The 72,089-nt window shown below is 42.5% G+C and overlaps 3 protein-coding genes across 4 annotated transcripts in view; 1 reads left to right on the forward strand and 2 right to left on the reverse strand.

Annotated features, from left to right (window-relative positions):
* Positions 1-1,254: 1,254 nt before the first annotated feature.
* Positions 1,255-36,856, reverse strand: plcb2 (phospholipase C, beta 2; the record flags this gene model as incomplete). The annotated part of the gene is made up of 33 exons (XM_080784226.1): positions 1,255-1,601; positions 2,070-2,153; positions 4,162-4,219; positions 4,535-4,591; positions 5,515-5,579; positions 8,192-8,333; positions 9,926-10,109; positions 12,143-12,273; positions 13,089-13,440; positions 13,588-13,687; positions 14,294-14,355; positions 14,718-14,822; positions 16,514-16,613; positions 17,564-17,728; positions 18,945-19,096; positions 20,372-20,496; positions 21,609-21,693; positions 21,905-22,001; positions 22,157-22,239; positions 22,863-23,112; positions 23,283-23,367; positions 23,511-23,593; positions 27,559-27,716; positions 28,307-28,453; positions 28,733-28,893; positions 29,499-29,599; positions 30,337-30,412; positions 31,033-31,086; positions 31,179-31,258; positions 32,253-32,393; positions 34,460-34,528; positions 36,369-36,446; positions 36,773-36,856. 33 exons carry the CDS (start codon positions 36,854-36,856, stop codon positions 1,428-1,430), a joined length of 3,888 nt encoding a protein of 1,295 aa, XP_080640352.1. The 3' UTR covers positions 1,255-1,427.
* Positions 36,857-42,430: 5,574 nt separating this feature from the next.
* Positions 42,431-44,505, forward strand: LOC308328933 (uncharacterized protein). Its single transcript, XM_080783062.1, has one exon. The coding sequence runs from the start codon at positions 42,876-42,878 to the stop codon at positions 43,590-43,592; it is 717 nt and encodes a 238-aa protein (XP_080639188.1). The 5' UTR covers positions 42,431-42,875; the 3' UTR covers positions 43,593-44,505.
* Positions 44,506-53,524: 9,019 nt separating this feature from the next.
* ccdc9b (coiled-coil domain containing 9B) overlaps positions 53,525-72,089 on the reverse strand; it is a 34,913-nt gene continuing 16,348 nt past the window's right edge. For both annotated transcript variants that reach the window (XM_080784529.1, XM_080784530.1), the window contains exons 6-13: positions 65,096-65,268; positions 63,147-63,196; positions 61,433-61,483; positions 60,678-60,777; positions 58,827-58,860; positions 58,101-58,719; positions 57,412-57,494; positions 53,525-56,130 (exon numbers count right to left, since the gene is read on the reverse strand). In XM_080784529.1, the coding sequence (XP_080640655.1) occupies positions 56,104-56,130; positions 57,412-57,494; positions 58,101-58,719; positions 58,827-58,860; positions 60,678-60,777; positions 61,433-61,483; positions 63,147-63,196; positions 65,096-65,268 (1,137 nt within the window). In that variant the 3' untranslated portion in view covers positions 53,525-56,103. The remainder of the gene's footprint in view (positions 56,131-57,411; positions 57,495-58,100; positions 58,720-58,826; positions 58,861-60,677; positions 60,778-61,432; positions 61,484-63,146; positions 63,197-65,095; positions 65,269-72,089) is intronic.

A 72,089-nucleotide genomic window follows, 5' to 3' on the forward strand; every position in this document is an offset into this window, starting at 1 on the left:
TAGAGTGAATAATATGCTTCTTACATATTACTTTCTTTGTAATTAGAATCCATTTAAACCTCAAAGTGAATAATATATTCACGCTTTGTGGGAGTTTCATTCAAGAAAAAATGTGGTATTGAAGTGTGACATGATTCATTGCAGATGAGTCAGCCTGTGGACCCTTGAACATTTTTGTAGAAACCTGAGTTTCTCTCGCGGCGGTGGCTCTGATATTTCATGCTGACCTCCAACTAATTAAGGCTGAAAGGGAACTGAGACCGAGTACAGAATAAATAACTGTGAGTGCGTTATGACACCCACCCACGTCTGAAAGGTGTTTCAGGCTGCACGACCTACAGTGGTTCAAAGCCGCTTGAGGGAGACGAGAGAGAGACGCAATCAAAAGCAGCTCAGAGTGAGGTGCAGTGGTAAAGTCCCTGCCCACCACCACGGAGGTTGTGGGTTCGAATCCACTACATGTGGTGCATCCGGCTTTGTCCGCGGGACGGAAGCCGGGCGGTACTCCCACTACAGGCTGGGGTGGCACCCGTCAACAGGGAGTATCGGGTGGGAGGAGTAGGGATGAAAGCTCTACGTCTTCCTGGTGGGGGCTTCTCCGCCAGTAGGATACAACAGCAGTGTGTGTGTGTGTGTGTGTGTGTGTGTGTGTGTGTGTGTGTGTGTAGGATTCAATTGGCATAAGGACTTAATTGGGGAAAAAAAGGGGTAAAAAATTATTGGCTACTAAAAATGAAATAAAAGCAGACAATGAAATTCATCCAAATCAGTGAAATTTGCTGTACGAAAGAGTTATGTATAAATGTGCATGGCCATAAGATATTAATTTAATAACTAGACCAGAACCCTAACTGTGGAGGGTGCCAAGAATAATAAATTATACTGTAGGGGTCTCCAACATTTTTCTGGCCAAGAGGGAGTGTAGTGCCCAGGATTACATTAGTTTGACAATGACAAACAAAAAACTGGGTGAAAAAAATTGATTACAAAGATCGTGGGTGCCCTAGGGGTTGCAGACCCCCTGTTGAAGACCCATAGAGACCCAAAGAGTGACATGAATATACATGTAGCCTACAGCAATGTAGCATGCTGATATAAATAATGTAAATTTATACACTTGTACTTTAGGGATTAAACATATCAGATATATAAAGCTCCAGATCTGCTGAAAAATCGTGAACTAACATTTGAGCAAATACATTTTTTAAAGCAAACATTTTGAACTCAAATCTTTGCTTCTCTGGGGTCCCTGGAAAATCCTATTTTGAGATGGGGGTCGGTGGCCAAATACATATCATTTTGGGGGTCCTTGACATGAAAATGTTTTGAGGACCATGCATGCACTGACTGTAGCAACATGAGCTTTTTCAGAAAACCGTTTGTCTTTCTGGACTTAGAAGACATTTTTTTTAGAATGGTCCTCTCAGTTAACCCAGGAACACGTCTCCATAGACTCCCACTCCTTGCACCTCCTTCTTGTCCCCGCTCTGGTCCACCTGGTCAGGGAAGTGGGCTCCCACACACACATTGACGGCCTCCTTCACCTCCCCTGGCAGAGATCTCATCTTCTGCTCATGCTCCTTCAGCGCCTCCTGGTTTAGCTATATAGTTACAATTAAGGGCCAAAGTTCACGTCAAACGGATATGTGATATTTGAGAATATCGTTTTTGTTATTCACCTACAGTACGTTGCAGTATTGATACTTTTACTTAAGTAAAACATTTGAGTGCGGTACTTTTTTTCCACCACTGGTTGGCAGAGGTAAACTGATAATATATAATACAAGCGCGACTACTGCATAGCATATTTTAACCACATGAACGCTAAGCATCCTGTAGAGCAGGGGTCTTCAACAGGGTTTTATTTTTACTTTTTTTTTTTTTAGTTATCAATTGTTTTATTCAAAACAAAAAGTACAATTATGTATAGTGAGAAAACATGTATACACATGTATATACTGTACAAAATAAATAAGAGTGTGTGTGTGTGTGTGTGTGTGTGTGTGCGCTCGTGTGTGTGTGTGTGCGTGTTTGTGCACGTGTGCGTGTGTGTGTGTGTGTGTGTGTACCTGATTAGCAAGGGCTTTGATCACCTCTATTGTAACAGCCTGTTTCTTCATCAGAGCTTCTTGCTGAGGGCTGTAATCTGGGATCTGTAAGAATACAACCATGCCCCAGTTCCCAAACAATCACGCACTTGTGTAGCAATTTTCAGAGAGTTCATTTCAATTTAAATGAACACAAAGGATTCCACTTTGTGGTTAGCGGTTTGGTCTGTTTACCGCACTACAGTAGCCATGTCTGTTTCCCCTATCGAGTGAGAACAAAGATTGTGTTTCCGTATGCTACAGCATAAACCGTACATCTGATCATGTTTCAGTGTGTGCGTGTGCTCGCATGTGCGTGTGCGCGCGCGCGTGTGTGTGTGTGTGTGAGTGTGTGTGTGTGTGTGTGTTTGTGTGTGTGTGAGTGGTGTGCCCCCCGCGGGAGGTAACCTGAGAAAGACAATCAATACAGTTTGGGTCACAGCAGGTTGGACTTGTCCGATTCAATCAGACACTGCCTAACCCAGAAAGACCTGAGGCTGATTGTACAAATGTCTACAAACAGTTTTCTGAAAAACGTACGTTCTATATTAGTGGTGCTCAAACATTTTCATGTCAAGGACCCCCCAAATTATATGTATGGCTGTGGACCACCCATCTCAAAATACGTTGTTCCAGGGACCATCAAAAGCAAAGATTTGAATTATTATATATATACATATAGATAACATATAAAGATTTGCACAAATTTCCAAGTTTTTGAGGGGCGCTAGCCCCTCCTATTATTCAGCTATTAGTGTAGATTTCTGCCCTACACAAACATTAAATTCCCACTGACAATGAAAGGAGAATTCATAGTGGCTGAGCAAATAGGCATAGTGTCTATTTTACGTCATGATGATGTACGATGATAAGAGCGCCCCTCACTTCACACGGGTGTGATTTAAAAAAATATATATATCTATAATATTTTTGAATAGCCAAAGTATAAAATAACAGTTTAAGTGGTAAAAATCTAAAATGACATGTGGGAATGCTGTCCCGGTTTTAATGGATTAATGCACCCAGCCATTCAATACAGAGGCCATGCTGATTAAACAACCCATTGTGTTATAAATAGTCGCTGTAATTAATGGGTATAATCGCTGATTAAAGGAGGATGGAAACAGAGATGCAATGCGGCGCTGGCAGCGCTGCATGTTGGAGGCCGTCCGACTAGCCCGACAGAACAGAACGGCCGGCGGAATGCGTGACCGATGCCAGATGTTTGGGTCCGATGCCCACCCCCATTTTATAGAGTCCTAGACCAGTCGTCAACCTGTGGGTCGGGACCTCCTCCCAACACCATTTTCTTTTTATTACTTTTTTTTGGGGGGGGGGGGGGGGGGGGTCCCCAGATGACAGTGAAGTGACAATTTAAGGACTCTTAAGACCTTTTTATATACAAAAGAAATAAAAGAATAAAATAAAAAGGCCATTACTGCATGCATCAAAAGGAAGTTGTCAAATAAAAAGAAGCAACACTTTTGAAAATAGCACCTCACAACGCTTGTTGTGAGGCACTATATTCATATTTTTTTGTAGACTCACAATATTTGTCCGTGGAACTGATCAAACAAAATGGAACGCCCCTCAACTCCTAATTCCAAGGGTGGGGTTCAATTATGATTATTTTGGGGGACCCCCATTTGATATAGAATTTCTATCTCTGCGATTGGGACTCTAATCTACACTATATTTTATTTAACGTAAAAGTTACAGACCTGTAAGGGTCCATTTTGGTTCCTAACTATTATTAGTTTAGCATGAGGACCCCTCCTCAACGTCATCCAGGGGTCCCCGGATCCCGCTTTGGGAACCACCGTCTAGACCACCAATTTTATTTAGTAAAATAAAGTAGCTATGTACATGCTCTAAAGGCACCAGAAACGCGTTCAATTCAACAATTTCCCTATTGGGACCAATAAAGATCCAGACATGAAAGGGCTTTCCAATCAATGTTATAGCAGTGGATTACTATGTGCACTGGAGGAGAGTAGAAAGTAGTCAACTAAATGAACAAAGTAGTACTTTACTTTACTTACACCTCTGGATGCCCTAATGCTCCTGTACTCACCACAGTGTCAGGCTGATCGGGTTCGTCTAGCGCGTCGATGCTCATTGACCTCTTGATCCTGACCAAACCGATGGATAATAACGAGTTAGAACGACTCCAGCATGGATAACGATGATGATAATCAGTGGTGGAAAAGGTACTCAAATAGTTTACCTAAGTAAAAGTATCAATAGGCCTACTGCAATGTAAAACTAATTACTTGAGTAAAAAGTACAAAAGTATTGGTACTTAAAGTACCAAAAGTAGCAAGTAGTCATTAAGTTTTCAAATTAATTAATAAAACATAAAATAGCAGATAGATCGGCTATTTTTTGTCAGTCGGACGAGAAAGCCATTTTGAGCTCCAGAAATTGTTTGAAATCAAGTCACGCACTTGGCCTTCTCTGATGAGCGCTTTGAGAAGCTTTTCTTCTTGGCTTCTTTGGTTTCACTGTGGAAGGGACAAATGGACAGAATATAAAGGAACAGTTCACCAAACAAATTACTTATTTTCGATCAAGTAGACACCACAACCACACTCCATGAAGGCTTGAATTCATGGAGACTTTTTTTTGGGTCACATTTTTGTCACCCCGAGGGACTCTGCTCAACCATAATGGGGTCAAGTACGGTACTTGAGTAAATGTACTTTTCCAAAGTTACTTTCCTGAGAACAAGACAGGACAGAAGTCGTCCTGAAATAAACTCTCTCTCTGTGCAACAACAACAAGAAGCCTTTTCCCGTTCAACGTGAGGTTTTGGGGAGGATGTGACCTTTGGTTCCAGTGGCAAAATGCTGTGTCAAAGTGGCTGCGTGGACAGGTAGGTGACAGGGACAGTACAGCATGTCCCCGGGCTGTTTAAACACCTGTTGGCTAATGGCTGTCCTTAGATGACCATCTGCCAGCAGGAGACACTGGATAACAAACACACGCACGCCCAAACACACACTTGCATGTGGGTACACACACACTTTAAGACAGACGCACACGCGCACACACACACACGCCAGCCAAGAACAGTGAGTGAGTCCAGCTTGCAGAGGTGACTCATATTGTGCTTTGCAAAATATGAAATGTTTAACTTCAGACACAAACACTTACACACGCACAAAGACGCTCACATCAAAGAACGTTTGATTTAGTCAGCATCCTGTGTGTGTGTGTGTGTGTGTATGAATGGACTGTGCATGTGTTCTTCTGAATGTACTGCAAAATATAAAAGTGGTGTGTGTCTCTCCCCAAACATGAAAAGATTTACCACTAGCAATCAGTTCTACACTGCACACTATGTACACACACACACACACACACACACACACACACACACACACACACACACACACACACACACACACAGTGCGTGTTGTCCCACCTCTCCAGGGTCCTCAGCTCACTGGAGTGTCTCTCACTGGCCATCTCCAACAGCTTGGTCAGACGCTGTCAAATGGGAAACAGGACAGTGGAAGTGTTTTTCATGTCAACACAAACAAGATCTGGCCGATGTCATTTCCTCGAATAACGCATTAAAATAACACTTTTTTGTGCTAGATAGGCTACAGATCACAGTGATGTGCAATTATGCACAGACAACAAACACAATACAACGCCATCAAATTAGGCTATCGATCAAAGCATTAGCAGACAAGTCGATACGTAAATGCCTATTAGTAGACTTACCTAAAACATAAACACATAATTATAAAGAAGCTCTCATCCATGCAGAAAATACACTAACACACACACACACACACACACACACACACACACACACACACACACACACACACACACACAGTGATCTTAGCGCATTAATGTAACGTAAAATCTCCCAAAAGCATGCAGGAGTGAGTGAGTGAGTGAGTGATTCCAGGACCATGGACAGTTGCTCAGCAATCAGCCAAATTAATACAAATACAACACACCTACAGTACATGTATACATGTTCATGTGAACCTCCATCTTTCCCAGAATGGCACAACACAAATATGCACAGTATTGTAGGCCTATATATTAGTCTGCATTAACATTTATGTTAATGCAGGGGGGGGGGGGGGGACGACGACACAAAGTCCAATCTGGACGAGCATTGACCCTAAGTGCCAGCTGAACGCAACGCATCTACAGGCTTGTAGATCGTCTCTTTTCTCTATTCACCATACAACAAAGGATATAGGGGCTTAAGTGGTTTTCAATATGCAAGCTGTGTGTGCAAGCTTCCTATTATTTAATCCGAGCAGTCTACCCAGCTCAGACCATTGTTCATTTGCATGCACTCCGACTTTTAAGTATGCTAAAGCTCTCGTTGGCCCTATACGAGATGCTCTCCGTCACCTCGTTCCAGTCATACTGGTGCGACGTGGACTGCACTCTGCCTCGGAGAGGTTGCGACCCTTCCAAAATTACCCGATTGACCTCTCAATCTCATGCAGGGCCCACAGTTTATGCTAAGAGCACCCCAGAGCCCCCGAGGCTGATGGGTAATCGATAGAGGCTGTAAAACTCTGGCTGCTCGCCTGCGGTCCGCCGCGCCACGTGGCACCAGAGAGGAGAGACGAGGAGGGTGCACCGACCAGGGAGCACAGAACGCATCCTCAGCTGTAAGAAGGATTCTGAGGCAGGTCGATAGATGCACTGCAGAGCTGAAGAGGGTTCAAGGAGCCTGTCGGATGGTGTCCGGGGAGACCAGGGACCATGTACACTGTAAAGTCCTTAGTGTTAACTCAGAGAGTGTTCAAATGGAACCAAATGGATCCATTGGGTCCATTCTTTTCCTTTTGACACTTTAGGCCACCCAGCAGTATTGCAGCTGTCCGTACTACTCAAACAGACAGAGTAGAGACATACATACAGGGACATACTGTACATAGGGACTTAAAAAGGGAGGAGACCAAGGCACACTTTTGGAAAAGTTCAAAAGCCTTTAATAGTTTGGCTAATGCATTGCACTGCAGTTAAAGTTAAATTACTACCGGTTTATTTTTTTCTAAGGATTTTACTGTGTACATTATGGTCTTGAAACATCTTACCTTAAGTGCTTTGACATAATATCCTTTGAGAATTATATTGATATTAATAATAAAGATTTAATGGGTGTAACATTTGCCAAGCCACGGTAACAACATCAAGACATGGCTGAGATTATACGCAATATATATTTTTAAAGATACAAGCCAGTTCTAAATGTAATGAATAAAATGCAATTAAAATAGGTTGCCTCCCTACTCTTTGTCTCTTCCATTGAGAAATTTAGACTGGTCACTCAATACTACACTAGATGCCAACATCTTTATTGTAGTTCGGGGATTGTTGCAATTGGGAGGGAGAGGGACCATTGTTAGTCTTGTGGGGTCAGTAGCCTTGGTCCCAGCCTTACTCATCTGCGAAGAGAAAAGCCTGGTCCCAACCTAAGGCGGAGACTTTATCGGCGGAAGTGTCGGGCCGGAACATCCATCAGATATATTTCCGCTATAAGTAACCACTAAGCTATAGCCGCCACAATTACCTCTCCCTGTCTGGAGGCCAGAAAGAAAAGTTACGGATTCAAAAGGTTTAAAACGTTTGTCAGAATTCCTGTAATTTTATTTCCTTTTATTGAGGTACGTGGAAGTGTGACAGCTGTGAACTGTTCTCAATTATGGGCTGATGGAACCTGCGTGGTCATGGCCAGCGCCCTTTAGATGAGAGTTGTGACAACTCTGTTCACTTCACGGGGCCAGTCCAATGTCGGCTCTTCTACATAGACTTCTATTGGCGAGCATGGCGAAGAGTGACAACATCCTGGACCGGAAGTTGACAGAATGCACTGGCCTCAGGCAACAGCCCAGCTTTAATGATCTTAAATCCCTCGTGATCTTAAAAATCGTTTAGTAATAGTACAACATAGACTTTAGTTAACTTGTTACTGTACAATACTTTAAAACAGTTGGCATGTTGCACACATGCCAAAAAAATGCTGACATTTGCACCGCCCTCGTTGAAAACAATTCATTTAAAACTCCTTTCTGCCTAGTTCTCCTAGTCTACAGTGCACCACTCTGGTCGCGGCTCACCTCAGTAGCATGCTGCTCTTTCCTCCTCTTGGCGTGGTCGTGATGCTCCTCCCACAGAGCTTGTAGCTCCGCCTGCAGCTTCTCCTTCTGCTCCTGGATGCGCTCGCTCTTAACGCCAGAGTCAGTGCTGTCACTAGAACCTCTGGGGTGGGGGTGACGCATATTGAAGAGTGTCAAATTGAAATTACATACAGTACCGTATAGGGTGACATAAGATGGGACAACTCAGAGAGTGTACTGATGGGACCAAATTGATCCATTCCTTACGGGTCCATTAGGTTCCATTGGTACGCTCTCTGAGCTACACACCATGTAACCACTTGGTTCCTTATCCTAACAGTCAATAATTTATGGGGACCCGTGGAACCCCGGACCACACTATGAGAAACTCTGATATCAGTTTTTCCATCAAGATATAGTTAGTACTCAAAATCTTAAAATTAAAAACTAAAACTAAAACAATAGTCTACCAAATGTGTTCAAATCATTGTAGTTGATTAAAAAGTAGTTGATGGAGTGGAGTGGAAGTATATTAAAGTACTGAAAAGAAAAGTAAAGTAAAAGTTCCCAAGAATTGTCCTTTGTAATTGAGTAAATATTCTTAATTACCTGAAAAGGTCCTCTGGTTAATACAGAACAGGGCCACTGTGACCTAAATTAACCGTGTTTACTCTCAATCATGTAGCACTGTGCCGTAATAACCCACTTGTGCAAACCCCTTAAAAGTGACTCATATTTGTAGTTGGTATTTTCATCCACTGGCATTCCGCTTTCCTGGAAAAACACATTTGGCTCCTACGCTTTTTTAGATATGCTCTAATTATATGAAGTGGCCAGAACAACCCGCAACTTCATTTGTGGCTGACTATTACAACAATATGCTGTAAAAGAGGCAATTTAAAAGGACAACACATAATGGCACCAACACAAAAACAGAGAACGGAACACAGTGTATTGGATGACCCTATGTATATGTTTTGTCATGCGTCGAATAGCAAACATAGGCCATCTACAGTCTCACAATGCATCACATTGTTATTATTGTTCTTTTTTGCTTTTTATATTGTGGAAAACTGAAAGCTGATATTGACCCAAAATACCCAAAATACAGTAGGTATGCCACAGTGAATTAAACTTGTTCAATGAGAGAGAGAGAGAGAGAGAGAGAGAGAGAGAGAGAGAGAGGGAGAGAGAGAGAGAGAGAGAGAGGCCTATTGTTGTAGACAGAGTGTTGGGAAACTGATGTGATCATACATTTGTATGTAATTGCTTTGTATTCATTCGGTATCTAAATGTGTGTACTCCATGTTTGCACAATGCTCTATGCATTTTACTATAATATGTTAAATGCCTATAGCCTCCTAATATTACTGTAAGCCTCTACTCACTCATCTGCAGGGAATTCAAACTGTTCTATCCGCTTGTGGTGTCACCACTTTACCCGCCCATTCCTTCCCAATTGTTTTTCTCCATTTCCTAAAAAAGTGTAATGTTTTTTTTACATACAAGGTTTCCACTCGACAGCAGATTATCTCTCCACTGCACAAATTAAGGCATGCAGAGAGAAGAAATGGTCTCTGTCGGGTGGAAACCTCGGCTTCGCGCCGCGCTTCGAGCTTGTGGATCTGCTACTTTTGATGCTTTCGTGTGACGCTGTTTAGCATTTATCAATTAGGACGTACATTCACGAAAAAACACAAAAGGTTAGAATTTGGACATAAGAGGTACACATACTCTTTTTTCTTCAGTGAGGCCTTCTTCTTGACGGATTTGAAGGCTTCGGCGTGTTTCTGAATGAGGTCCTCGCTCTTCTTCTGGAACTTCCTGTCCAGCTCCTTGGTGTCCTTCTCCTGATGCTTGACCGTCTTCAGGTACCTCTTGTGCTGCGTCAGTTCCTCACAGGTCACTGTGGATGGCTCTGATCATGTTGGGGGGGGGGGGGGGGGTAGACAGACATGTCGACGCTTGATGTATATTTTACCAATGAAAAGTATTAGCCTGTGACTAAACAATTTAGGCATTTAGCAGACGCTCTGGAAGCAAGAACACCACAAGGTAAGGTAATACATCAAATGCATAGAATAGTCATCTAGGATCATGAGTAAACCAAGAACATATCATCCGTCTAACAGTAGAATATCCGTCCATTGAAACTATGAACAGTATAGGATGCCAGATCAATACTAATAATAACCTGGCATCTTAGCATACGCCTGCAGGTCGTCGAGGCTAGGGCAAGTCTGCAGTTAATTGCAATGGGGAGTTCATTCCATAGTTTGGGAGCCAGAAGGGAGAGTCTGGGACTTGTGGATATATTATATATATAAACACTGGAACATAGGTAATTTTTTTTCCATTTCCTGAAAAGCAATTGTTTTTTTCCCCATCCAACAGCGGATGCCGCACGCGCGCACACACACACACACACACACACACACACACACTCTCTCTGATAACATTGACAGCGTTATTTTTAGACATACATTCTCTTCAAGGAAGGCGCTGCTCTGCAATTTTCATTTCAAGACCGAAGATTGGAGTGATTGGAGCGGTTGGCGGCACGTGACGCGAGGCATGTGAATCTGTCTGCAAGCAGGGGTTCCCAGACTTTTTGGACTTGAGATTTACTTTAAAAATTACCAGCTTAACATCATCTATACCCATTGAAAAAAATGAAAATACTGTAGTTTAAAAATGTACAGTATATACGGTACCTTGGAATTTGTAATGCTACAGATATTTGTGCGCAGCAACACTCTTGAAAACAAAGTATTGCATTATGGGTTTGAGCTGACAGCTAGGCCCTTTTTGATGTCAATCAATCAAGTCAACTTAGTTCAAGTGGCAGATGCCAAAAATAGCTTTTCATAAGAAAAGCTATTTATATTTATTATAACGAATATTTAGTTTAAATATAAATTTAAACTAAATATTCGTTGGGGCATGTCATGTGATCTATACGCACAGTCTTTGTGATCTACCTTTTGGGCACCCCAGGTCTACAGGTTAGAATCTCTCTACAGGGTTAGATTATCTCTACAGTATAGAGTTAGAATCATACAGACAATTAGAATATCTCTACACGGTTAGAATCTCTCTACAGACAATTAGAATCTCTCTACAGACAATTAGAATCTCTCTACAGGGTTAGAATATCTCTATGGGTCTACATGTCGAAGTGTCCTTGGGCAAGACACTGAACCCCAAATTTCTCCCGATGTGCTGGTTGGTACCTTGCATGGCTTCCGCCGCAATCGGTGTGTGTGTGAATGGGTGAATGTAATGCACATTGCACAATCTATGTAAAGCGCCTTGGATAAAGGCGCTATATAAATGCACCATTTACCATTTCTACACGATTAGAATATCTCTACACGATTAGTTAGCTCACCATCTGATTCCGATCCTTTGATTTCGAGTATCTGCCGATTTTTTTAATGCTATATCACAATATCCAAAATCACAGACAAACTGCTACTAGGGATGTCCTGATCACGTTTTTTGGCTCCCGATCCGATCATTTGAAAATGACGTGATCGGATTGGGACAACCCTACCCTAATTATAATCTCTCTACACAGTTAGAATCTCTCTACACGGTTAGAATCTCTCTACACAGTTAGAATCTCTCTACACACAGTTAGAATCTCTCTACACAGTTAGAATCTCTCTACACGGTTAGAATCTCTCTACACGGTTAGAATCTCTCTACACAGTTAGAATCTCTCTACACAGTTAGAATCTCTCTACACAGTTAGAATCTCTCTACACAGTTAGAATCTCTCTACACAGTTAGAATCTCTCTACACAGTTAGAATCTCTCTACACACGGTTAGAATCTCTCTACACAGTTAGAATCTCTCTACACAGTTAGAATCTCTCTACACAGTTAGAATCTCTCTACACACGGTTAGCATCTCTCTACACATGGTTAGGCTAGCTAGGCGCTCACCTCCGTTTGACAGCGGCTGAGATGAGTCATCTGGACACGCAGGCACAGGCAGCTCACATAGCCCGGTGGCGACACCGACCTCGATAGAACCCGCGGCAGGATTGACCTCCTCTTCCGCCTCCACAGCAGGGCTGTCACAATTACACAATTAAGTGGATGATTAATTGTTAACTAAATAATTGCGATTAACAATTGAATTGTGTTTTTGGCATTGAACATTTGAACATATTTGTGTTTATTGTGGTTTCACAAATTGCACAAGGCAGATATGACAAATAACTCAAATACAAAGTAATCACTGACCCATCTATCTAAATGCACCACATATTTGTACGTCTGTCGTCTGTACGTCTCTAATGCACGTAACTAGAGAACCGTTTGCCCCACCGACTTTCGACACGCGTTCCACACCCCCACAGGCAGTGCAGTGCCCGGTGTTGAGTCAGTCGGACCCACGGTTGTCCAGAACAGACACAAAAGGACCCTGCCCAGGCTCCATATATGGAGCTGGCCTGTTCTGACATCACAAATATGTTCTGACATCGGCATAGACTCCATTTGGACATGCCTGACAAAGAACTCCATATATGGGCATAAAAGGGACACATGCATAATAACTGGGTAGAGCATGCATTTCCAACTTGCATCGTTCCAAGTAGGCCACTGCTCTTGTTTATAATAATTTTATACTTAAAAATAGCATGTAATCATCATGGCAGCCTCGAAAACAAAAACAAAAAATAGCTTGTAGATCTGCTATTTCTGATATTTTTGGAAGTGTTTGAAATTTTTTTTCTTTTACCGCGGCACACTGCCAGACTGGATTACCAGCCAAGGTGCCTGGACCGCTGAGCCACGGCCCAGGCCAATTTTTTAAATTTTTAACATGGAAACTATTAGGAAATAATTGCGTTATGAGATTATGTAATAATTGTGACAGGCCTACACCACAGCAGCGGAATCCATCTCTGGATGATTGGCCACATCCGTGTCTGGGGTTTCATCCGAGCCGGGCTCGGGTTCTGGACTAGGCTCTCCCTCAGGTTCTTCAGGAGCTGCCTGGGGTTCTGATAGTAGCTCTTTCTCTGCAGCGGTGTTTTCAGTATCAGGGGTGGGTTCAGGTTCGGATTCAAGTGTGGGTTCAGGTGTGGAATCTGCTTCCACAGTGGTGGGGTCTCCAGCTGTATCAGAACTTTGGGGAGGGTCGTCAACGGGTTGGGTAGTATCTGGAGTGCTGTCCCCTTCTCCCCCGTGGTCAATAACAGGCTCCCCGGAGGTCTCGGATTGGGCTGGAGAATCTTCAGGGGAGGTGCAGAGGTGCAGGTGTGTTACTATACTGGGAGTCTCAATAAAGCCGCCCAAAAAACATAACAAAAATAAAAAAATAACAGAAATATTGCTATGACATCCTAAAAAACATGTCAGCTTAAAGTGCTTGTCATTACCTGCAGCAGAGGCTGTGCTGTTCAGAGCCTCAGCTTTCTGAGTGGGGGTTTGGACCACAATGGGCATCTCATAAGGGGAGACGTAGTCTGAGGATGATGGCTTTGGTGCAAACAAGGATAAGGACATCAAATTCTACAAAATAACCGTCAGTGTTCCACAAGACATGTGTGCCGTCTTCTGCGAACGTGTGCGACCAGTGTTCAAAAGTAACTAAGTAACTAAACTAAAATTTGAGTATTTGCAATGTTCAATACTTTAGTTCTACTCCACCACATCCCAGATGCAAATATTGAACTTGAACTTGAACTTGAACTACAATTATTTGAAAACTTTAGTTACTAGTTACTTTTAATTATTAGAAAACATACCAGCTCTACATTTTTTCTATACATTTCGGACATTTTAATAGCCAACCTACAAGCTCACAATGTGTCGCATTGCGACACATTGTGAGCTTGTAGATCTGCTATTTTCTTATATTTTTTTATATTTGTATATATTTTATACATTTCTGCATGGATAAGACTTGTGAAAAGGTGTCCAAGTACAGTTGCAACTCCGGTAATTCTTACTACGAATAGGTTCCTTCATGGGTTCATGAAGGATGGATCACTTTAATAAAGGCCGGTATACTTTTAGTGACTTGAACTCTGCTTTGGTATATTGTTTTGTTTATTGTTTCTTCTATTATTATTGTTTCGTTACCTTTGGGTTCTTTGTTGTCTTCTCCTCACCCTTTGTGGGGTTGAATAAGGCATCTGTGAAATCTGAGGTGGGATCAAAGGACAGCATGAGTGTAACGTCCACAATAATGCATTGTTCAGTTGTGTGTGGGAAACGTGTTAATGAACGTCTGAATGTGTGAAAAGTAAAACCTGAATAACATATTTTATCTTTTTATACACTTTGCGCATTCGTGGGTGTACACATAATACGAACACAACTATGAGAGAGTATGGGTCCAATTTGTTCAGTTTCTACAATAACACCCAAGAGTTTAGTGTATGTAAAGGGCAGTGTTTGAAATTAGCATGCACGCACGCGCAGTGAACTCAAGTCACCGATAAGAATTCAAGTAGTGTGGAGTGGGCGATTGTTGGGGCAGAACAGAAAGAGAACGGCGGTGCACCTGCGAAGGCAGCGGGGATGTAGTCCTTGACCTCGATGAACACAAAGAGAGCTGGCAGTGTGAGCGCCATGTTGCTCTCACTGCGTAAGCAGATGTGCTGGAAGCCTGCAGAGGAACACACCCCTCAGTGAGAAGAATTTGGAAGATTTGACAAATTCCGAAACAGCAAAAGTAGCGAGGCTTCGCATTTGAGCTTGCGACTCTGCTACTTGCACTTTTGTGTGATTCTGAAATATGATCAGGTAAGGCATTAATTTATGAACACAAAAATGTAAGAGATAAGAGGTTTCTGCCCGACAACAACAATATAAACAGACTTAAAGACCTAAACAACTCGTCTAAACCAGTAAGACGCCTGAGGGCGAGAAGCGACCTCGTCCTAAAGGGAGAGGTTGCGTGCACGCATCCGCCTAGGTGACAGCAGACTGCTGGGCGAGCGCTGGCGCTTTGGGATGGGGGGTCAGATCAACATATCTGCCTGGGTGACAGCAGACTGCTGGGCGAGCGCTGGCGCTTTGGGATGGGGGGTCAGATCAACATATCTGCCTGGGTGACAGCAGACTGCTGGGCAAGCGCTGGCGCTTTGAATTCTGTACTGGCCATATATGGAGCGTGTCTTGAGTGTACAGGGTTTGATGAGGTCAGATCAACAGCTCCATCTAAGGGTGGCGCGGGGCCAGTGAGTAACCTCGCCTCACCAGGCTTTCCACCACCTCGGAGGAAAGCCTGGTCTCTGTTTCAAAAGACCGTATGATCCTGTCGGGGGCGGATGATATCGTTACGTCATGTTGTAGTATTGTTTTGTAGTCGACAGGCAGGAACAACAGGCGGCGGCAACTTCCTTTTACCTTTCAATAAAATGTAGCTTTTATTGCAAAAAATCGGTTTGAGGGAAAAGGAAGTTGCCGCCTGTTGTTCCTGCCTGTCGACTACAAAACAATACTACAACATGACGTAACGATATCATCCATCATATACCGAAATGAAATGGTGCCCAGGCTAGGTCTTGAGTGTACACTGGGTTTTCGGGCCTGTTGAGAACTTTAGTTTTCGCTGGCTGCCGGGCTCGGCTGCACTTTGGGGCGGGCCCATCTAGAGTTTAAATGGACAGGTATCAGTCAAAAGGGAGACATCGAAGTGGAAGGCTGGATGGGGATGGATCAACAAATGGAATGTCAGAACAGGTCAGCTCCATATAGAGATCTAAGGGGTTGAGGTTTGAGGTCAGATGTAGAGTTGCTGGCCAATATTGATGACATCAGGGATCTCCATATATGAGCTTAATGAGCTTGATGTCTAAAAACCATGGACTCTTTATTATGAATGAACGAACTGTGAAGGACTGAAACCACCTTAATATGGGACCCACATTCTTTCTGGACTGAATGGCCTGTAACATAATGGGTTTAGACAACTGAAATGTAACAACTGAATTGTGATACCCAACATGACCTGCTTGTTCTAAAAATATCTAAAAATTAAAGTATATAAAAAATAATAGGGTATGAACCATGTGCCGATATAAATATAGGCATGATGTTCGCAATCCATCACCCGTACAATGCACATATAGCAGGTACAATGTATGTGTTCATTGTTCATTTACCAATGAGTGTACAACTGGACCCGTACGAGTCCAAATTGGTGTACACTCTGAGTTAAGTGACCACTCAGGAGTTCCCAGTGTACTGTGTCAGAGAACTGGAAGGACCTTGTGCTGTTTAAGCCGAGTATTTATAGCACCTGATCTTTTAGTTGAGACTTGAGCTTTTACCCTCAGTTCTTCTCCCACTGACCTGATTGGACGGCATCGAGAGGGAGGATCCTGTGTCCCAGGAATTTACCGTTCTCCTCGTGGACCACCAGTCTCAGCGAGGCCATTTCGGGGAGCAGGATCTATAGCGGTGTTCACCGTGACAGCATCGTAAATTCGTAAGAATCACCATACCACATGAACCTGAGCGTCTCTATTCTGGGGTGAACATTCAGCGACAATAGCACATCTACAAGCTTGCAGATCGGCTATTTTCGGGAAAGTTATTTAGTTTAGAGCAAAAAACAGACCTAATACTATAGAGCCTCGTAGGACACAATAGTCAACTAGAGGGTTTAAGTTAACATACATTAAATATTACATAAATTTAAAAACAAAGAATTACCCGAGCAGATCTATTTGTGACTGAATGCTTTTGATGAAGGGTGGATGCACACACACTTGATTTGATTATATATTAAAGAAAATATATATAGTATGCAGTATTTGTGTACGTGCATGGCACGTACACTGATGAAGACTTTAAACACTCGAAACGTTAACTGTGCAGACATAAAGCTGAATTTTGGGCACTCAATTCAATTTGTGAGTCCTATCTTCCTTTCTTTTAAAATATTTTTATCCCACGGGTTTTGTAACCCATTTCCTTCACCCAGTGTCCGTTGTCTAATCCTGGGCGCTACACTCCCTCTGCCAACCTGGGGAGAGCAACGGACAGTCAAAGCTTCTTCTTTTCACCTGAGGGGGGAGTTATCCCGGTTGAACGTAGCGCGTGGAAGGAACCACGTTATTCCAAACAGTTCCTTTCCCCTCCATCAGACGCCCCGGCTGGCCAGGGGGAGGCAGTATAGAAACCAGGATTACAGCATGTTTTCTGTGAGGGTATCTACCCTAGCGGGACACGGGGAGAACATGCGCCACCGTGCCCCCAACTGGCCCAAGTCCTATCGTCCTTATCTTATCTTGTGTGTGGGCACCCGCCACGTACGCACACGCACAGACTCATGCACGCACAGACTCATGTACGCACGCACACACGTACGCATGCACGCAGACATACAGAAATGCGCACCTTCTCAAAAACAAAGGGTTCCTCATTCCACACAGGGTTGATGGCGTTGGGCGTGGTGGACCACTTGGTCCTGTACTTCTTCTTGGGGTCTCCAGGCAGGCCGATCACCTCCACCTCGACCCCCGTCTTCACGTTCTTGTCACTGAGGAACTGGCCTGAAAAGATCTGTCAGGAGGACAGGAGTCTATGAGCTGGGACAATGTACAGTAATCGATTCTACATTTTTCTTTATTAAATAATGGACCTGGGTGTGGGGGTTAGGGCTTGATTAGGGCTTAATAAGTAGTTAATCAGACTAATCAATGTAGTTGATTGGATTTTTGCCGTGGTTCATTATAATGTAAAAAAGAGAAGGGGGAAAAAACTGGCTAAAAGGAATAATCGTCAAGAAAATAACTGCTATTGCAGCCGTAAATCCACATATGCATAAATGTGTGCGGCGGTGTGCGTGCGCACACATTCACATACTGCAGTGTACATAATGAACCACACACATACAGTATAATCATGCAATCATGTAATCATGCATTACAGTATAACCACGCACGCACGCACACACACACACACACACACACACACACAGGTGATTGTACTTTCAAAACAAGTAGGGAATTAGCCGCCAGCGATACACCTGCTCCTCCAATAAACAATCCAGCCTCCAGTGATTGGTTTGTGTAGTGATGATTTCACAGGGACAGGATGGGTGGGAGTGGTGGAGAGAGACATGCAATGAATTTAAATGATGCATTTTAGCCACTTGAACCCCAGCATGGCCATTCTGGGGGGCAACATTCGCCCAAACTAGCAGATCCACTTGCTATCAGCTATTTTTTGGCATAAAGCTTTGTAGATGATACAGAAGCCAAATACAGAGCCAAAGGTCAAGGTCAAGTATTGAGGGTTTAAATTTTAAATTCAGCGTAACAATAGTGCAGGTATAGGCACGGAAGGGAAGCTCACTCCCCGGACCCCCGTCCGTCCGTCCGTCCCATTCACTATTCCCTCTAGCCGTCACAGATCTGGATGATTCTGTTATTGTACTGTGATTCTATGGATTGTGTTCTGATATGTGGTATCTTAACTCATGCAATTGAAGGTCCAGTGTTATGTTCATGTAATAACTGCATTTTGTGCTCTGCTCCTGGGGGGGTTGTGATCTCAGATGATGTGTCATGCTTGCGCAGGTAATCTGATGTTATATGTATCTGACAGGAGCAGAGCCACACCGCCAAACTGAATGCAATATCATTGCAATAAATTGTTAATCCTGAGCTGAAGTGTCTAACTGAAATACATAATTAATGTACAAGTAGGGGTCCGTCCTTGACATGAAAAGGTTTGCGAAGCACTGGGCTAAATGATATGATGAGGCTCAACCTGCCTTTATGGTCAGCGTGTTGGCCACGATGGTGTCAATCCTGTCACAGAATGGGTCAAACTTCTTGTCACTGCGACGCATGACGTCGTGCTTCAGGAGATAGCCGCTCCGCCCGTTGTACTCGAACAGAGCCATGTTCAGCTGCATAGGGAAGTCTAACGCACGCACACACACACACACACACACACACACACACACACACACACACACACACACACACACACACAAAATAAATGCCATGAATTAGAAAATATATATAATTAAGTGAACACAACGCGTGTAGATCTGCATTTTTCACAAATTTGTGTATGTAACTTTGCCCTGTGTTTTGGTTCCCCAAAAATGTCCAGTCCTGCACCAAAACAACTGAAAACACCATATAACTTCTGGTAGAGGGAGATGATGGGTAAAAAAAAACATTGTTGTTTTGATATGCAAACACTTGGAAAAGTTACATACTATATTAAGCAATTGAATGACAACAGAAACATTACTGGGAATGGGAGTAGGGAATCTTGCATGCAAAGAACCATAGAAGATAGAGCCACAAGTCACAAAGGTGCAACACTGACACACTGTGGTGAAAAACAGAATGACAAGCTTCAATGTAAACAGATGTTAGCTGCATTAGGCAATGGTATTCAAATGCGAGCCTTCAATGGTGACATACCCTAATAACACATTAATACAAACTAAATGGTTACTGTACATATGCCCAGTCTGATATAGATATAACTTATTTGTATAAAACCAAATGATGAATGAATGTCAATGTGTGCATGTGTCCAAAAAACCAAAGTGCAATCTATAATGGTCAAACAAATGCCACAGACAGATACATCTGCTCAGCTACTACTATAACATATCCACACAAAGGCCTGCCTGGCCATCAGTGTCCAGTAAAGTGTCTCTTCCTACCAGTGTTGTGAGGGTTGTTTCGTCGACTAAAACTAAGACGAAAAATGTTCGTTGACTACCTTTTTCCACTTTAGAAAACTAAATGAAAACTGTGCTATGATGACTAAAACTAAGACTAAATATACTGACAATTTCGTCAAAAAATAAAAACTAGACTAAAATGTTAGGAAGGGACTAGTGGACAAGAGATCCAGTATAAGTCATTTTACACTTGGTTGCATGCTGAAAATAGCCGATCTACAAGCGCACAACGCTTCACGCTGCGGCGCGTTGTGAGCTTGTAGATCGGCTATTTGTGTGTAAAAACAGTCCTTACGACGGCATCAATGCCCACCAAAATACATTTTAGTCGACTAAATCAACTGTAGATTTAGTCGACTAAAATCTGATGACATTTAGTCGACTAAAACTAACACACTAACACATTCCAGGTGACTAAAATGTGACTATTCAAAAGACTATGACTAAAACTAAAATCAAAATTTGCTGCCAAAAACAACACTGCTTCCTACCCATAGTCTGGTAGTTGAGTGCCACCATCTGGCAGCCTGCGTTCCAGAAAGGCTGGGGACTGTAATTGGAGGAGTCGATTCTGGTCCCTTTAGGGTAGATCCTGCTCATCTGTCTCTTGTTGTACCTGGAGGATCTGGTTAAGGATCATGGATGGATCTATAACCAACCGTGTGACGGATTACAGCTGAGACGTGACCGCTGAAATCCTTACATTTTCCCCACATTCAAAATGGCTGTAATGATTCCCGGCCCATTTATGCCAGTGGTTTGACCACTTTAACCCCATTTTTATGCGGAAGCTATTCAAACATTTCTGAAGCTCACAACGTGTCACGATGCAACGTATTGTGAGAATGGCTATTTTTTCAACCGTTTGGAACATTTTCAACAACGTCATAAATCTTCTATTATGGCAAGATATTTTCAGATGAGGGCCCATGGATAAGTTAAAATATCAATTTGGGGATTTGTGATATGAAAATGCTTGAGAAGCAATGATTTAGAACATGCTACAACATAACAGCCACCCACCAACAATCAGATACACAAAATCCAATAACTGTTGTTAAACGGCTTTGTTGAATGCTCAATTGCGATTGGTCAACCATGATGGCATCCTGCAGTCTATTAGGGCCTGACCGCTACTCTCTCTTTTCTGCAGTGCTATCGAAGCGAAAACTTTTAAGCTATTAAAGTTTCAAAATCAATATTTCATGTCAAATGTATTGATTTTGCTCTTAAGTAGCCGTGTAATAAGCAGGATATTGTGTAGTGAGGCGGATATAATTGGAAAATGAAGCCCATAATGGAGTTGCATTGGTCCTGCTTCACCCTGTCAAGAGTTTATTTTCCAATAATGTCCGCCTCACTGTGCATTATCGCTTACTTGTTCACTTTACTACCATTACAGTCAACACCACTGTCTCCGCTTGCCCTAATTACCATATATATGTAGTCTCACGCACACGCACAAACACCGTCTGCAATGTTCCTGCAGAAGGTATTATGGGGTGCACGTGGTGTGCATGTGACTGTAAAGAACTTGAACTTCAGTGTGTCAGGAGCAGTGGTGTAGTGGTATTTTTTTTATATTTGGTGGTACGGCATTTTAATGACGTCGCACGCATGTCGCTTACACCCACACTAAAGCATTTAGCAGGTCACACAGTGGACCATTGACATGTATCCAGGCTCGATATGTTGTCACACTGGTGAGTTCAGGCTTTTGAAAGATACTCCACAAATTCCACCGCTGTCTTGGAGATCATAGCTTCCCCTCTCGTCTCCACAAAAGATGAGATGGCATAGCTTTTGTTCTTCTCTGCGAAAGACAGAGGCAAATGTGAGGTGTGATGTTTTCTAATGAATCCATCTCACAGTGTGTCACAAAGCATTATGAGCTTGTAGAGATTTGGTGTAGAGGGAAAAAGTAACCGAACAAATATAGAGCTTTGGCCCGGTCAACTACAGTAAGTACATTGGGTTTAAGTGGTTAACAGTCGCTGCCAAACACAAATAAGTTATAGACATACTTCTGGCATTATCGAAGGAGACGAATTTGCCTGGCTGGATGTAGTTGACTATGGAAGACATGGCTTCATACGCTGTCACTTCCTGTCCAGCTGTGCCCTATGGGGGATTGACAGGATGTTAGCCCGACACCCGAAATATTTAGACGGGACACAAAAGGATGTAGAAGAGCGATGATGGAATATGATGATGAAATATTTAGACAGGACACAAGAGGATGTAGAACTAAGAGCGATGATGCCGTCACCCTCCACCTCGTCTGAGCTCTTCATCTTCTCCTCGTCCTGTTCGTCTGTCTCTTCCAGTTCCTCGTTGTCCTCTGCAGTCACGTCCGCCTCTGTGGAACCACATAAACAACGTCTAGTAAGTAAATACAAACACATTATGCACGCCATAAAACATCACCACTGAAAGAACATGAGGAAAACGCACCAGCCAAACATAATGCTTGTAAATGAAGTATGCCGATTTGGTTTGGTCTTAAAGCTGGAGTATGTGGTGCTGGTGCTATGCAGTCCGACGGCACATTGTTCTGTGTTTGTAACAGTACAGTCGTACGATTATACAATGATGCTAAAACGATAACACAGATTTTGCAACCCATTTTTTCACCCCTGTGTCAATTATCTAATGTGATCCTGGGCTCTACACACCCTCCACCAACGGACTTGAACTCCTGGTCCCGAGTATTACATTCATCAGCTGTATTGGAGCCAATAGACCAGGCGTGCTGGCCAGATGCTTGCCTATGAAATCATCTCATCATCTCTGGTATGTACTTATTTCTATGGACTATGACGATAGTCCATCAACAATTAACTGACACTCACATAAAACGTGCCTGTCTATTTTCCCCCTGGTGTTTTGGTAATGTCACAAAATCATGATACGTGGTGCGTCTTGAGCTTTCAGATCAGCAATTTTCGTATACAGGGTTTAAGTGGTCACGTTCCATCATACCTTGGTTCTCCTGGGTGGAGGGTGCTTCTGGGGTTTCAGGGTCAGGGCTGGGGGTGTTAGGGTCCTGGGTGGAGACAGGCGGAGCCGTGTCACTGGTCGGTGGTGGTGCTGTGTTTTGGTCACTGGTAGGAGACAACGGCGCAGAGGCTTTCTTTGGCTGGTTTTGGTTTCCGTGGCTGCCTTTCTTGTTCTTGATTAAGATCTTCCCCATGAGTTCAGACGGGCTGGGTATCTGCTGGCCAGGCTTCAGCTAGAGCATGGAGTGAATTATAAACAGAAATTTGGATGATTGAGTAGACACATACTGTAGTGTGTACAGATGTCTACAGTAAGTGCATGAGCTCATCTCTCGGCTCATTGTTTCACCCACAAAAAATTGTTACTTTTGGAAATTGGTTATCCTTTCAATCTACTACTCACAGGGTATTTCTCCAGCGGTTCTGTTAGTAGAGCATCACCAAAAATGGTTTTACAGTAGTTGGCCATTTTCTCTTGTTGTTTCACCCTGAGTCAAAAGTACAATAACCCTTACTTTAATTGTGTAAGTGCCGCTTGATTCACAGCGCCGGAGGTTCATTCATATCCAGCAGTATTAAAAGTATTATCACATTTGATCAATTATGAGGGGGGCGGGGGGGTCATTCTTACGAGTCCACGTGGTTCTCGAAGGACAGGATTAGAGGATACTGTGACGTCTTGAAGGCACTCTCAGCGATGGCCTCAATCACATCCTGTCACACAAAAACACACACGAACATGCAGACATGGACATTATATTATTTCACTTAAAGGAATACTTCATTCCCAGAAGGACTTTTCTCCTCTCAATTACTCACCCCATGGTTGCATTAAATTCATGGTGAATTCATGTCGCATTCTGCATGGTGAACGAAAAATATCTGTCTATCTAGCCCATACACTAGGTTACAGAGAGGGCCTTTCTGCGTGGAGTTTGCATTTTCTCACTGTGTCCCCTAGGATAGGCATTAGGCAGCACCCTCACAAAAAACATGCAGTAATCCTGGTCTCTATAGTATAGAGACCAGGGGGAGGCAGTATAGAGTCTATATACTGCCTCCCCCTGGTCAGCCGGGGCACCTGATGGAGGGGAAAGGAACTGGTTGGAATAAAGTGTTCCTTCCACGCGCTACGTCCTACTGGGGAAACTCCCCCGTCAGGTGATAAGAAGCGGCCTGCTCACTCCTCATGCATTGAAAGAAGCATGACCTCAGTTCGGGGCTCTCCCCAGGTTGGCAGAGGGAGAGTAGCACCCAGGATTACAGCTTCTTAGGCAATTGGCACCGGGTGAAAAAATGTGGGATAAACATTTAAGAAAGGAAAAATCTGTGTATCCGTCTATCAAATCTCACACAACTCTCACAGTATAATCCAAGTGTCTTTTCTGTGTCTATTCAGTAGTATATCAATGTATGCTCAGTACTTCCAAAACACTGACCATTTTCGCAGGCACCTGGCACAGGCATGCACTCGCCAACTAAGGCACGACCATTCGTGCATGATTACACAGTGTTTTAAAAAGTTACGTTTGAGTGAAAACAATGTTTTGGTAAGTACCAAGTATAAGCATGAATACAAGACACTTATATACTGTGAGAGTTGTGTGAGATTGTTGTCATCCATTTCTGCATTCTTCATTCACCATGAAGGCATGGCGACAAATGTTCAAAATAAGATTTGCACAAATGATCAAGTTTTTTTCCCAAAATAGCAGTCCTACAAGCTCATATCGTGGCACGAAGTGACTCGCTATACAGTAAGCTTGTATATCTGCTATTTTTTAATAGCCGAAGTATGGATGCCTGAAGAAGTTCTATTGACCGAAATAGATAATTTGTCCCTATAGAGGGTATGCGCATGCATAAAGGGAATGGCAGATCGAGTGGCTAAGTGAGTGACTAAGTGAATTTAACGTTGTTAATGCAATCAAATATGACTTTTCTGTTTGGATGTATGGGCTAGTAAAGGCCATAAACTAGTTTTTTGCCACTCAGTAGGCATTCACACGCATACCCTCTATTGTGCAAGTGTAGACGGTGTACAGGTCATTTTATGCACACACACACACGCACGCACGCACAGGCACGCACAGTACACACAAAAAACATACTTGCAGACACACTAACAAAACAAATAACATGCAGCAATTCACACAAGTAAGAAATATACACAGACAGAAGTTTTCATGAAGAGAGTCCCCAACCACGAGCAGGGACAGGATGACAAACGGCACAACTGAACTGTTGGAGCTGGAGAGCAGTGGAGACTCATCCAGAGGTTGACACTAAACCGGACTGATGGATTCTGATGCTGTGCCAGACCCTGGAGAGAGGCCCTTAAATGGAAGTGCCCGAATGAGAGGGGATGATGAAGGTGTGTCTGCGTGCGTGCATGCGTGTTCTCTCAAAGTGGGGTCTGGGGGGTTCCAGGGGGTCCCCAGCTAAATGTGTTAATACAGCATTGCAAATATTAAACAACTTTTATCCATTTAAATGTTGGATATTCATCTACAAGCTTGTACATCTGCTATTTATTTCTTTTTTGGAAAAATATAGAAAATGTTTTGAATATATACACTATTTCTTTATGTATTTATTTTTTTACATACACCCAAATACATTTGGTGGGGTCGTCGAAATGAAAAGTTTGAGAACCTGCTGCTTGTATGTATCGTGAGCATGTGGGATTGTGGGTGTGGATGTCTTTGTTTATATGCCATAAGTCATTGAAGTGTTACTCACTCTGTGACCTTTGTAGTTAACTTAACGTGAACATAAATAACTCCAGGAGTGAACACACAGCCTCCCATGATAGTACTAGCCTACACACCGTGACATTCTCTGCAGTCGCCAGCGAGTACGGACACCGTTTGGAAAGTCTACACACAGGAAGTCCCGAGGCAAAAAACACTCTGTACTCCATTCACAGGATGCTAAAGTTTTGTTCATGGTTTAGAAGAGTCCAGAATCATCACAAGAGGTACGGATGTGTTTAATGCACTGGCTGTGGATGATGTACTGTACATTACTTAAATAATGAGGCTTAATTGTAAGGCTGTTTACAATGGGATATTAACCGAATCCACAAGCTCACCACACAATTTAGGCTTTTATCAGAGTGATTTTGTAATTAAAAAATACATAGAAATAGTCATCAATAATCATAAGCAAGCACAATGAAGCTATGAGTATACACTACAGAGAGCTATGTCTACATAAAATGCTATCTAAATTGCATAAGTTTAGCCTTTGCATTCGCCTGTAAGGTCGTCGAGGCTAGTGCAAGTGCACGTTGTGGCATGACACATTGTGAACTTGTAGATTCTACAAGTCTATTTTCGCTATTATGGATTTTTTTATGTATATATATTATTTTTTGCATATTTTGCAAAATCTCACCTTTAATGACTTAGGTTGAAAGTCTTTAAGAAGGTTGATGTTAACACATTTAGTACCGGAACTGCATCAAAATAAAGGCGCTGCTTGCGCCAGAGTAATCGCCAGAGTAGTGATCGCTTCTATTTTGAAAGCCATGAACCGTAAATACTTTCTTAAAAAAGTTGACTGACAAAGTGCCATCACAATCTCCGATCATCTTAATATATTTATATATGCTCCAAAAAGAGTTCATATTTTGCGGGAGAGACGGATGAGGAGCAGAAACACAGCGCCAGCATATCGATCCATTCATCACCACGGAGAGCGCCCTGGATGAGGAGATACGAGTCATTCTTTCCGCCGCGCTAACATGGGAGTCAATGACAAGCTAATAGTTTCACAGAGCGTTAGCATACGGCAAGCGAAAAGCGAAATGCCAAAAAAAAAAAAAGGTAATTATTCTGAATATTATTATCTCGCCCCGCGTCGTTTGGACGTCGCTAGGACGTCCACAGACGTCTAAGGCACCTCTCGGTTCCAATCCTTATGACGTTTCAGGACGTATTATGTACAAAATGTGTTAATGTGAAATATTACATAGATTTAGTTAGCATTTCATAGTCAAGGGTCAAGAGACTGAATCCTGCTGAGTGAGCATGGTGCATGAGTATCCACTTTGTGTTGCCCTTTTGCTATTTTATTGCCATTTCTTTCAGTATCTCTCAAGAAAGACAGACCGTATACTGTATAGGCTACTTCATCGTATGAAGAATAGTGCAAATAGCTGATCTACAAGCTTGTGAGGTCGTAGATGTGCTATTTCAACTACTTTGAAAATTGTGAAAGAAAGAAAGAAAGAAATCTTACCCGAAGTGGGGTTGGCGAAAGGGCCTTTCAAGCCAATACAAAATGACTTATTTTCTATCAAGTCCATGAAGTCTTGAATTCATGGGGTTAGCTTTTGTCACATTCCTAAGCCAATAATCTCATGACAGGCGAATAGGTCATCAAAATAAGTAATTCTTTGGGTGAACTACTCCGCGAACACTTTCATGATTTTCAAGTGGACCCTGGCGGTCCAGAAAAGGTTGAAAACCAACCGTTTTACGGTACAGTAAAGGCCTATACATACTCCAGTTTTAGGTGATAAGGTGCCCACCGTAAACTACAGCATGAGGTCACGCCGCGGTGATAAGCGACTCACCACTCACCCCAACACGTCTCTCTGTTTTTACTAACCACGGTGGTCACCTCATCAGCTAAAACTGGAGTATGAATGGGCCTTGAGGTATTGTGTGCACCTTGAAGAGGATCTGCGTGGTCATGGTGAAGCCGTGGGTGATGATGGGCTCCTCCTCCGGGGGTTTGCCCTTCCAGCAGTCCAGCTCCAGACACCTGCACCCCGCCAGCAGACACTGACGGTACATCTCTGGAGAAGACACGCCCGACAGCTGGCCAGCTGCACAGTCAGCAACACACACAAGCACAATCACACGTTACATACTGCTAGCTGTACGGCAACACACACGAGCACACGTCACATAGCCTACAGTCAGTCAGTGATTCCCAAACGTTTTAGCTCGAGACCCGAAAGAGAAATTAGACGTTTGCCTGGGACCCAAACTAGTGAAAATAGCCAATATGCAAGCTTTGCGCCGCGTTGTGAGCTTGTAGATCAGTTATTTTCTACTACTCTTCATGAAATTAGTGGGGGGAAAAATCTATTAGTTTTTAATCCATCAAAAATGTTTTGAAATAATAATAATTAAAAACAAAATATATGTCGTTTCTGTCAGGCAGAAACCTCAAATCTCCATATTCTAACTTTTAGATTTTTTAGATTAGATAGTGAAGGAGGACATGAAGTTAGTTGGTGTGAGAGAAGAGGAGGCAGAGGACAGGGTGAGAGGAAGGCAGATGTTTCGCTGTGGCGACCCCTGAAGGGAAAAGCCGAAAGGAAAAGGCGATGATCCTGCAGCGTCACAAATCACACCATTTGGCTCCGACTTCCTCAAACAATTTGAAATGAATTGTGATGATGTGAGTGACCTGTCAGGTAGGTGTTGTGGGAGGACTTGATGAAGTAGTGCGGTATGGGTTTGGTCATGTCGTGGCACAGAGCCAGGTGGTCCAGTATGATCACCGATGTCTCTGGACCCATCAGGTAGAACAGGAGGCCTTCTGGTGACACATGACCTGCACAAAACAACATGGATGAATTCACAATTGGACAGTGGTGGACAAATTAAGGACCCCAGCACTTGAGTCAAAGTTTAGGTAGTCTGAAAAGAACGCGCTGGAAACGGACGACGGCTCACTATTGGTTCGCCAACCTATGTTTCGAAAAGCTACACTCAAGTAAAGTACAGAATCCCAAAAGATGTAATTGAATACAGTACTCAGGTAGGTGGACTTCGTTACTGTCCACCACGTGAGGTGATTAACTCATCCGCTGTGTCCCTCAGTGCAGCTCACCTTTGTTGGAGTTGGAGGTGTTGGGTTCATATTTGTCAATCAGAGCCTTGATCTGGTCCGGTCGGAGGCGAGGAAACAACTCTTCATTGAGCCGAGAGTCCCTCTGTTTCTCATTGAGGAATTTGGTGAAGTTCTCTTTGGTCATGTAGGGTTTGGAAGAGCTTAGGAAACACATCGTTAGTCAGGCACCAGTGGTGGACAAAGTACTCAAGTCCAGTACTTGAGTCAAAGTATAGATACTCCCGGTCAGATATCACTCAACTAAAAGTCAAGGTTGCTCAGCCAAACTTACAAACGTAAGTACTGGAGTACTGGCCATGGACCTTACTTTTCCTCGTAGCTCTACTATGTGGAGTAAAGTTTACTTTATGTGAAAGTTAACGCTGAATGTAGTCTTCTACATTTTCATGTGAACCTGACAATGTGTCTTTTGTCTAAACTCATGTATAATGCCTTGGTTCTCTGTTGCACCCTAATGTCTAATCTCATACTGTATGGTTACCTGGCCTGCTGCTACAGTAAGTGGACCTATTAAAGTGTTGCCACTTTGCACCTTATGTCTAACATCATGTACAGTACGGTACCTTCTAGTAAAAGTTCATGCTATATACAGTATGTAGATATCTTAGATTTTTGCCTCTCCCTGACATGTTTCTTTACCGTTTTCTCCTTGCTCTCCCTGTCCCCTTGAACAAAGATTTCCCCCACTTCTTTATACACCCTGTGAACCTGCGATGTGACAAAGTAGATTCTCACGAGGACTCACTAGGATGTGAAGATCTCATAAATCTCAGGCCGGGGACAGAGATTCGTCAGGAAGGTCTTGAAGGCCGTCTCGCTGAACACGTCAGGCTTCATGGTGTCGTACTGGTAGGAAAAGGAGAGAGAGAAAAAAAAAGAAAATAATTGACATCCGATATTTCTTTTGCAGGTGTACGTCAGAGAGGAAAAAGAATAATTTATTCTATCTGACATTGTGCCTGCGAGGACAGTGTGTGTGGGATTGTAAAGTAGGTGGAATTTACGGACAGCTGTCAGAGACATGGAAAATTAAAGCACTGAGGGGAGAAAATTAGGATTTATCTGCCATGAAGAAGCGAGTGTAATGGAAAGTGGAGTACTGTATCGGCGCTGGGTGATTGTAATTGTGTGTAGATAAATAGATAGATAGTCAAATAGATAACATTGAGTATAAATTGCATGCAGCACCTTTAACCCATTTTGGGCGGGAACCCCTTTTGGTGTTTTAAACATTATGTTATAATTTAGCTATTGAAAAATAGCAGATCTACAAGCTCATACGAGCTTGTAGGTCTGGTATTTTTGAAAAATCTTAAAAATGTGGCGCAAGTGTGCTATGAATAATGTAATTTTGTATATTTTTTTCTATTCTTTGTGATGTCTTCATTATTGTCGTTATTCATGCTACAATAACCAATAACCAAAACAACAACATTCTACTATGTAATAATGTAACAATAGATTCTTGAATCTTGAATACTTTTCTGCAGCCACCCAGCAGATGGCTTGTTCTGAGAGAAAAATGAACATGCAGCCGTTTGGATACAGGGCTACAGTAAATAAAAGGATCTCCCTCTTCCCACCTTTCCTTTAGGCAGGTGTGCAGCGCACAGAGCACTCTCTACCCTCTTCTTATCAGCCGGGAACATCTTGTAGATACTGAGGGAGACGACATACAGTAGATACAGCACAAGGCCATTGAACATTAATATAGTGGGGATAGGAATCTAACACAAATATTGTACAGCAGTGGTTCTCAACCTTTTCAGGCTGTGACACAATCGAAATCATCATATATGAACTGGGGACCCCTCCCTCATTCTGATAAGCACTTGGAATTGTAGGAGTTGAGGCATTACATTTAGTTTTCCACAGATAAACATTGTCAAAATAGCTGACCACTCGTTGTGGCGTTGTGAGCTTGTAGATCCTGGGGATGGCAATGAAGGACCGGAAAATCTGGCGTGACATTGTGAAATCCATGATCTCGACCACGGTCGAAAAATGATGATGATGAGATCGGCTATTTTCACAATATGAATTAATAGATTTTTATATCTTTAATTTATAATTTGACAATTTGGCCAATGTTTGACCAGTTTTTATTGTATAGTGTGTTGATTACTTTTGATGCAATGGTATTTTTTTATTTTCTCTCTTTTTTTGTTTAGGTATTAAAAAGGCTTAAATGTCATCTGGAGACCCAGCCAAAATCATGTGTACCCACTGGTTGAGAACCCCTGCACTAACACAGCAATTCAAAGGCACAGTATACGCACTTTTTAATCGCTATCTTTCCATCCTTGTTGGTATGAAGAGAGAGGCGCACATATCTGGGACAAATAAAGCAGAGGGTTGTCCATGATCAGCACATGCAAGAACACAACATAATTATATGTGTACACCGTCGACCTTGGTGACTCACATTTTATCAAGAAACACTTGTCTGCATGCGTTGTTTCTCGCAGGGTTGTAGGCGATGGTGAGAATGTCGGCTGCCCAGTTCTGCAATGATTTGCGTTGCAAGAAAACATAAAAGGAGCACATTGGTAGCTGACCGGATAGTGGCGGTGGTGGCTCAGGGGTAGAGTGGCTGGATGGTAACCGCAAGGTTGCCAGTTCGAACCCGGGCTCCCCAAGAGTTAGTGTCGAAGTGTCCTTGAGCAAGACACTGAACCGCTAATTGCTCCTGATGTGCTGGTTGGTGCCTTGCATGGTTTCCGACCTCCATCGGTGTATGAATGTGTGAATGGGTGAATATAATGCACTATCTATGTAAAGCACCTTGGATAAAGGCACTATATAAATGCACCATTTACCATTTTACAGTGGGTCAACCACTCCATTGCAATGTTCCCGGTTTAATTCCATTCAATTCCAGCTGCAGACCTATGTTGCATGTCCTTTCCCCGCTCTCTGCCCTCAGTTTCCTGTCCATCTACTATCCTATCTAAATATAGAACCACACAATAAAGAATTACAATTACATAACACTAAATATCAAGCCCAACTACTAGACCACTAGAGCATACTGATATAATCAATGCGTCAGGAAGCGGGAGACTTGCATGTTGACTTTGAACACAACACAATTGTGATTTCATTACATACAGCTGATTAAATCTGGATATTGGAGTCATAAAGTCCAATAAAGAGTGAAGGGACAGTTTTGTTAGAGGAAGAGCAGGCTCACTGTATAATGTATGACGGCCTGCGGCTGTCTTTAAGCAATTAAAATGGTTCTGGGACAGAGAGACTAGAATAGTAAACAGATACTGATAGTTAATAGGGAGGTAACCACTAGCACGCTGGTATTCCTATTTTTGGCATGTCTTTGTAGGTGAGAAAACGTATTTAAAAAATATGAGAGTCAGCCATGATGCAACTGAGCTTGTACATCTACTACTTTCACAAAATACATTAAAAAGAGATTTAGAGAAAAATGTTGCTGTTTTTGAAAGATTTTGAAATAGGGCTTGATGGAAGTACACATTATTACCTGTGTCACTTTTTCTTTAGAAGCAAAGAAGTTGTGGTAGGTGAGATCGACCACATCTGGGCCTGTGACAATGGTCAGGGTTTTAGCCAGATGGTTGCTGTCTGGGAAGTCCATGTTGAACACGTTGCGGACCTTGGGGTGCTGTGGATATGAAGATGAAGCAGGTCGTTACGCATTTCAGCAAAAATATAAATCGAGGGTTCCCGGAGAATCACCTGGTAAGAAGAGCACATACTGCATATTATACCACATGACATAATTAACTAGGCTACAGTCCTTCCTGCAGGTGGCTCAGGTTCAAATCCGACCCGAGAGTCTATGCTGCATGTCATCTCTAAAAAACTAAGTAAGGGCGAGAAGCAACATGCGTGCACGCATCCGCCTTGTTGACGGCAGACTACTGAGCGAGCACTGACGCTTTGGCATGGGGGGTTAGATCAACATGGAATGAATTCTGTACTGGCCATATAAGGAGCATGTCTTGAGTATACAGTGTTCGATGAGGTCAGATCAACATATGGAATGTCAGAACAGGTCAGCTCCCAATATGGAGATATATGGGTGGTAGCGGGGACATTCTCTTGAGCTTACAGGGTTTGATGAGGGCCCAGATAGGGCCGGGCCTTAATTTTCTGGCCTGTTGAGAACTGTAGTTTTCTCCGGCTGCCGGGCGCAGCTGCACTAATAACGTTGGGGCAGGCCCGTCTAGAGTTTGAATGGACAGGTATAAGTCAAAAGGGAGACATCGAAGGGGAAGGATGGATGGGGAAGGATCAACATATGGAATGTCACAGCAGGTTAACGTCTGACATATATCCATATATGGAGATCTAAGGGTTTGAGGTCAGATGTAGAGTTGCTAGACAATATTGATGACATCAGGGATCTCCATATATGGGCCTAATTGGACAACAGGTCACATTTACTATGATGTCACGTGATGTCACGAGACCATCTATGGGGAAAATAAGTGACTGACTGACTGACTGACGGGAAATGGACGTTATCATAGTAAATGAGACCTGCAGTCGCTATAAATTGAATATACGTTCAGTGACATTGTTAATAAAAACTGTAATGGAAGCTCAAGATCAACAGGGATCATGGTCATGGATTACTTCACTTAACCTATCATGATCATCATCATGAAAATGCAATTTTGATGTTCGTGTTCTCACTTTTTCACAATTTAGATCCATTGTGGCAATAATCCATAAGTCCCATATTATGCAGGTAGTATGCATGGTACTGGGTGCTAAGCTAACCTTTTTTGGCAAATCTACTGATCAGAGCATGCAAAACAAACACACACGTGCAATGCAATCTTACATTACTCAAGTCATTGCTGCTTTGCAGAAATAGGAATGTATTCCTATTCCTGCAAAGCAGCAATGACTTCACTTGTAACCCTATCCCTAACCGCACGCAGAAGCCACGTATGTTCGGACTAATGGGATGTTGGAGTTATGGGCAGTCCCCCGTGACCACAGAGTTAATGTTGGCACAGTTGTACATTACAGGACAAACAGAGAATGACATGAGCTGTCATTGTGTTCTGTTCTCCCTGTCCCTGCAGAACTCTGCAGTTGTTGGAGATGTTAATTTTGGGTGGCATTTTGGAGCTTTATTTGACAGCAACAGGGGAGAGACAGCGGAGGCAATGGCAGGAGAGAGAGATGGAGAAAGATTAGGGTTGCCAACTGGAAACTAATGGTCAGAATTGTGGCCAAAATATGTCACAACTCATTTTACAACTCCATTTTATTAGGGACATAATATATTGAAATATTTGAGTTTATACTCCTTACATAGTGGTTATCAAACTTTTAAATTTCACAGATCAGTACAAATGGAACCAAATGAACCCGTAAGTGTCCATTTAGTTCCAAATTATGGATCCACCGTTGTAGCAACACCATGAGGGAACCAGATGCTTCATGCTGTCAAACTGGATCAGCCCTGACTGCTGCAAAACTAAGATAAACTGAAATCCTACAGATCAATCCTAGAGAACATCACGCAGTGTCTGTGTGCGAGCGCAGGGGTAGGTCATGCTGTGTCTATGTGTCATTTTTGCAATGCAAATACACCACTTCTGGTCTCCCACTAATATACACACACACACACACACACACACACACACACACACACACACACACACACACACACGACTAGAGTGCAGTAAAGGGGATTAAAATAATACTCACTTTAGGAAGTTTTGCATATTTTCCTGTTCTGGCGTCTCTGATGGTGGCAACATCCAGGAACGTAATCTCCTAAGAACAAGAAATACACATCCAGTACTCTCATGTTATGCTGTAGTTGGTGATTGGTGAAACACTAATTACAGCATATTTTTATTTCGGTGTAAATACAAACTGCTGAACACTGAACAGCAAAAAGAAAACTAAAAACTAAAACACTGAAACTGATATTTGTGAATCAGATATGAACCATGTCTTTGAAATGCAGATGGACACTGGAACTAGATTTACATTACGTCGCCTTCTGGAAGATATCCGATCTACATGCCCACAATGCATCATGATCTGACATGCCGGTGCCGTGAGTTTTAGAGCAGCTATTGTTGCAATCCAAATCTAGACACACTGTGTCTAGATTTACTACAGATCAGATTTGAGAAACAAATCGGATTTGCCTTCAGTCTGAACAAAGCCTAAATACTGTAACTTAAATCTCTCTCTATCTTTCTCTATCTCATCAAATTCTGTTGGAAGGTGTAATCATTGCTGTCAGGTGGAAAGTGGAAACCTTGTACGTATGTCCAAAAGTAAAACCATCCAAAAACGGTTTAAAATAGCCGATCTACAAGCTTGTACGTGTAGATCTGCAATTTTCACTAATTGTGTGATGAAGGAGGACAATAATTTATTACTAAATTAAACGTTGAAAAAGTTGAAAGCTGTGCATGTTACTGAGTGAGAGTTCACACAATGCATGCGCAACTAGATTTTAAGCTCCTGTGAATTTCAGACCAATTCCCTGAAATCCAGACACATCATTTTCTGTTTCTTGGTGTGAGAGACAGAACAAGATGTGGAGAGAGAGAAAATAAGAACAAATGGGGGTGGGAGTATAGGGGAGAGAGAAAGAGTATACCGGTACTCTGTGTGTGTGTCTTTCTTGTCCGTCTGTCTGTCTGTCTGCGTGGGCGGAGAGAAACGAACAGCATAAAGTATAGGTATAAAAACAGATAGCCCTCTTCCAATCCAGTCGGGTTCGAGCACACAGCGAGGCTGGCTGGTGAAGCCAGATCCTGGACCTGCACCAATCAATAACCTCTGCCAGGCTAGGATTGGGAGACTCAATGCAAGTCTCAGCTCAGTGCACACAGTGAAATCCTTGGTGTCAATTTAACCCTGGAGTGTACAAATGGAACGAAAATGGTCCTGTATTTGGTTCCATTTGTGCACTCAGAGTTACAGACTGGTGTGATGGTCCATTGGGTTCCATTCATACCCTCGGGGTTTCATTAACACGAGGATTTGAAAGTGTTGGCCCTATTCTCATGCATTAATATTAACACCCTGTGAATATGATGAAGGTGATGGCTGTACAATGGCGTTCAATAATGTAAATCATTTCTGGAGGGACTGTGCCTAAATCAATGGTTCTTCTGCCCATACAGAACCCTACAATCAGAACGTTTCAGAGAGTAGGGAAAAATACAGATAAAGTGCACTCCGGATTTTGCTGTGTGCGGTTTCAGCCATTTCCTTTGGTATGAAAATTGTGTTTATCCTACAGCTGAGTTACACATGTGAATAATAAACAATGTCAAGGACACTCTCACAAATTGATGTTTACACTTCAGGAATAAGAGCCTTGTCGTAGACCTATAAAGTACCTTTAAACACCTTAACCCATTAATGCCCTGAGGCCAATTCTATACAAATGCCTTCTAAATCAGTAGTTCTCAAACTTTTTCGTACTTCAAAAGTATTCAAGCTTTTTCAATCACTTTCAAGATTTAAAAAAATAGTGCTGTGATCTGATATTTTTCCAATAGCCAACGCGAAATTCTGAAATATTTTCACGGTTTTAGGGTTAATTGTGAGACCATTATCCTTTTTCAAAAACCTTGAATATTCTGACCTTGCTTTGGTTGGTCCAGTAGACATAATAACCTTTACTGTCCATCTTCATGGTGACAGGGCTGGTCTTGTTCGAATCCTATTTTTTGGGAGGACATTCACACTTATATACAACCATATAGCAAGATTCATTATGCCACTGTATTCATATGTTTTGATGTAATCAATGCATTTATGTTTGCTTTGGATATCAATGTATATTTATTTATTTTTTGCACAGCAAAAATAGCCTTTCTACAAGCTCACGACCCATGAAGTTGTGAGCTTGTAGATTGCCTATTTTCACAATTTTTGAACATTTAAAACAAATGTTCAAACCCAAACCAGACTGCCATGGTTATTGTGGTTTTAAATCAATGACTGCTGATCTTTTTCATGTCCTTAATGTATGAAATCTTCACTCACCTCAGACCATTTCGTAAACCTCTCCCCTTTGACCAGGTAGTTTTTAATCTCTGGAGGATCCAGAGAGTATCTTTTCTTGTTCATTTTCTCGGTACCTCTCTAACGTGATCTCCAGTGCAATGCTATATCTAACACATATTTACCATCTTTTTACTGGTTGCAGCCAGAGAATAGTTTAGCCTTTAGTTCCTGCTCATAGGATGAACTGCAGGAGTTCCACTGCTGTGCTGACCATGTCAGGACGCACCCCAACAAATATGCATTGCAAATTAAGTTGACAGCGACAAAACACACCGTGCAGGCTATGGCTTTAAGCAACTAGTCGACTAGTAAATCCAGATCAGCTACATTATAGTTATAGTCACCAATGTACACAGTTTTTAAAATGTACAACTATCAGTCCAGTGAGAGCTGAAGGTCTCAGACCGTGCCATCAGGACCACAACAGTTGAAAGAAAAACAGTATGAATCTCACCCTGGTTCCTGGATTATTATTATCGTTATTTTTTTGGTCAGATTGATTCCCATGAATCACTCCATCAAAGCTGGCAAGAGAAAGTGAACCTTGCCCCATGGGATTAACAACATCTACAAAAAAGGAAAAACATTCAGGTGAATGGATTATTTAGGAGTGGGACATTTCTTACGCCTCTCTCCAAAGTGCTGTGTTACAATGAGCGTGCACGCACGCACGTCCGTCAAGGACACTTTGACACAGAAAGAAATAACTTAGGATCGAACTCTGATTTAATTGTTTTGTTTGAATTTGTACATTGTTTATATTTACTTGGAGAAAGCACGATGAATCTTAACCAACAACACAAATACGTAGTCGTGTATGGAAACTCCTACTGCAAGCTTAGTTGAAAACAATGTTCCATTGTTTTCTTCAAAAATCTTTTTATACTACAGCTTTACATATTTACATAAACAGCAAGTTATCTAGATTTCAATTAAATTGCCTGATAACTTATCGTAATAAATGCTGCATGCCAATATCCAGGGCAGAATGCTGTATCATACTCAGTGTCTACAGACTGATCCCTGTCATTTGAATATTATGCAAATTATCCCGGAGACTGCAATATCAAATGCAAATGAAGGCAAAAACGAGGACTGGCACCAAGTAAATCACTTCAGACTCAGTTAATGAGGTGAAATTCCCGTATTTATATGATTACAAAGTGACAAACGATCTAAACATTAACATTAACTGTGGATAACTATTTGCATATTTGAAGATAGCTTGAACTGAAACTTTTGAAAACTTTATACTTTTTTTTCTTACGTACTTACGTTCTTGCAAACATTATTTTCCCTTTCCGCTCGAATGACGAGTGCCAATTTGCTAGTGTGTTGTTAAAAGTCCAACAAGGGTGGGAGTTGTGTTGTGAGTAACACGGGATCAGAAATATCTGAAATGACACAAATCCCAATCTGTTCCTGCTAGCCAGCTCCACATGGTATTGTTTATAAACTGACCTTACTGCAGTTTACACAGTTAACCACTTGAACCCCAGCCTCCATATTCTTTGGGGAACATTCACCAAAAATAGCTGATCTACAAGCAACTTGCTCACAGCTCACATTGTGAGCTTGTAGATCGGCCATTTCTCTTCGCAGATGAGTAAGGCTGGGACAGAGGTCCGATGTTGGGTGAAGAAATCTGGTGTAGAGACAGAAGAAACGGTCAAGTAGGCCTACAGTTGTCATTTGTAACTCAAGTCCGGTTCTCTAAGACGTAAACATACTAGCAGCAGTCTATGCTGCACCATGGATTAAAGGTCCTTAATACACATTGGGGATTTTTTCCCCCTGAAATTACTTTGTGAGCTATGCTTTTTTTCCCCAAACTGTTGTTTGTATCATGACTCATGAGTCCATTCACAAATAATTTATATTAAACAGCGATAAAGTGATATACTGTTTAATTGATTTTCAGAGCTTGCAGTGCACACCTCAAATAAATTAGCCCATTTGTAAGTGTTTATTCATCATGCCCGCAGTGTGAAATGCCTTACCAGTCCAAAATCCCTTCAGCAGCCCTTCATGTTGACACCAAAATCAGTAGGGATCATCCTGAGATATCTTGGCCTAGAGTAGCCATGGTTCATATGATGCTCGACAGTCATGTTTCAGGGCTGGGCCTAGAGGAAAGATCAAATAGTTAGGGCTCTTCCTCCAGGAACTGAGGGAAGCATGAATGCACATTATACACTGGAAGGTTTCAAGGCAATCTGCCCAATTTGAGATATCTTGTGTCACTGTAACTGGACATTTTGGCCTAATTGTAGCACTAAAGGAAAGGCCATTGGTCCCTAAAATAGCTAGGGGCCATTCAGCAAAATTACAAACTTTGCGCAAGTGGAAGATTATAGGCCTAATGGTGGCAAGGCCATTCATAAAATAATCTGTAATGTCCCTCTGGGGATCATGATGGTACACGCCATGGCAATCCAACAGAAGATGTGTTGGATGGACAAACCAAGCAACTGCAGTCATTGCCATCCTTAGTTTATTCCTGTTTAACATTATCAAAAATCGTAACTCATTTGAAGAATGTACACGAATCTCAACTTTTTACGCACATCATGCTCACTTAGTTTTTTAAAGTTGCTTTGACATACCGGTAGACCTATAGGACATGTTGAACTAGCCATGTCTTTAACAACATGCTAGCAAGTTAGCCTAACAACACATGATCACAGCAAATGGCTAACTCTTGATCCTGAATTCTAAATCACCAAACTTACCCATTAACAGTGACCTGTTGGTGTTCAGTCATCACAGCTTTAATGCAGCCTTTAGGTATAAAGACTAGGCTAGGCTATAAAGTGAATAGGATTTCACCACCAACATTGCATCTCCAAGTGTGTAGGTAGGCCGATCTATCCATGCATGCGTGCATGTGGTTATGTGTCTGACCTGCAGCACCACACAACCTCATCTACTTTCAAGTCTTGCATGGCATTGCAGATAGATGAGCTTTACACTGTATACTGACAGGATTAATTCTTCAGCTACTAGGCTGTGGAGGTTTTTAATTTAGCTGCAGACAGAGACACATTTGTTGTTTGCCACAGACACACTAGTAATACCTGATCAGTGGTGTAAGGTAATTCAGAACATTTACTCAAGTAGGCCTGACGGCCTGTACTGTACAATTTTGAGGTAGCCCAATACAGTGGTTATAGGAAGGGGCGTGTCTGATAAAAATGTATTTCACATGCCTATACTGAATCAAGAAACTTAAAATCTGTCTGCAGGGGTGCTCACATTCCGTCACACAAAAGCCATAGAGTAGACGTTACAATTACCTCCAAACATGTTTGAAAGTGAAATATCCCTTTAAGTAAAAGTAACAATCCTATTAAAATTTACAATGTGGCATCAATATATCAAAAATCGAGGTTGTAATAATTGTAGTGGAGTAAAATGTTTACAATATTTGTCTCTGCTCTGAGATATATAGTATAGCCCCCCCCCCAAAAAAATACTTGAGTAAAATAATGTAGTATCCTATACTTTCCTTTTCCACCACTGATAGTGGCAGCCGGTAGCCTATAGGTTACATGGGTTAGAATAGATCATAACATCTAACAGAAGTGGAGATTAATCAGTTACTTTCTGTGACACGGATTGGCTTTGTATAGCTTAATGGTTTAAAATGGCAAAAAATAGAATCACTTAATCACAAGAAGGCTAATAATAGACAATGTCCAATGTCCATCCTCATAGGCCTATAGCCTACGCAGCTGGCCATGTGCAGCATCATTTTCATCCATGGGGTTCATGCCTAATTGTCTCCACCAGGCCGAAGGCATGGGGAGAGAGTATGTTTTGCACGTGTGTCCGTCCGTCCGTCCGTGAACAGCTAATCTCCGGCACCGGCGCACCGCTAACCCGGCCAATGCCACATTTTGCACACACACTCCCCGGATGCCAACGATGTGCCCCACAATTTCCCACAATTTGTGCCCCACAATTTCCAGAACGGCCTGATATAGCGCCACCAGGAGGCCGACTTTTGAAAAACACATTTTTGGATATTAATCCTCCAGATTCTGTCCGAAAATCCCGCAAATCGTTACACAATATATCTATAGTCATGTGTTCAAGATGGATGTAGCAGTCCCCGCCGAAAGAAGGTCAAGACTTGACTGATGATAATGAATTTATTTAGTCCATAAATCAACGTGAGAACTGACAAAAAATAAAGAACACAAAAACATATACTGTTAATATTAGACATATTTTTCAATACCATTCTGTAGCTTACTCACAAACTTCAAAGGTAAATAGCATATTCAAAAAACACTTTTAAAGTAATTTCAAGCAAAGCCATGTTTACTGTAATTAAAGTCCAAACAATTAAGGCACATGACTTATTTAAATCATCGTATTATAGTGTACCCTTTTACCAGCTGTTTTTAACTCCAATAAAGTAACGAAATAGCCTCTTTTAACCCTTTTTAAATGTAAAGGACATGAAATACTTGTAACCATAATGTATGAAATATAGTCCGAAACAATTACCAATTCCTTTGCAAACATAACACAAAAAATAGCAAATTAAACTCTGGCTTAGTTATAGTTTAGTACATTATCCATACTTAACACCATATACTTAGTTGTAGAAATACGTTTCTTAACGTCTTTCAAACTACCATAACCATAGTTGACGAGGATGTAAACAACACAAGCCATACACTTGTACCAATCTTTTCTCCCAAACCCCCCCCGCCCCCCCCAAAAAAACGTGTTAACATTCTAACATAGCAAACACAGTCCGTGGTTACTAACCTTATGCCTCTTCGGGGGGTGGCTAAAACTATACTGAAAGTCTTAAAAGACTAATCATAAAAAGCGCGGTATGCTTTGTACACAAGCAGCAACACCGCGCCTTATTTCTCTCGGATTATGTCATCCTTTTTGCGTCGCGCATGCTATGACGTCACGCTTCCTCTCTGGGTCGCACAGGTAAATGATAAGTCATACAAAACTTCGAAATAAAAGTATTTGGCTCAACACACAAAAATAACAGGAAAACGACCTAAAAAACATGTAAGTTTCACAATAAAAGGTTTGATCACCCAGGAATATAATGATTTAGTACAAACTGTAATTTGGTTCGTTACAATGGATCTGTCCGATATTTCATATTCCATCCTAATTGGCTAACATTGGCTTTCAAAGTTTGCAGGATTGGCCATTTTGAAACAAAAAGCCTCAAAATGTGAACGTAGCGTGCCATTTACGTGAAATCTTTCGCTGACTTTCCTACTAGGCTGAGGAATATATCCCACCCTTTTCACATTGACCTGTTATAGAGCCACCAACAGGTGGATTTTTGCAAAACACATTTTTGGAACAAAATGCCTCAAATCATTCAATTAACAAAATGGCATCCTTTTCACATTGGCCTATTATAGCGCCACCAGGAGGCCACGACCTGGCCTGGCCTGGTGGGACTGGAGACATGTGCCCCGAGGGGCACTTTTTCTAGTTTATGCTCCGTTTTACGATGGGGTTAGAATACTCTATGGGTTAGAAGGCTACTCAATTAAAGGCTGCGTCTGCACAGATGCTGCGTCTTTAAGAGCCTCCGCCCGCCCCTCTCATGTATTTTTAGCCAGGCAGCCACACTCCACAGGCAGTTGTGTACCGTTATGATCTCAGTTAGGTTATTTTTAATAAATTATATCAAATCTAGCGCACGTCTCGCCTCCTATACATGCAGCAACAGGCTGGTCCCTGTCTCGTCTCGTCGCTATAGCTGTCTGCATGTCGCCTGTCGGATGCTGAAACGCGCAACAGCAGCCGGATGGATGGATGGGCTCCGTGTCCACGCACGGTGACACGCATCAATGCTGCACTGGGATCAGGCGCAGTGCCGAGTCTTCCTTTCCTTCTGCCATGAAATGAATTGCACACAAATCAATTGAGAGAGGAGCAAATAGAGTGCAGCGTTGCGGGCGGTTCGAGACGGGCACAGGCTATATAATTGCATTGATTTTTCAACTGACTTCTCCTGGATTGTGGTTAACAAGACGGCTTCAAGACGGACGGGGTGGTGGAGCATCGAGGAAAAAACAGGGGCAACATGAGGGAGCGGGACTTCATGCCCAATATGGAGAGGGGCAAACCTGCCACTTACACGGGAGACAAAAAGGCTAAGATGGCAGCTAAGACCAACAAGAAGTGGGTGAGACTGGCCACAGTTTTTGCATATGTTCTGTCCGTGTCGCTGGCAGCCATCATCCTGGCCGTGTACTACAGCCTGATCTGGAAGCCCACCTCATCCTCGTCCGCCGTGTATGGGAAACCTGGGGTGCACGAAGAGGTCACCGCCGTCCCCGCGAACATCTCAACTAATAATATCTCCAGCAGCAATGTCTCGGAGACGTGGAACAACTCCACGAAGACTCAGACTCTAAACGCCACGCTGAACGCGACATCGGTCCTGCAGCAGAGCCGTGCGTTCCAGTGGGACGACAGCAGGGCGAAGACATCGGCGGAGTCCTCGGGAGGTGCAGCGCGCGGCTCCCCCCTGCAGCAGCAACTCGAGAACTCGGAAAATAAGGGACTCTACGCGTCTTCTCTCGGTCACACAACAACAACCACCACTACCACCACGACGAGACCGGACGCCGCGAGTATACGGGACAGACATGCATCTCAACAGGTATCTGGCGAGCACAGCAGGTCGGTCAATAATAAGCGCAATCCTGCGCAAACAGCCGCAGATACGGTCGCTGGTTCTGCCGATGAGCCCGCAGCCGCGACGAGGCGCGTCGGCCTGCAGCGCACAGCAGACTGATCCCATCGCATCACATCCCATCACATCCCAGCCCAGGCCTCTGCTCTGCCTGTTGCAGTGGTTCTCAAACCTTTTCATTTCAAGACCCCCATGCCAGAACCCCGAGAGCAATACACATGAAACCATTGGTTCCACTTGTAGCTCTCTAGATGTATACCTGCGTTTGGGGTCCATTTGGAACCGCCGCAAGGAAACAAGGGGATGGGGGTCCCTCCCTGCCTGGACCCTCACATTGAAAGCCACTATGCTCTGGTGAACCAGGAGGGTTTCATGGACTAAACGCCGCCGGTCGGATGGTCTTCTTGAAGCATTTTGTAGAGCGCGTTATGGATGTACATGTATGGATGCTGAATTGCACAGGCCGTGTGCACTGTAGGCCTATAAACTGTTATTTTCAATATCCATGAATGAGAATTCTCACTGCTTCAAATTAATATCGGCTCTCCCCGAGTCCCTAGAGAACAATGCGTTCTCTTTTAGGTCAAGTGTGTAGGGTCTTCTCTTTCTTGCCTGTCAATATATGGATCTCAGTGTACAATTACATTATTTAGTTAAGTATAGAATACAGGCTTTTGATTTGCACGACTCGAGGCGCAGGCATATAACCTGACAGATTTAATGGGACCACAACAAGCTACATCATTGCCATCCAACTGGTCTCGTCTAAATTAATGTTGCATATTATATTATTGCATTTTTATAGGCTCTATATTTTCATGGATACATTCTGGACTCCTATGGTAGAGGACCCTGCATTATTGAGTTACGCTCAGGTATGTGGATATAACCGCAGTATGTAAATGTGATGTGTATTTGGTAATGTACATAAAGCAGATGTACATCTTTTGAACTTGATGAACTTTAAGTGTAATTAGATACTTTTTATTAAATATACAGTATGTATGATAGATTATATATAGCTCACAAGGTGCAAATAAACATCCTTATAAAATGATCAATTTGCTATGGTTTTTATGATACAGGCTAATCATTCAAAGCTGATCCATATTCAATGTTATTTTACGTACAGTATTAAATTAGAAATAATTCTAGTCCTATATAATAGATACTATAGACATCCGTTTTAAAAATGCCATTTACCACTTTCACATGGTATCCTTATTTTTACGGTATGTCATTATAGGTGAAAATTGTCCCGAAAAATGGGGGGGAAACTAAACAATCGATGACATTCATGATTCATCAGAGTATATGGCTTGAGTGGTTTTAATGAAATGTGACATACCGCATAGATATGGATCTAAAGATGGCTGTTGGCAACATTCATCTCAACTGTCTCTTGGACTTAATTGATTTGAAGCAGCCATTAATAATAGCTCTGCCAGCCCAAAGGACAGCCGCTTTACGACCAATCTGAGGTCTTTGGCCTTCTAATCAGATCAATGTGTTTACAGCATCAAACCTCTGTGAACTGCAGTACAGTCACATCCTCTGTGCAGGGGTCATAGCCATGCTGGCTTGTGGTGGACATTTTTGTCAAAATTCCATTTTTGCCACAGACATACAAAATGAGCAGGCCAGAAACACAAAGAGCTAGCTTTGAATCATGAATGACCATAACAGGTCTGTAACCCTGCAGTGTACAACTGGAACCAAATGGACCCTCATGCGTCCAACCAAATGGACCCTTTTGCGTCCATTTGTATACACTCAGAGTTAAGGGGGTCCTTGCAAATAAAACATTTGAGAACCACTAGTTGGGAGGGGACTCCTAATATGCCATACATATTGTATATTACAGCGTCATAGTAAATAAGTGTGAAAACTTGGAGACTTGACATTCAGTAATTGGGTCCTATATCAAAATAAGTTAAGATGTCTCTGTGTTGACTTAACCACTTGAGCCCTGGCTGCTGGCAAGCATCCCTATTCTGGGCCTAACAGTGAGCTTGTAGATCTATTTTCACCAAAAATCTTGTGGGGGATATTCAACTTCATTCAGCTGATGGCTGCTCAGATCAGTGTCTTGTTCAGGGACACTTTGACAGACAGACTGGGGTTGGGATGGCATGCTTAGCAGACTCCCTCTCCATACCCACTAAGCTTCGGCCACCATTTAGTGTATAGTGAAAACAGAAGGGGGCCTAGTATAGAGCCCTTGGGAATCCGGTTAGCGAAGTATAGTTGTTAGCTCTTGAGTAGCCTACGGTAATTTTTACACTCAGAGTTAAATGAACACTCAGAATTTGACTACAGTTCCGACTGGAGTCCTTGGTGGTCATATCACACACGTGTTAACTATATGAGGTGGAAGCCAGTGGTTCTCAACCTTTTTCTGGATCAGGGCCCACTTAGAAATCTCAAAAGGGTTCTTGGGCCGCATTTTCATATCATAGCATATTATGATCAATTGATTGATCCAAGATAAATGCATTTAAACAAATCTGTTTACATTGAGGCGGATGGTCTTTTTCACGTCTGGTTAATTGTTTTGGTTTTATCGATCAATCTATCATAAACCACTGAAAAGACACGGCGAAGGTTGATTACTCAAATACCTTCTAAATCAGTAGTTCTCACACTTGATGTACACAGATGTACAATCTCGCAGCGACACACTGCAAGCTTGTATTATCTGCAACTTTTGAATAGCCAAGGCTAAAATTATGCATCACATCACATGAATGTATCACAATGAAATTTCAAGATTTAGAAATGTGTATACTGTTAAAAAAAATACTAATACTAATGATCCATTAGTATTGCCTCACAGTCCACCAGTAGACCCCCGGCCCACAGGTTGAGAACCATTGATGTAAACAACAAGAGCAGCCTGCATGGCCGTGTGCTTATCTAGAGCAGTGTGTGAGGGAGGTGTATTGATCTGAGAGCAGCCTCATCAGCAGCACACCGAGAAGAGAAGAGAACACATTACACAATGAATGCCACTCGCGGCTATTTTCAGCTGACTCGCTCTGAGGACGCCCGTTTGGATTGTGTGTGTGTGTGTGTGTGTGTGTGTGTGTGTGTGTGATTTGTTCTTATGCTGCTATACTGAAAAGCCACACACAGTATCACACACTGCAATGCACACAAACACGGTGGTTCTTCAGCTGTGCTTTGGGGTGGTTGAGTTGCTGACTATAATACTGTGCTAGCGCTGCCATTTCCGCATATACCGTAGTTCTTTACGGTTCTATCCTGGTCGTTCAGTTTATAGTTTAGGCACATCTAATGCTTTTATATTGAGATATAGGTGTCTTTAACGCTCCAAAATATGTTACCCAATTATTGTTATGAGGCAAAAAACATACAGTATGTTTAGTGCTACAGTAGTAGCACCATTTTGTTTACCATTTTCAATGTAGGTATTTAGCGGCCGACCCTCTTAATCCAGAGTGATTTACAGTAAGCAAGGAAAACACAAGATATAAATAGTAATATAGGATCATAGGTAAACCAAGATCCATCTCTAAACAGTATAATATCAAGAAATCTGTTCATTGAAACTATACACACTATGACTAGAATACCAAGTCTACAAATGACCTGGTATCTGTCTACACAACATGCTATCTGCTTACATTTTAGCCTTAGCAGAAGCCTGCAAGGTCGTCAAGGCTAGGTAGTAGCTAGGGCTACAGTGATATATCAAGGTAAAAAAGGGAAACCTGGAATATAACACTCCAATGGTGTCCATAAACAAAGATGACACAGTAACTGACATTCCAATAAGCCGTTTACTGCCTGCTGGGGAGACCGCACATCTGTCGATGCAGGAGCGCCCGGTATATTATCAGAGGTGACAGTTATGGCCAGAGGCCATGCATGGCTGACCTTGTGACCTTTGAACCAGGCTGATGAGTGCAGATATGACAGATATCTGATTTGAAAGGAAATATGTTCAATCAAACAAGCTAAATAAGACCCATTTGTTTAGTAGCTCCACTTAAAACACTTTATACCTCATCGTACGCCGAATAGCGGAAATAGCCAAATGTACAAGCTAACAACACTTTGCAGTGCATTTTGACATTTCATTGTTTTGTCTATAATGGCACGGCCAAAATATGGATGCCAGGTTGAAAGTGGTTGACATAGACACTGGCTAACAAGATTATCAGTATTGTTGTTGTTGTTAAATATTATACTAAGATCCATTATCTTTAGAATAATACTAGTGATAAAGTGATAAAGTGCTGTGCAGATCAAGGTTAAATTAAAACAGACAATTTTCTGCAAAATCAGAAAACAATTTGATAAACAAAATAACTTTAAAACGAGAGCAATAGAGGACATAGGTTTTCAAACTTACACAAAGGCACGGATGTTGCGATGGTGAGTGGGGAGTACTGTCGGGGATAATAGACTGCCAAAAGGAAGAAAGAAGCAAATAATAATTATGATGCAAAATCAGTACTTCTAAACTCGGAAGTTTAATCTAATCTGAAAAGGGTTACCCAGCACAATAGAAACTATGACATAGCAGGTACAGGAGGAGTGACATAATACACTATTGCCAACAAAGGAATTTCTGTATTTCAATATGCCATTGTTTAAATGTGGGAGGGACAGACAGACAGTAGGCTGACAGGAAATGGGGAGAGAGATGGGGGGAAGACATGCAGTGAAGGCCGTCGGGATCGATCGGGAGTCGAACCCGCGGCATACTGCCAGACTGGATTACCAGCCAAGGTGCCTGGACCACTGAGCTATGGCCCAGGCCAATATGCCATTGTTTAACATGCATGATTGCAATGCCAATATGCCATTGTTTAACATGCATGATTGCAATGAAGGGGAACATTATGAAAAGCTGCTTACAGTAACCTTTTCAATTATAATATGCATACAGAGCATATGCATTAGTAGGCATTGTTCTGCTCTGTAGCTTACAGGAAGCTTAGCGGTCATCTAATTATGTGAGTTTCCATTATGAGCATTACTAGATAGGGCTGTCACGATCATGAAATATTACTGGATGATTAACATTTGTGTGTTTTTGGCATTTAACATTGGAACATATACGTATTCATACATTTCTGTTTGGCTTTTAGGGTGACAGGGTCCGTAAATAGAAATGGCACAGGGCATGTATTCCTAAAATATACAAAGACATTACTGGCATATTTTTATAACTTCACTTTCAAAATGGATTAAAATTATTGGAAATAGTCATCAGTGCCCATACCCGAGGTGGGGTTGGCGAAAGGGTCTTTCTGTGTGGAGTTTGCATGTTCTCCCCGTGTCCCCTAGGGTAGGGGTAGGTAAAAACATGCAGTAATCCTGGTCTCTATAGTCTAAACTACCTCCCCCTGGCCAGCCGGGGTGCCTGATGGAGGAGAAAGGAACTGGGTGGAATAACATGTTCCTTCCACGTGCTACGTCCGGGGAAACGCCCCCGTCAGGTGAAAAGAAGCAGCTTGGACTCCTCATGCATAGAAGGAAGCATGAGGTCAGTCCGCTGCCACCCCATGTTGGCAGAGGAAATGTAGCGCCCAGGATTAGATAATTGACACTGGGTGAAAAAATGGATTGTGGGATAAAAATTATAATTCTAATTATTGGAAATAGCTGGCCTACGTGGTCACAATGCGTCGATGGGTTGTGATCGAGCTTGTACTATTTCCATAATTTCATTGAAAATGTATGAACATTTTTCATGACACACTGAGGAAAAGACAGGAAGCAGAGCTGGAGGTAGCAGAGACTGAAATGTTGAGGTTCTCTCTGGGAGTATCAATAGGAACGAGTATATCAGAGGGACAGCACATGTTACATGTTTTAGAGCTCATGACAGAGAGGCCAGATGGTTTGGACATGTACAGAGGAGGAAGACCAAAGAGGAGATTTATTGATGTGGTGAAAGGACATGAAGTTAGTTGGCATGTGAAAGAAGAGGAGGCAGAGGACAGGGTGAGATGGAGGTACTGTAGATGACTGTAGATGGCGACCCCTGAAGGGAACAGCGGAAAGGAAAAGACGGCGACCATTATGCAAAGATAATTGTGATTATCTCAAATAATTGCGATCAGGCGATTGTGTAATAATTGCGACTGGCATTTTACTGGACCAGAACAGCTTGTGAGCATTAATCATCGCAACATTGCATGGGACGGGAAGTGCTGATGACATAATGCTGTAAGTACAGCCTGCCTTACAGTCATGGATCTGTTCTGAATGTGTTTTCTACATCTTAGTCATGATCTTGGTATAAGGTATATAATAGGGACCAGACCAGTTAATTCATATACTCTTGCATGGCCAGAGCCTGTGTTTCATTGGTTAAATAAACCCACAGACCCACCACCTGACATCATGTCATTATATATCCTGGCTCCAGAACATAGACCCAGCCCACTCGCTGAGTGGACCTGCTTCACAAAGCTTCACGAGCAAAACGATGCAGTTTGCCATTCATTGTCAATGGAAGCCAGCGACATGAAGCTACAAAGCAGCAATGACGTGTGAAGCTGCCGCAAATGATGTTGTGATGCGTTATTGCATCATTTCATCTGCCTGAACGCACCATGCATGGGCTCATCATTACAGACAATAGGCAAACGTTTTCTACAAGCTTGTAGATCTACCATCTGTTACTTTCGTGCAACTGCGTCATAAGATGAAGTATAACATTTAATTAATTTAAAAAAAGCTGAAATATCGAGTTCCCAATAGTGTCAAAAATAGATCAGAAAAAGATTGTAAATAAAATAAAAAAACACAAATACGTGAATACAAGCGGCCGCAATGAGTTTTCTTCGTTGGGTGGCTGACATCTCCCTTAGAGATAGGTTGAGAAGTTCAGTCACGTGAGAAAGACTCGGAGTAGAGTTGCTGCTGCTTCGCCTGGAAAGGACTAAGGTGGTTCGGGCATCTGGTTAGGATGCCTCTCGGGCGTCTCCCTAGGGAGGTCCTCGAGGCACGTCCCACTGGGAGGAGACCACGGGGCAGACCAAGGCACAGTTGGAGGAATCACATCGACTCACTGGCCTTGGAAGGCCTCAGAATCCCCCAGGAGGAAGTTACTAATGTTGCTCTGGAGAGGGAAGTCTGGAGCTCTCTGGTGAAGCTGCTGCTGCTCGGTAGGCTAACAACCCATACATTATATATTAATGAAACTCTGCAGAAGCAGCCTATACTGCAACTTGTGTTCAAACCATCCCTGTCTTAGAGAATTAAGTCATCAAACTGTGAGATATATTGTGTTAAATATGTAACTTGTTAACTCATGTTTTCAAACTGCACGGCGATAAAACTGCAAGTCAAGCATCTTCGCAGTACGCTTCAATGACACATTTTGGTCCAACATGTATAGCTGTGAATGTGTGTTTTAAGATGGAGACAGCTACTGTACTCCTAAAAGCTCTAAGCTACTGTATTTGTGTGAAACTAGCACTGAAGACCGAAGAACATTTTATGCAAAAAACAAAACCCCCCCTCATTACCTATGCTGACAGATTTGGTTTCAGGTGCATTGCCTCAACAGTTTGGAATAAAATTTGAGTTCCTGTTGGATTCGCCTCTCGAAGAGAATCTTTTCTACACTGGGACACTTTACACTCCACTGCAGACGTAGATGACATAATCCCACACTGCACTCCTCATTCCTCTATCAGAATTCAGAAACTACACAGTGCTTTTCCATACAATACACCCACTGAGTGCCACAGCATAAAAAACTTATGCCATATATGATATATCACGATAGTCTAGTCTCATACCACAATATCAATATATATTTTTAAAACACTTAATCCCTATATACTTAGTTGACCGTGATCCTCCCCCAGGGTTCTATACCAGGTCGGCAACTTTCTTTTGCCGTAAACAGCAAATCTCTTTGCAAAAAATAGCAGATTTACAAGATATTGCAATGTGGTGTGAGCATATAGAATATAGACCTATTTATTAGCAAAATGTTCACTCCAGATGCTATAGGGTTCATGTGGTTAAAATGTATAGGAAATTAGGAATCCTACCCGTTTGACCTTGTATTACGAAGAAAAAAAACTGTAAAATAACGACCATGATCATGTTTCACAAGTAACACCAAAAAAGTGATGCCATTACATCACAGCAGGAAGCGATGAGAAACAAAGCTATCGTGCATATAGGTCAAAAGCCCTGAAGTGCTCCAGTGTTAACGACAGAAGGGCACCCTGGAGAGCTCCCGTGGAAAAGATAATTAAAAGAGTAACACCCAGGGGACGTCCCGCCCTGCCTGTAGGGTCGCAACGTAGCGGTTTCCAATGCGACAGTGGCCTGCGGAGAGCTCATTTGAAATTAATCAGACATGGACTGCCAACACGGAGGCATAATTTGCAGGGACAACAACCCGGTTTTCACAGGGTCTCTCATCCGCTCTTAGCACTGTGTTCAACCTCGGTCACAGTCACACACAGATGTGGAGGATATGAGACTGCTCCCTATGGTCTTGTGTTCTACATGTCTGGCATGTGTCCCTCTCGGCTAATTTACCATACGTCACCGTGACAACCACGTCACTCGCCGAAAATAAATGATTTTGTGATGATGCATACGTTTTGTCGTGCCATCTCTCCAGTGATTCAGTGTGACACCATCGTACGACGGAGTGTGAGTCAAGCATGACAGTGCAACAAAACAACGCTGTGTCACGAGTCGACTCACGGCACAAAATGTATGGAAAAACCATCACAAGAGAGGAGATTGCTTCTGAAATGTGGGGAAGCTTTATTGATGCCCTGTATGGCTTCTTCCAACCGTTTCACAATTAATTATGTTGCACACAGATACAAACCAACATCATTTCTGAGCAAAAAACACTAGCTGAGAACACAGCTGTGAGACAGAGACAGACAGACACAGCTTTATCCTACAACACACACAAGAACAGACAGACAGTGGTGCACATTCAGGGGTGCAATACAATGAAATTCACCTGTCAGAATTCTAAGTGCCATTTAGCTGGGTAATACTCAAGTTTAACCACCCTTGAACGAGCAAATTAATTGCCGAAATATATAGACCATAAAAAAACATTACAGTGTCTCAATATAAACAGGCACTCAATATTACAGCTACATGATGGAAGCTCAACATGTTCTACATTCCAGGTTTTCTTTTCACAGACTCGTATGAATCACAAACTGATGATTTCAAATTACAGTTTGTTCGCAGTGAGTGTCACCCAATACTACTACTTCCCTACATAACATTCAAAGAAACACAGGTTTTCTATAACGATCCCTCAGTCCAGTGTCCACACCCCATCAATAGCATTTAGGCCAGTGTTTAAATGGCCATGAAACCCTATAGGCTTGTGATTTGTTTTCCTATAAGGGTTCAAAAATACAGAAGGGTAAAAAACATTGCATTCTGACCTCATAGTGTGCCATGATGTAAACAATGCAGCTGAATTAAACTTTTATTAGCTTAAGCTAATAAAAGTAACCACAGCTTAAACAACCTGGCGTCCACATACTGAGTATGCTTGCACATTGGCCCACCTAAATCTCACACACCATTATTAATTCCATTAACTGCAGCTGCGTTGCTTAAATCACGGTACGTTAAGGTCAGCCCGCCATGTGTTGACCATGAAGTCCCTAGGACTGGGAAGTCTGGATGAGGCAAAAGGTGACAAGTGGCCAACTCTGATACTGCAATTTACGCTTGCTCTCAAGACAGATTCAGATCCACAGCTGAATCTGTTGGCAACTCCCGGTACATAGTGTAGTTTGTTGTTAGAAGGAATGAAAACAAAGACGCACAACCATAGGAGGGGGGCTGGTCTCTATAGACACGGACGAGTGCGGTGCCCCAGAGGCAAATTCAAAGGGATTGTTTTCCCCCTGATGGGATCCCAGATTGAGCTTGTATTGCCCAAACAACCTGTACAAGCATATAGTGTGCATGATTGATCTTGAGATATGTATTGTCCAGCTCAATGGTTTTGACCCTTCTGAATTTGTTTTTTACATAATAACATCTATTACACACAAAAACAAACTACTAACAACTCTAAATTCTCCTTCTTGACAGCTGGAATGGCCTCAGTGTTTGTGGCCTGTTACACGTAACATATGTTGACACTGAGGGCCTTGCCGTCCACAACACATCCACAACTCAACCGTATGAAATCACGTTCTTCACAACAACAAAAGACACAAGTCGTAAGGCTATATGTATACAAATCTCCCATACCAAAATAAGATACAAAATATTTTGAACTGCTAATAAATAAATAACCTTACATTTTACAGATATCTAATGCACATGGGCTTCTTTTCAAAACTGTTTTAGGCCGGCCAAGTCAAACTAGAGTCTAGTTTAGACCATATAAATAAATCAACAGTGATGCTGCTTGTGCAATTACCTTTTTGTACAGTAACCTACTGTACATGATTATGTTGGAACCTAAAAATGCAAGGCACAATAATAACACAAAACCTAATTATAGGAAACCTTGGGAAAAAAACCAAAAAATCTAATATCCAGCATATTGTCAGTGGGAGTTAGAGCTGAACCCTACCGCCTGGATTCCGGCCTGTGAACAGACTGCATGGAAGCGTTTTGAAGCAGTGGTAGTTACGGTACCTACTACAGTACCTACCTTGCCATGATGTAACTCCAAATATTGGAGTATATTCAGTAATTGCTCGAGTAAGAAGAAAATATTCTAAAATAGCTTGAAATACATTGCACAGTGTAACACGTTACTCCTTTATTAGTAACAATAGGTGTTTTTTATGCAATTCATTAGATTCAGGCCAGAACCTATTTTTTTTTACATTTAACGTTTTGTAATGTTACACATGGACAGAATGTGTTTGTGTTTGCATTCGCTAATGTTCTAAAAGAATGCCTTTGATACCTAGTTCACTGTGCAATGTAAGTCAATGATAAGACTAATTTGAAATGTCTTATAAGATATCTCACTAATATTTGTTTGTTACATCATGGCAAGGTTAACTACAGTGTAGTTAACCTCGTGGTTAATCTCTACCGTGTCATTTTGCATTAAATGGCTTGCAAGCCAGAGTGTGGCTATGTGTCTGACTAAAGGCCTATTCATAGTTTGGATTTTCAGTGGTGAGGTGACCACCGCTCCGGTGGTGAGGTGACGACTGCAGCTGTAATAACGTGGAGCGGTGGTGAGTAAAAACAGAGAGAAGGGCTGGGGAGAGCGGTGGTTTGCTCTTCACCGCGGCTCAGTGACGTCATGTTGTAGTTCGGTGGTCACCTCACCACCGAAAATATTAGACTATGAATAACACTTAAAAGGAGAACATTTCTGCCATCTATATCCTTCTACATTAATGACAATAAGTTGTGCAAATGCAGCATCAGCAACCCACGATAGAATGTTAGCATACAAATATAGAGCTGATGATTGGAAATAATCAGTATTAAATTAGAAAGAATATTAATGCACGTAATGTAAAAACATCTCCAATTTCTCTGTATTAAAGTAAATAGTGGTTGAGATGAATTAATGTATCATTACTGTAACTAGCTGGCTATCCAGTCTTCATCAGTGACACTGATGAAGGCTGGATAGCCGAAACAAAATTGTCTCCTGCCCAAAATGCAAGAATATATTACTGAAATGCAGTCTTGGTGTGCGACCCATTACCGTTATTTATATGATATGATTTGAACGGGGAACGCACCTTAAGTCAGAGCGCAGCGGATTTTTTAAACAGTACTTTTAAACAAATTAAATAGCAGGTAATTGTGTGAAAATCATTTTTCCCCCATCCCACTGACTAGCATTACTAAGATAAGGAGAGACAATTGATAGCCTCCCAAAAGCAACACTGGTATTAAAACACTTAATATTTCTCATTAGAATCACAGTCAGGATGATTTCTCCCAAGTGTCCTTTAATAAAGCACTTGAATTGATTGCTGCACTATGAAACAAAGGCCATTTGCTGAAGGATGCTGGAAGCAGTTGATAGGATAATATAATTAATCCCTGTTCTACTTATAACACCTATCTATATTCAAAATACCACTAAGGCGAGATCAGGCACACGATTAGTTTATTTTACTGTTGGTGGAGTTTATTGTCATGGGCTGCATGTGGAAGGTTGATTGGCTAGCCTCCTGAACTGATCATTTGAAACTTGTACTGTATGTACAACAAGTACAATGAAATCTTCCTTTTGTAAACAGAGACAGACATCCAATGAGCTTGCAGTTAAACAGCATATCAACGTACTGGATAATGCATCAATACTCATACTGTCAACACTCATAAAGTGCTTTCAAAATATTTGAGCAAGGACAATGTTAAAAAAAAACACTTCTCACTCCGATCTCAAGTTGGAGATCAAAACTCAAAACTCGTAGCATTCAGATGTTACTTACATCGTTGATAACTGTGTTCCAAAAGCTGTTTTACAGCACACCACAAGTAAATCACAGCTTCGTAGAGAAGCCATACAGTATGCATCTCAATGAGCTACTGGAAGCAAAAGTAGTACAGAAAGGCAACATTCTATCGCAGTGTGTTTTGGTTTCAGTCTTGCATCCAAGATAGTAATCTGGCGCCTGGTCCTTCAGACAATCTTCCCGTTCTCTCTAGCCTGCAAAAACAAGATTTACTTTTTTTTTTTTTTTTACAATGCGTATAGTATACGCTGTATGCAATGCATGCAGTCATTGTCTCTGGAATCCCTGGAAGTCAGGCAACTGCTCAGATGAACAGGCATTCTCTCTTACTTCAGTGCTGCAAACTGGTCATGGAGGCAATAGAATATACAAATTCCCCAAATCTAAAACAGTGGTTCTGGCGAGATGCTATTTTTGAGCTCTGAATCACTAGCATAATCCTCAAGGACCACCCACAACTACATTTCAGTCAGGGAACTCGGAATAAATATATGTATTGAGCATAAATATTTATAAGCCTATTTGGTGTCACGGCTCTATCTCATTTCATTCATTCCCTGTAAGCATGTCTCTGTAAGATTTGCCAACTAGATTTAACAGGGAATGGAATGAAATCATAGAAACAGAGCCAACAGGTGCATGTTGGGGTGGTGGTAGGAGCACCACAATAAGAATAACTCAGTCATAACTACTAGGTGCAAATCGTTAATTTCCGACATTCTTTTGTTGGTTCACTCACTGCATTGTGTTATGGCTTTCCTCTAGCTGCGTCTTTTATGCCGTTCAGACTATGGGTTTTATGGTAAGTCTCCCGTTGACTTAGAGGCAGCCTAGAGGCAGCCAATGATGAAAAAGTGTCTATACTAAGTTCATTTTTACAGTTTGCTAGTACAGAAGTAGCAAATGTAGTCCAGGTGCTTTTCAAGCATCTGGCAAAAACTTCATAGAGCAGAGCACAAAGCAGCAGCAGAGCGGCAAGATTGAGCAGCACTAAGAAAAAGAATGAGCTGTACACAGGGATGCCCATTCTGACCTGAGAACAGATTCTAAAAATGTCTTTTATATCCTGACAGTTTTCTGAAAAAGCTATGTTTCTATGTCAGTCGTTCTTCGTTTTTAAAAAATAGCAGACCTACAAGCTCATAGCGCGCCAGGCGCGCTATGAGCTTGTAGATCTGCTATTTTTCAATAGCTAAAGCATAACATAGTGCCAACACCAAAATGGGTTCCCGCCCAAAATGGGTTAAATAGCCTGCATCAATTCTCCAATCAGATGGATTGAGCATGTGACTGAACAGGAATTGGTGCTCCTTTTTAGTGTAGTCTTTCTCTGAACTATCGTATACATGAAACTATCGCTTTATATCATATACTGTACAAATATACAGTATACATACAGTACATACCATACATCATATACATACAGTACATGCATTGATTTGTGGACCACTAGTGACCCTGGTTGTTGTACTGACCTTGTCACTGCTTGTGGTGTGCGTTGGACATGTTTCTCCAGACTCCAGGCTCAGAACAGATAGACCAGAGTCTATTAGCTCCTCTGTGAAGGAAAGCCAACATTAGTTCATTGCAGATATCATCATCCAGGAGTTTGAGGGTCATGGAGAATTTATGTACATTTCTCAAATTGGTATTGTTTCCCATTTGTAAAGTAAGAAGGTTTGTGTAGTCAACTGCAATAATACAAATCAGCTGATGTTAGCTTCTCTGTTGTCGCTCCTGTGTGTACATGCTGATCAGGTACATACAGTACACACGCATGCAAAGGACAGCACAGAAGCACACATTATTTCTGCTAAGGAAAGAGACAAATAGTCTACAGCCAAACTAGGTTTTCCCCATATTCTGCACACTTCCAGAATGAACCACTTAAGCCCTGGCTATTTCATACAACAAGCAGATCTACAAGCTCACAATGGGTCATGGGGGCTTGTGGATTAGCTATTTTCATTTCATTTTTTTAAATCAAATGTATGTAAATCGACTTTTGGTACATATTAAAAGCACTATATAAATCTGAGGTGCTGTTATTATTAATATCATATTAATATAATATGCTTTCTTTGTGTCTCTCGATTCTGTGATTCAGTCCATGTTTTCACTTCAGCATGGCAGAAATCATAGGGCCCTAACTATAATAGCACACCTGTGTTTCGGTTGTTGATGGTGCTCTTGGCGTGGCCTACAGGCTGAACTGGGTTCTCCTGTAGGGAAGCACAGGCCTTTTCGGGAGGGAGGGGCGACGCGGGCGAACTCTCCTTTGCAATGGATGCGGCTTCTGAAACGAGGTCACCAGACACGTGCTGCTGGCAAACAGGAGATCGTTCCCCTTGGTCGTGTGTACTACCATCAACCGCCTGGACAATTTCAAGAGGCCGCTTTGGACCAGGCATCTCAGTGTTCATTTTGCTGGGAGAGGAGCACGGTGCTCTGGTTTCAGAGTAGGCCGAATTTGTCGCAGTGTCGCTGTTCATCACAGGGGGCCCCTGGATGAGTTCCTCTGAGAAGCGCACTTTCTTCTCCGCAGCTCGAGGGGACGAGGTCTCAGTCTTACCCTGCGTAGCCGCGTCCCCTTCGCCGGCTGAAGATGACACAGGACACGTGGGTCCACCGCTTAATTCTGTCCCTTCTGAGAGTGAACTGCACGGTGCTTCTAAGGTGGGCGTCATCTTTACTTTTAGATCACCGTCTCCGTGATCGCCGGCCTCCAGATCCGTCAGGGTGTCAAGTTCCTCTAAGAAGTCTTCCAATGAGCTCTCGGGATTCTATAGGGGGAAGAAATGGAAATCAAGTTGCATTTCGGATAAAAGGTTAACAATGGGATTATGTAATTTACACCCGAGTATAAGGTTTTACACTTTGGATGTCCCACCTGTGCATGCTCTCCTTCCTCATTTGCATCCCACCTGAGAAATGAGAGGTGTGGGTGAATTATTAAATAACAAACAAAGGGTTATAACATAATATTAGATACTGTAGTGTAGATAGACACATGGTAATTATTAAGTACTTAAGCACTATTTTATATTCCGTTATACGGAGGTGTTGAGCTGTGAAAATAGCAGAACTACAAGCTTATAACGCATCGCATCATAAACCGTTTCAAACTTCATTCTTGGTAAAAACAAAGACCACTTCAATGGATGTTAAAGATTAAGAAAAACTAAACAAATGTTTTATAAGATTTTCACCCATAAGGACACACCCAAAATAGGGAAGCCAGGGTGAAAAATAAATAAAATAAAGTAATTTAATCTTGTCACATCTCCATTGTACACAAGAAGATTCCAACACATGAAGCGCAGTGAATAAAGAGAAAGATCCAGTGGAGGAAAAATAACAGGCAAACAATAGACCACCACACGGCCATGTTGACATTGAAAAAGCAGGGTGGCAACGGGGTGGCATTTCCATTAATCTAATGGCAACCGTGTGAACATGGTCTATGGAGACAGATGATCATACAGAGCTCATCTCACACACCTGAGTGTATGGTCACAGTTGATATTGTCTGTGGTGCCCGAGGGCCTCTCTCTCTCTCTCTCTATGCAACCCCCCCCCCCCACACTCTCTCTCCACTCTTTGATCTTTTCCCATTAGTGACAGCAGCAGCGGCTAATAGCGAAGCCCTCTCGTCTCTGGATGGTGCTGAATGCACTGAATGGCCCTTCTCGTGTGCTTGCATTGCTAGCCAGAGCTGAGAAATGGGAGCCCATCTGGCCCTTTGACTCCACAGAATTGAAAGACATCAACTCTTTTCCCCTCCCGGCTGTAATGTGTGTGGCTCTTGTAATAAACAATCAGAAGATTTACTTTGTACTTTGAGTGTCTATTGAAAGTCCACTCGTTTTTTTAGATTAGAGACGGTTTATTGACCCCATGGGGGAAATACAGTTTGAACTTCACATTGCTGACGGTGGGGGTTAAGTGTCTTGGTCAGGGACACTTGAACACATATAATGGGTGGACTTCGGACTGAGGGGGGCAGTTGGTGACGGCCTCACTACCCACTCAGCTACGGCTGCCCCTACATTATGATCGCTGCTTGAGTTAAGACACTGTAACCAGATTACAGAACCTAACTCCCTTCCACTCTCATTCGCTGCAAGATAACTCACTCATGCCCACAATTTAATCAGGTGGTCCTTTTAAGCTGACTCAATGGTTGTTCAGATGTCATGTTCCCTCCACCTCCCCGGCCTCCTCCCTGTGGCATTTAGTTCTGGAATGGGTGATTCTGTGATTATAATGCGATTTATGGATTGTACTATGTGGTATCTAGTTCTGTTATGGGTACCTGTGATTACAATGTGTTTATGGATTGTATTATGATTATGTGATATGTATCTATCTATGTGGTATAAACTGTGTCTCTCGGGGCACAGATAATCTGAGATATCAAATGTGATGTGATATCAGAGCTGTGTCTCAATGCAGATAATCTGGGATTTCACATAAACAGAGCCACACCTCCATACAAACTGCAATAGTTTTGCAATAAATGGTTAATGATCAATCTGAGCTGAAGAGTCTTAATGAAACAAAGTTGTTCAAGATCGAAGGAAAAACAAAGTGCATTGTGGGGAATTACTTATCTTTTCAACAATCATTTGAAGTACTTTAAATTGTTTAAATTGGTAGGTTTTAGCGGGTCAGGCTTGAAATTGTGGTGGGTATGTTTGTTCTACATTTAGATAATGTTGGGTTTTTAGTTTTTACTGACCTGCGAGCCCTTCCAGTCAAACGGTCCTTGCCCTTGGCTGTGCTGCTCACAACTGGTGGCACATTTTTGGCACTCTTGCCTTTGTTCCGCAACTCATGACCTGGGGTGAAAAAGACATGGTCAAAAACATGTTCTTCTTCCATTGGTGTTTTAGTAATTCATGATTTCATTTGAAGGGAACACATTCTCATGCCATACTGGTCTAGTTCGCTTTTTAAAGGGCCCCATCATGACATACGCGCTGTAGAACTTCCATTACTATATGTCTGAAACAGACGCCTCGGGCATGTGTTGTCTTGTGAGGACAGAATGTGAACCATTTAGTCTCTCAACATTGAAAACAAGGCAATGTCAGCATTAAAAACACTGACAATATATATTTAATATTAATCAATTATATATTTGGTCCCCTCCTTTTGCCCTTTTTACCAAATGCCTTTGTCAAAAATTGTGGATCTAAAAGCTTACATCTGCCATTTTCGGCGAATGCTTACCCTTTAACTTAAGACACATTTTAAGTGGTTAAAGATGCCTAAAAGAACAATTGGTTCTTCAAAGAACTTTGAAGTTTTCCACATGAGCAACATGAAGAACCATTCACTAAACAAAATAGGTCAGGTTTGAATAAAGCCATTTAAAGAACCATTTAAGAAACAATTTCTCCTGTGTGTGACGATAGGGTGCATCATCGATGTCACAGGCATGAGAATGCATGGCTGAGGACTATCTTCAGTTATCCTGCCTTGAAAACATACCACGTGAATCAGCGTTTGACCTGGAGTTTCCTCTTCTTGCATTTCTTCCACCTGGAAATCAAAGAAATAGTCAAGAATTCAATGATTTTATTCATTGATTAAAAAGTCCCATGATGTTACGACACAGACGAACGTAAAGCTGCACTACAGTATGTAACTTTCCTCTTCTACCCCAGATTTGATCCGGGTTTCCTGTAGCCGGAGAGCCACATGCCCAAAAGGCTAAGCTCAAGGAATAGAGATTAACCTGTGATGTCATGACATACTTTTTTTAATTTGTGTTCTTTCTACTCACTTGGTCATTAAGGTACACAGAATGAGAGATCTGCTCTGCCGGAAACATCCGCAAAAGAAAGTTATGGACATTTTTGTATACCACACCATAGACAACTAATATAAGGCAAACATTTCCAAATTTCATCATGCTTTAAGTAGCATGTGACATGTCAAACTAGGGCCATTCGTGCAAAACTAATGCTTGGAATGGATTCAGAATCATGAAAACATCCTAGTTTGACATGTCACATGCTACTTAAAGCATGATGAAATGTGAAAGTTTTTGCCTTAGGTTGTCTATGTTGTGGTATAAAAAAATGGCCATAACTTTTTTTTCGCGATGAGAGCAGACCTCTCATTCTGTGGACCTTAATGACCAAATGAATAGAAAAAACACAAATAACACAATATGTCATGACATCAAAGTCCTCTCAAATTTTGGGTGACTGGCTTCAGGTCCGAAAACACCTTTGACACAATCTATATGTCTCAATAGAAGAGCGGGGAGACAACATACTTCCCAATTGTATAAGTGATATTATAAGATACTCTACCACACACACACACACACACACACACACACACACACACACACACACACACACACACACACACACACACACACACACACACACACAAGTTAATACGCAAGCACACGTGCAGCTCACAGCTTTTATGCTCAGCTAGCTGATAACGGACTACACAGCAGTGAGCATACAAGTATATTAAAAGTATCCATTAATTACACAATATAATAACTTTACACTACAACATGAATTAGCAATTACAAAAGCACATCACAACAATCCCCCTCTGCCTTTATGACTCTGTCCAGCCCAAATACACTAGAACAGAAGCAGGCACCCTGGAGCAATATGGGTTCGTGCCCCAGCCCGTGTCTTCTGTGAGGAAGAAGCCCAACAAACCCAGGTGGAGCCTGCAGAACCATTGCGGCTTGAGAATCCACCACTCCTAAATTAAGTGCTTGGTGCTGGGAGTCTGGTGCAATGCACAGGTGCTGGACCTGGTGAGAGCAGGAGTGGACCTGGTGAGACGTAGGAGGGGCCCGGACAGGAGTCAACCCACAGAGCCTAGTCCTTCCACACGCCAGATTGATGCGATACCGCATACCCAGAGCAGTTCAGGAGGAACGGATTGTGTGGCCCTGGTTTTTCCCTAATGGGACTGATCGAGGGTAGCTACTGGGTTGTAAGTCGGGACTTGATCACCCCGGCTGGGTCACCTGAGTGAGGGGTATGATGTTGCGAGACCCGAAACCCCGATGACCATGGGATACATCACTGAGCATACGTCACCATTGTTAAAATAAAAAGCAACAACTGATATTCAAGCTAAACTGGTATGCCAGTTTGCCCTCATGTTTTCATGCGTAAACTGAAGACATATTTGGTTTACTCAGACCATCTGAACAACTCACCTCTGCTGGGTGGCACTTGGTCTTTCTCGGGATGGGACTTCTCTGAAAACCTTAAGGGGAGAGGTTCAGTTTACACGGGAAGAACGCAAATCAATGCACAAGCAGGGTGTTTCATAAACAGGAGTGCCGGATGATGGTTTGGTGGTTTTCAGTGAACATGCAAATTCTATGGGCAGATAATTGCTGGGAACGCATGCAGTGGGGTGGGTGGACCATTTGTCATGTCACTGTTTGCATTAAGACAAATTCACTTCGTACTTTGTCGCACGACGGAATTGTGCGCCAAATATATAGCTGGCCTGTAAGCTCATGACGTCGTTTTGGGAGCTTGTACGTCAGCTATTGTCAGCACACGATACCATCGCACGACAGAGCATACATTAAGCTAGTGTATACATATCCCTCTAGATTCACTAAGAAGGATCGTCCCCTCCCTCCCTCCTGTGGCCAGAGCATCATTACTTTGACTGCAGGTCAACAATCTGGTACTTGTGCAGAGATAGTGACTGTTTTTTGGATTCCGACGCCACCCTTCACATCGATCACTATCAAGTGAAAGACATTTCCTCTTCTATTCTCTCTCGGGGGCCTTGTTTAAGCGTTGCCAAAAAAGGCAAAGCATTCCATCCCAGGGTAAAAATAGCCCCTCTTCCCTTGTCTTCTTAAAGCATAATGTGTTCTCTAAACAGCCACTGGGCACCGCAGCTGGGTTCGTTTAAATCTTAAAACACTTTGTCTGGCTGATTACATTTTATGAGTGGGAGAGCAGGCCTTCAGGACATAGCAAGTATCTTCCCAATTTGTCTTCACAAATTGTATTTGTTTACACAGTATTAAACCCCACTTTCTCTCAGAGAGAGAGAGAACTAGCGAGAGGAAACCAACGGCAGAGAGAGGGGCGAGACATTCAAAGACAAGATAGGGCTCAGATTCAAACTCCTGTCCTTGTGCTCACTATAGCTTCATAGTCTGTGCAGGCACTCATTATTTACTGTAATTCTCTACACCATTACAAACTCTGCATAATGTGAAAACAAAAACACGATTCTGTTCTTACAATGTTATACCAATGCTATACAGATGCTCTCAATCAAATTCTAAACATTACACAAATTAATTCAAAGATTTTACACAACATTTTAATTTTAATGTCTGGAATTAATAGCTAATACAATGGATTATTCCACTAAATAATCTATCTAAAGATTCCTGGACATGAACCTACCTCAGAAGATAAAGGACAGGTGATGTCAATCCCAGAAGGTACATCCTCTATCAGTTGGTGATTAGTTGATGAATGTTAGTAACTCAGTGAGCAACATTAAGCAAGCAACAAGATGAGGATTTGTTGGCAATGAGGTTTAATTAATGACAATATGACCATAACCACAGATAGCACAAGCACTAATTATAATTATTAGTGACGTTCTTAAGATTAAAGTCATAGCCAAAGAAGAAAACAACTCTAGACTAGAAAATGGAACATTCAAACATGCAAACTGAGAACTTTAAGCCACAATCCATATGTTTAATGTCTGTTTAAACTAAGTCTCTCTCGCCCGACCGGACCAAAGTAAATGAAATGTCGTAAGTATAACAGACGATGGCGTCTGCTTCAATAACATTACTGACATTGTCGAACAGTAGATGATGCGCTACTGTACCTGACAACGGGATCTCCAACCAACGGCAGTGTGCTAGTAATAATGTAGTATTAACATACATTTCAAATATTAAAATAAAATAAAGAAATACAATTCAAATATTCATGAAAATAATTCCCGGATTGCAGCTTCAAGTTAGACAAAAAAAAAATAGCAGCACCATTCAGACACAAACTAGCAAATGGAACATTCAAACATGCACAAACTGAAATGCTGAACTTATTTAGGAGAGCATCAGCCCAAAAATAAGCCAAGTGAAGTGGCTTGAGTCAGCCATCATCTTACATGTTGTCGGTTTTGTCCATGTCCCACGCCCGTCTCCACTGGCCCTTGGCGTTCTTGTGGCGTGCCACCCTCTCCCTATCGATTTCCTCACGCTCTTTCTTCCATTGTAGATACTCCTCCTGCTCCTCCTTGGTGGTGGGGACGGTGAGGTCTGTGTTTTCCTGCTGGTTCTCCTTCAGTAGACACAAGGGAGACAAGACAAGATGTCTTGTGTTTTTAGTTTTGGTCTTTTTGTGCCTTAGATAGGCTTGATGTTTTATGTTGCACGGCAAGTTCGCTGAGGGGGAACAGTATTTCATATTCTTTATGTATGTACCGTACAAGGAAATTGACAAATAAGGGATTCTTGACTCTGGCTGTCTTTTTTTGTCAATAAATCCAACAGCTGGGTTCCTGGCGTCCATATTTTGGGCACATCCTTAAATGCAAATACTTTCAGAAATGTTTCAAAGCTTTTCAAAAAATGTTTTTCGACAGTTTTTAAAAGTTTTCAAACTTTTTCAACAATCAAACATGACTTAACCGCACAATAATGTTTAGCCAACAATTACTCGTTCATTATACTTTGGCTATTCAAAAATAGCCAATCTACAAGCTCAGCTGTGTGTCCACCATGTAGAAAAATCACACTTGTGTGATGTGAGTGGTGCAATTTATCATGATGATATATGTAGCCAATCAAATCATCACATTCCGGCAGACATGCACGGCTGTGCATAGGAGCGGCGGCACGCCTGCACCGATCAAAAATCTCTTTGGATTTTTATTTTACTTCGATTGACATTTATGTCTTATTCATTACAATGATGTGGGGGGGTTGCTAGCCTGCATAATACATTCCGGTCATGTGAATTCACATTATCATGTGTCTTCCGCAGACCGGTCTGGCACCAAGTGCTGGGTGGGCGTTTTGCAGAAACCTAAAAGTGGAAGAGCCAATCAACATCTGTGATCTTAACGAGTGAGGGGAGGGGAGGACGGAGCAGGAGATCAGCTGGAGAATCGGAATTGTCGCTGTACTGCACTGTTGTGACGAAAAGTGAGCTGAGCCAGAAAGAAAGCTCTCTTTGTGCCTACTCTCACCATGGTCATGAAGTGTGGGTCATGACCGAAAGAATCAGATTGTGGATACAGGCAGTCAAATTTGTTTTTCCGGAATACGGTCAACAAAGTGTAAAGTGGACAATAAGCGCTTCAGAATCACTAAGCACTTGCACCTAACAGGGTAGAATAAAGAAGAAGAAAACATACTGAGAAGGGCTGCCAAAGTAGGCTATCTTTTTGTTGTTTTTCTTGTTTTTTCACCCCCCTCTCTTCGAAGTTAATCTGGGCCAACTCTAAACTGACTGGGCCACGGCCTGCATGGCCCAATGGACACTACGCCGGTGTAACCATGGGTGGTCTGGACAAAAAAAAGAAAAGAAAAATGGCAGATCATCTCAAAATTAATTAATTAGAGTGTCTTGCTCAAGGACACTTTGACAATACTGTGCAGTGCAAACGTACACATATGGATAATATTTAGAGTTAGGAACCATGCATACAGCACCTTCAAGTACCTCAAACGTGGTATGGCTAATGTGCATACTCCCTTATTACTACAACTACTTATGATCGCTGCCTGCTATTCTTGATAATTGTTTTGCTGCTGCAATGTTGCACCAATGTATTTGACTTGTGTGTGCAAGATATAAGATCATATAATTTAAAACAAATCTTGAATCATGACTAGACAGTAGACACCATTCATAATTGTCATTAAACATAAGCCATTACTTAGTATTATTTGGGGCATAGGGCTTAAGTGGTTAAGTGGATAATTGAAATTATCTGGGGTTTGACTAGAGACAATCAGTGAATCAGCCCCTCAGAAGTTCACATGACAGCGTCACATCCTCTGGAAAAGATTCTCCATGGAACAGGAAGGTTCAGTGTGCAGTCAATGGAATTACTGTATGCCTGTCCTTATGTCGTCTTCATAACATCCGCTGAGTGGCTGGTATGATGAGGTTAACAAGTTGCTTGTGTAATACGAGAAGGGACTTGTGAGAGATGCTCTTTAAAACATCAAAGGGGAAACAGTGCTGCGTGTTGTAGCTCCACATGCTCTGGAGTGAGAACGCACAGACCACCAAGCTCCCAGCAACGAACGCCACCTTAAAAGGCCAGTGAATGATGAGATAAAATGCATGTCACGTCTCGGGAGTGTGTGTCTGGGAGGAAACCACTTGCACTCTATTTTATCGTCACATGATGGTTTTGTGTGTCGAAAATACCTACAAGCTCACAATGCTACAATGTGCTACTTTTGTCATTCGTGAAACATGTGGAAAGATTTGGAAATATCTTTGAAATGCTTAGACCATTTTGGGACTTTTTTGGGGATGCGATAATAATGAAAATGTGGTAAAATGGTCAGTGAACTATGAGATCAAATGTGTGTCATTCATGTCTCGCTAGCCTGTACAGGGGGTAGGGTGTCTGGAGACAAATGGAACAAATGGCAGGGATGCTACTGCTCTCTCGTCTGGCAGCTGAATGCAAAGCAACAACTAAAAACACAAACCAAGTATAAAACAGACAAAAAACACAGGAGAGACAGAAAAGAGAGACCGAGCTGTGAGAAACTCGGCTATGATAAGATGATGTTTTCCTTTGAGGTGTCTACCAATCAGAGGCCGGTAAACATGTTGCCTTCCTGCAGGCACTATTGGAGAACATGGCGTCCCTTGTGCTCACCTCCTTCCCCTCTGGTCCTGGAGGACACGCCGCGTCCACTGGGGAACGCAACGTCTCACATGTTCCAACAGGTCGCTTCCAACACCTCGCTAATTAGTTCTTTTTCAATTTCTCACCTCCATGGGGTCTCCTTCAGAGGGCAGCAGGGGTAAAGACGAGGAAGGGTGCATGACGCCGAGCCACGCAGTGGGCTCACTGGTTTCCTGGGGCAGCGGGTTCTGTACTTCCAAGTTATAAGTCTCTAAGGCAGTGGTTCCCAAACTGTGGTGCATGCACTCCTTCTGGTGCGCAAGCACCTTCTAGGCCCTAGAATCTAGGGGGTGCACGACATGAAAAGGCTAATGGTGGTGCTATGGTTTAATGGCTCTATATTCCTTTGAGATGGTAACAGTGATTAAGGGATATACAAATCAAGTTGAGTTGAGAAACCACCCTAAAATAGAATTTATATTTTATTATTGATTGATTGAATTAGTCATAAATGTAAACTGAACTTGGTACAATAAGGCATTACTGTACCATCAGGGCTAGAAGGATGGTATCTGGAGACCTCACCGGTTTTCCGACTCGCCGCGGTTTAGTGCATTTTTGTTTAATTTGCTTCTTTATTTAAATTGCATTTAATTGAGAGAGAGAGAGGATAGTTGTTGAGTTACACCAAAGTACCGAAACAATGCAATTCATTAGTAAACAATATCCTGAAATGGTAGGCCTATTATCATTGGTATTCACATACTCACCTTTTTATCATTATCTAGCCGACCATTTAATTGCACAAAATAATTTGATCATTTTGGAAATTACCTATAACAGCTGTGGGTTTGACATACTATACTGATGAAGACAGCATGTTAGCATAACGATGAAGACATTGAACTTGAAACTTCGCTGCGGCGAGTTGGTAAACCAGCGAGTTCTCCGGTATTCAGAAGGATAACAAAACTAGAAGAAGTGCCCCTTGGGGCACAGGTCTCCACCAGGATTGATATTTTCATAAAAGCTGAAGGACTAATATAAAAAAGTGTTGCACATAAATGGGCCTCCTGGTGGCTCTCGAAAAGGAGGAATAAAAAAAATGCAGGCCATACGTTTTTCCTTTGGCTGTAGGGAACGCAGATCTGTGCAGTTATACGTAAAGATGCGACTGGGCCTGTTATAGCGCCACCATCAGGCTGATTTGAAAAATGTCAAGTGGCATTTCTTCCTAAGTCAAGTGGGAATATGCATGCAGTTTCACCGCGTTGATGATTTGCGGCATTTTGTACAAAAAGGGGCCACTCCTAAAACTTTGAAAGCCAATCTTAGCCAATCAGGATGGAATATGAGAAATGAAACAAACCCGTCGTTATCACATGACTATAGGGATCATGTGTATCAATTTGTGTGAAATTTGGAAAAAAGCTGTAACGTAGTAATATAAAAAAATGTGTTTTACATATGTCGGCCTCCTGGTGGCGCTATAAAGAGCAAAGATTCCAGGCAAAGGTTTTTATTTGTTCTGTAGGGAGTGTGCATACAAGCTTTTACACAGATCAGTGCAGTTATAGGTAAAAATACGAATGGGCCAGTTATAGCGCCACCATGAGGCCGAGTTGCGTGCAAAATGTCACGGAAATCACACAATGTGTTCATGATTTGCGGCATTTTGTTGGACATGGAGCAGTCCTGCGAACTTTGGAAGCCAATCTTAGCAAATCAGGATGGAGTCTGAATAATCTGAAAGACCTATTTCGTGCCATGGCTCTAGAGAGACTGTGTAGCAATTTGTGTGAAGTATGGACAAAATCTGTACTGTCAAAAAAATTGTTTTGCAAAAAGCGGCCTCCTGGTGGCACTATAAGAGTGTGTGTGCAGAGTATGGCTGCAATCAAGGCAACAGTGCCAGAGATTAGCTGTCCACAGACGGACACATGGATGGATGGACGGACGGACGGACGGACACACACACACACACACACACACACACACACACACACACACACGGACGGACGGACAGACGGACGGAGTGCAAAACATACTCTCTCCCCATGCCTTCGGCCTGGTGGAGACAAAAAGTCCTGGGGACTTGTTTCCATTGTGGTCTTATTATGTTACTTCTATAATAGCTTATTCTTATTCTATGTATTTAATTTTATTTTTTAATTAGAGTTAAATGCTGAAGCTGCTCCATAATAAAATAGGACCTACTTCTAATATCGTATCTACTGGTACAGGACAAAACCTGAAGCAAGCCCTGCCACAAGACGTTCACATTTGTTAACCAAAGCAGTTAACAAAACACAGAGCTCTCCCTTACGCAACACTTCTGAGGCTGCGTTGTGTAACCATCAGCAGTCAGACCCAGCAAGGTAACGAGGCAATGAGCTGGCATCACATGTCCTGTTCCCCTGCCTCCCGAGCCGGCATGTTTATCGTACGTCTCACCAGTCGGAGTGCATTAAAACGCTCTCTGCTGGAAGTAACACGTGCGCTCACAGGGGAGGTGGGAAGGCAGATGGGGACAGCTCAGCAGGACATGCATGTCACTGTGCTATGAAAGTCTACATGCGTGTGTTTGATGGGGGGGTGGCGCATCCTGGCGTGTACACACAGCAACAATCCTCAGTGTTAAAGTAACCCACAGGCCCATTTGGTTGAAAACACTGGCACTGGGGATATTACTGTGTATATAAGCGGATCTGAGACTGAGTATGCGTGCCTCTGCCTTCAAATACCTGGCAATGAAAAACTGTGACTCTCCTCTGGGAGTCTTTGCACTTATCTCACTTCATCCTAGATGCAAGAGAGGTCAAGTGAGTGAACGCGAGAAAGTAAATAGGGAAGACAGTGTTGATAAACTGTCACGGTGTACGTCTTCAAGACAGACAACCGTTTATTAACCAATTAAAACGGGGACACCACTGATAAAGGGTCCCACCGCTGAGATTGCTGCTGAAAGCCATCTAATGACAGCAACAAACATGCCAACAGCAAAGGATGCCAACTCATCCTGGCATTGGGAGTGCCACACTGCCCTCCAGTGGACTGAGGTGGTTATGATCAGTCTCTGGCATGGTGCTTTGACATAAACAAAAATGCACTTTGCAATGATGTCATTATGTTGTCAACTGAAATGTTGCTCTGAATGTTTTTTGCGGATCCTAACTCCAAACTGTGCAGCTCAGCGTAACCGTGTGCTTTTGATTTCTGTGCGTCTCTCTCAGTGGCAAAGCTAAGAGCGGATGATTCATGTTGCCATTAGCAGAAGCACTCTTCTGGACAGCAGGGGAACGCGCACGCGCACACACTCCATAGTGTTAATTTAACCCTGAGAGTACAAATGGCACCTCGAGAGGATTTCACCCTCTCTCTCTCTCACACGCACGCACGCACGCACACACACTCCTTCTTCCCTCCATCCTGGCACCGGGCCAGGTCTGTTCTTTTGACAGCATAATGAGCCCACTCCAAGAGAAAAGGCAGTCGAATGTTAATTAGATCAAATGGCTCCATTCAGGGGAGGTGGGAATGGTGAAACAATGCGCTTGTAGGAGGAGGAGAGGCGGCTCTCATCGAGGCTCCTGGGTGGAGAGGAGACTGTCTGGAAGCAGACATTTGACAGCCAGGTCTCGCTCTCTGTCTCTTCAACCCCGATATGTTTTTGTTTCCCCTTTGTCCCACCCTACCCTGGGCCTCCTTTTCTCCTGCCCTCCTCTCCTCTGCCCCATTCTACCCCTCCTCTCCTCTGCCCTGTCATATTCTACCCCTCCTTTTCTCCTGCCCTCCTCTCCTCTGCCCCATTCTACCCCTCCTTTTCTACTCCTCTCCTCTGCACTGTCATATTCTACCCCTCCTTTTCTCCTGCCCTCCTCTCCTCTCCTCTGCCCCATTCTACCCCTCCTTTTCTCCTCCTCTCCTCTGCCCTGTCATATTCTACCCCTCCTTTTCTCCTGCCCTCCTCTCCTCTCCTCTGCCCCATTCTACCCCTCCTTTTCTCCTCCTCTCCTCTGCCCTGTCCCATTCTACCCCTCCTTTTCTCCGCCCTGCTCTCTTCCTCTCCAGAGTGAAGTGAGGATACGGTCTCATGAGCCGTGTGGCGGTCCAAGCGCCAGCAACTCTACATCCAAACCCTTAGATCTCCATATATGGAGCTGATCTGTTCTGACATTCCATATGTTGTTCCTTCCCCTTCCGTCCTTCCTCTTCGATGTCTCCCATTTGACTGATACCTGTCCATTTAAACTCTAGACGGGCCTGCCCTAAAGTTATTAGTGCA

This window comes from Protomyctophum bolini, assembly GCF_963924005.1.
Source record: "Protomyctophum bolini genome assembly, chromosome: 15".
NCBI classification, from domain to species: domain Eukaryota; kingdom Metazoa; phylum Chordata; class Actinopteri; order Myctophiformes; family Myctophidae; genus Protomyctophum; species Protomyctophum bolini.

Bases quoted from the DNA above. Each gene is read 5' to 3' on its own strand.
- LOC308328933 (XM_080783062.1), top strand. From the start codon at position 42,876: ATGAGGGAGCGGGACTTCATGCCCAATATGGAGAGGGGCAAACCTGCC.